Source organism: Durio zibethinus, chromosome 6 (genome assembly GCF_047325235.1).
Source record: "Durio zibethinus cultivar Kanyao isolate XHJ-2024 chromosome 6, ASM4732523v1, whole genome shotgun sequence".
NCBI lineage: Eukaryota > Viridiplantae > Streptophyta > Magnoliopsida > Malvales > Malvaceae > Durio > Durio zibethinus.
In genome coordinates, this window is record NC_143167.1 from 4,156,097 (window position 1) to 4,224,157 (window position 68,061).

Below are 68,061 nucleotides of genomic sequence, written 5' to 3' on the forward strand. Positions count from 1 at the left end.
TACGGCCTTGGCATTGGCAAGCTGCCAGCAGGAGAGAGAAGCCTGATTTAGGATAAGTTAGCATCATGCTATACATAGCATCTTTTACAATTGGAAAGCTATGTCTATTTCTATCAGTTGCAACTTGTTTGAAACTTGCTGCAATAATTGAATCACCAGAATGGGAGGTCGGCTATTGATTATTCCATCCTCCCAACTCTCTTTTTACATCTAATTCTCTTCATTCAAATGCATCTTTTTTCTTTAACACAAATATACAATTCACTCTCCTACCACTTTGTTGCTATTCAAATATACTCACACCAAACTTGGGTTGAGTAAAGAATGTTAAAAAGAGTGGTGCTTTGGCATCTAAAAATATGAGAGTGCCCAAATAGCTGTGATGTCAGTTTGATAAAGCTTGTGGAAGAACAAAATGCTAAATGAAGTAAAGAAAAAAAAAATTCCCGGTTTTGAAGGAAAAAGATTATTGAGTTTATGTCTAAAAAGATTCCCAGTAAGGGACCCCCAAAGCAAGGAAAGAAACAAGGCAATTCCGACAACAGAAAAAGGACAGAAATCCTTCCAATGGTCCTACAGTTGGTCTATAGATAATTTCCTTCTCTTCACTCTTCTGCATCACCAAAACCACAAGCCAGCAGTCGGTAATTCCTTGGTCTTTTCACTGATTAAAACCAACGCAAACAAAAAAAAAAAAAAAACACGTACTACTGGTCTACTTTAAAGAAAACTTGGTCCTGATACGCAGTGATAACATGGACGGGATATGTATTTGACTACTCACTGACCTGAATTTATTGAGAAAAATATTGTCAGTCTAATGCTTCATTTGAATGACCTGGCAATTTATCAATAAACATATATAGCGGGAGAGATTTGATGGTTACCTGACATTGTTAAAAATCTTTGGATTAAGACACCCAATTAGCATTTGCATGTCGATTTCCTTTTTTTTTTTTTTTTTTTAATATCCTTTTGGCATCTATCAATTAGTTTTTTTCAATGGTTATTTCATTGGCCAAATTGAGAAAGAAAACAAAGTTATGGATGAATAGAATCTACATCTGATTCATGACGCTAACAAATTCTTTCTTCTTTTACATAAATATTTGAATTTCATGGCTTTAGCCAACTGTTCCATGTGTTAATTTGGTTGAGCAGTTTCAGATTCTTGAACTTAGTCTAATACATTTTGAATTAAGAATATATAGTTAACCCTATTCACAATTTACTTTCCTTTGATTTCAAGCATCCTTTAGTTTAACATGTTTAACCTATTCTTAACCAAATCCTGGATGCAATGTATTGATGTCCATCATTTTAGTTTAACTTGAAGCCTGTATGTGATACATGGGAATTTCATGACAACTTGACTAGGTGGTTACTTAAGAAGATCAGGATGCCATGTATAAGATCAAAGCTATTCAAAAAAGATGCTCCATGGGACTTAGAACTTAATTTAATTGATTTATCTAATTATTTTTTAAAAAATAACGTTTAAATGTTTGGATTTCGAATCTTAGTACTTATAATTTTTGTTTTTATTTTCATGCTATATTCTCCTTTGTAAAAAAAAATTGTTGAAACTGAGCATGAGAAAAGAAACTAGATAGAATAAAAAGAATATTAAGGTCTTTTTTCCATTATGGGAAGTTGATTTCTTGTATGTATCACTTCTAGAATCTAGAGCTTGAAACTAACTTGCCAAAGTTTAGGCAAAGATCATTATACCATTTGGACAAGCTTCATTGAAAATAATGCAAAGCAAAAATATCTTCTTCCCTCATGAACTAAGAGATGGTGCCAAACATGCCATTTATTGGTCAGTCACAAATTTTAAAACCAAATTTTGCAGCTTTAAATGTTCTTTTTTCCCCTCAAATCGCTTTATTACTTATGATTAGTTGGAGTTGGAGGCAGCTTTAAAATAAATGAAGCCAGTTATCAGTGAGACAGTGACTAAAGAAACTTTCACTAAAAAAAAATACTAATTTTATTTTTATAATTTTTCATATTTGGGGTCTTTGCTGGATAAGGGATGGATGATTAAAACTAAAGAATTTAGACAAAACAGTAAATTAATGAGATAGTAAGAAAAAACAATTGCAGGAAACTGTCAATGATTCCCTGTAAAAGATATTACAGGGAGTTGCAGTATGATAATATATCTTGAGATTCTGGTAAAATTTTTTTTTTTTTATGAATATTACTAATACAATTTTCGAAGCTCAGACTGAAATAAGCAATATACTACCATAAAATAGCGAGAGAGATAAAGAGCATTGAATGCATTTTGCAACTTATCTGGACACACACAACACTTGCCGCTTCACTACTTACTGCTGTCATTTCCTACATTCTCTCTAATTCTCTTCCTCTTTATATTCTCTCATTCAAGGGTTTTGCTGCTCTTCCAATTCCCATTTGACTCTCTCTTCTTCTGTGTCTTTCTTTTCTTTCCCTTTCACAGTCATGAATCCATCAGAAGAATTTTCAGAACAGGGAATATCTCAACAGGTACAAACTTTTTCATTGCACCTAAGGCTTGCTTATCCAAAAAGGTTAACGAAATGTAATGCAGTTATTATCTCTTCTGTTTCTTGTGTGTCTCTCTGTGTTTTAAACACTTGGGCTTTTTGAGCTTGTGACTGATAGTCAATCTTGGATGGGATTTTTTTTTTAATTTCTTTTTAGTAACTATTGAAATGCTTATTTATAAGATAAAGTGAGGATTTTGAAATTAGGATATGTCAACACTGAGTATAATGTGAATGGGAATCAAATGGAAGAACACCAGTTTCTTACTTGCTTATGTTTACTATTACCAGGCTCTTTACGGTTTCTGACCAAACTCGTTCCCAAGTTTTGAGTGAATTTTTGGTTTTCAAATAGAGACTTGACTAACTTTATAAGCTGTCTTATATTAATCCTGAAAAGATTTTTAGGATTGAACTTGCATTGTGTTCATCCATAGGTACAGTGATTGGTAAATTCCATTACTTTGAGGCAGTATGTTGAACCCTATTGGAATATAGAGGATGTGATGCTAAGCTTGTTGTAATTCTGGAATTCAAATGAAAAAGGTGAAAAAAAAAAAATTACCGAACTTTGTCCTGAAATTTTATGCATTTTAGCACTCAGCTTCATAGATTCAATTGAGTGAATACAAGGAACAGAAATCTAACCGCAGAAGATTGCTATTAATATTGAACTATGCTGCTGATGCAGAATGAGGTCATGAATTTTATTGAGTGCCAGATTTAATGCTGGAAGCTAATTTCTGATAATACTGCTTATCTAATTTATCTTTTTACTCGTTTTATTGGTGGGGTTATTATCAACTTTAAATTTGTGGAAACACTGATATATAGTTTTGGTTTTCTGTGTCAGAACTTGAGGAAGGCATCTTGCATGACGGTGGTCACTTTAGCTTATCAAAGTCTTGGAGTTGTTTATGGTGACCTCAGCACCTCTCCTCTATATGTTTACAAGACCACCTTCTCAGGGAAGTTGAGCCTTCGTGAGAAGGATGAGGAGATATATGGCGTGTTTTCCTTTATCTTCTGGACATTTACTCTCGTTGCTCTCTTTAAATATGTTTTGATTGTGATGTCAGCTGATGACAATGGTGAAGGTAAGCTTGCTTATTCCTTATAATTGAACAATTGATTACCAATCACCTCATAACACATGATTGAGTTTTGTTCCTCAAGTTTCCCTAATGATTTTGTAGACCCGTACAGTTTTAAATGCTATCCGTAGTATGTTAATGGCATTTTGATTAGAGGAATTCAATTGCTTAGAAAAAAGTTTCATCATAAGATGATAAGAAATCTTCACCATCCTCTTACCATTTTCAGTTAGAATTATGATTGTACCCTGATGCTAAAAAGGAATAAGACATTTAACCTTGGCATTGACTATTAGATAAAACCATTCCAAGCACTCGAGAAAAAGTCTTGGGGTTTGGTGTGATTTTTATCTTTCTGTGAAATTGATGCAAATCCTTCTCCCCCTTCCCCTTTCTGCTGATAAATCCTTAGGACTTATCAATTTGATTCCATTTGGAACAATGAAGCAAGGAAGCTTATCAATCTCAACTTTTGAATTGTAACTCAGGTGGAACCTTTGCGTTGTATTCCCTGCTGTGCCGGCATGCAAGACTAAGCATTCTACCTAATCAACAAGCCACAGATGAAAAGTTGTTGTCATATGTAACACATGGATCCATGGAGACATGGCAGAGCTTTGCTCTGAAGTCGTTCTTTGAGAAGCATCCCAGATTTCGTAAAGGGTTGTTTATTTTTGTTCTTCTGGGAACCTGTATGGCAATTGGTGATGGAGTACTTACACCTACAATATCAGGTAGCTTAGCATCGGTATCTCAGCTGTGAAATATACTTCAACAGTCTTCCATCTTCTATCACCTGAATTTGTGAACCCCATCATACTTCCAACTGAAAAGGAAATAAGACCAGTGAGTGTGTGCTATGCCATATTGGAATTTTATGCTGCAGAATATTGTAGGTCTAGTATTTTTTGGGGGTTTGATAATTCAAAACATTTAGTTGTTCAAATCATAGTCATAATATTATCTTTTTTAATATCAATTAAACGGGGACAATGATGCCCATCATAACAGGTAATAAATATCAACTACCATTTGGTAGAACTGATTCTAGCATGAGAGTTCCTGTACTTTTTATTTTTCTGGCCTAAGTATAAATAATTAGACTGCAAATTTATAAGATATCATGAAGCTGGATAATTGTTGACCTGAGTGGTTAAAGAGTAGGAGAAAGGACCATGGTTACTGCAAGCTTAATGGGTATACGCTTACACAGTAAATTTTGTGTACATCAATTTCTTGCCTGTGTGAAATAGTAGTGTAGTGGGTATATATATACTAGTTCAGTTAGTATCTTTTATCTGGTTCTCTCTCAGTTTTATCTCTGTGTTTATTGTAGTTGATAATAGTTCCTATTAGTATGATTTCCAATGGAGAGCCTATAAGGATATTCTTATAGAGATTTGCTTACACTCCTCCTTTCAGTTCTTTCAGCAGTTTCAGGTGTCAAGCTTAAGATCACTGCACTCCATGATAGTATGTCCAGTCTCTCAATTATTGTGCTTAAAAATGCAATTTCTAAAAACAATTACAATCTGTTAATGTTCATGTTGTTTTCTTTTGTTCCAGATTATGTTGTTTTGATCTCATGTGTCATCATTGTGGGGCTATTCTCACTTCAGCATCATGGAACACACAGAGTTGCTTTCATGTTTGCTCCAATTGTTGCAACATGGCTTCTGTGTATTAGCAGCATTGGAATATATAACATATTTAGATGGAATCCATACATATTTCATGCACTTTCTCCAATTTACATGTTGAAATTTCTTAAGAACACAGGCACAGAAGGATGGATCTCATTAGGAGGAGTGGTTCTTTCAATCACAGGTACCCCCTGGCAATTAGTATGGTCTACTTGCTTCAGAACAGAATCCTTGAAAGTTGAACCAAACATCTTTTCAATATTGTCTTAGGTGTGGAGACAATGTTTGCTGATTTGGGCCATTTCTCTTCACTGTCAATAAGGGTAAACTTAAAAACTTTGATACATCAGGCTTCAACCGCTAGTTAATCAGTATGCCTTGTTCTGGATTTCTCAAACTTAATCTAATGAGATCTAGCAACTGCCATTCACATCCCAGGTAGCCTTCTCATTTCTGGTGTATCCCTGTTTGGTTCTTGCATATATGGGTGAGGCTGCTTTCCTCTCCAAGCACCATGAAGATATCCAGAGAAGCTTCTATAAGGCCATACCAGGCAAGAGCTAAACCAAGTATAACTGAAAACATCATGCTTTGCTTCCCATGATGATGTTTTTAATTTTTCCACGCAGAAGCTGTTTTTTGGCCAGTGTTCATTGTGGCAACTTTGGCTGCTGTTGTTGGAAGTCAAGCCGTAATATCAGCTACCTTCTCCATTATAAGCCAGTGCTGTGTACTGAATTGCTTTCCCTTTGTGAAAATCATTCATACTTCAAGTAAAATATATGGGCAGATATACATTCCAGAGGTCAACTGGATATTAATGTGCCTCTGTTTAGCTGTGACAATAGGATTGAGGGACACCAACATGATGGGTCATGCATACGGTATTGATTTCAGCCACTGATTAAAAGCATAAATATTCTTCATTTATCTTAGCGTGTTGATAGTTATGCACAAATGAACTTCAATTGTTTTGATGATAGGTTTGGCAGTCACTACGGTTATGTTTGTGACAACCTGTTTGATGTCATTGGTGATGATAATCGTCTGGAATCAAAGGATAGCTATTGCAGTTGCATTCTTACTGTTTTTTGGATCAGTGGAATTGCTTTACATCTCAGCATCTGTTTACAAGGTTCCGGAAGGGGGTTGGATTCCTCTTGCGCTGTCTTTCATTTTTATGGCTATAATGTATATATGGAACTATGGAATGGCTAAGAAGCATGAATTTGATGTGGAGAACAAGGTTTCAATGAATAGGATAGTGTCTTTAGGTCCTAGCCTTGGCATGGTGAGGGTCCCCGGGATTGGTCTTATTTACAGTAATCTGGTATCTGGGGTTCCAGCTGTTTTTGGACACTTTGTCACAAACTTACCTGCATTCCATCAGGTACTGGTTTTTGTTTGTGTCAAATCTATCCAAGTTCCATATATTAGTGAAAAAGACCGGTTGGTCATTAGTAGGGTGGGTCCAAAGGAGTACTCTATGTTCCAGTGCATTGTCAGGTATGGTTATAAGGATCTGCAGCAAGAAAACTATGATTTTGAAAACAGATTGGTATCAGGAATAATACAATTTGTGGAAGCAGAAGAAGATAGTAGTTTGAGACCAACTTCTATACCATGTGGAGAGTTGGGAAACTTGGATGTTCCAACTTTTGATGCTCCAAATCACAATTTAATAAATTCAAAGTGCAAGGATAACATTGAGCAGTTTTCATGTGATATTTTAGAGACTAAAACTAGCATGGAGCATTTGGGAAGTTCACCTCTTAAAGATGAGTCTCTGGAGATACTGAGAGCCAAAGAATCTGGGGTTGCTTTTATTCTAGGCCATTCCTATGCAAAGGCCAAGAAATCATCTTCCATTCTCAAGAAATTTGCCATAAATGTCGTATTCGCCTTTCTGAGCAAGAATTGCAGAGAACCTAATGTGGTCCTGAATGTGCCTCATACTTCTTTGCTAGAAGTCGGTATGATCTATTATGTCTAACTTTACATTATTATCCAAGAGAAGGTCCCTTACATGTGAACAAAGAGAGTCTGCAAAAACTGCTAACCCTAACATAAAGAGCTGGTGTCTTACACAATTAGGATGACAATTATAAAATGAAAATCTCTTCAATAGTTTATATTTTCTTGCTTCACAGTCTGAGATGATTATGTTCACAAGGTCTGGTTTTTCTCTCTTGCCCGTAAATGTTTGTCATATGATTAAAATTTTACTGTCAACTAGCTGCATATTCTGATTTCTTAAAGCATTGGTTCTTCCAATTAGATCAGTAATGTAATTGTACAACTTCAAATCTTTCTTTCCTTCAGTGAAGTTATTAAACAAAAAAAGGAGTAAAAAATCTGACATGTTATGAAGTTATACATTATGATTTATGATTAGAGGGTTGAATATTTTTAGCAGGTAAATATATATCTATGTTGATTTGCAATTCTGCTAAAAACAGAAGTTTATTTGATCTTTTTTTTTAATAAGATTCAGAGTATTGATCTTTTTACCTTTTGCTTTATTTATTATTTATTGAATGGATAATAAAAAAAATAAAGCACTAATATGAGTATGTACTTACTAAGCAAATTGATAAATAATAATTTGAATGCTATATAATTAAATAATTGTTTGTAGAAAACCAAATTATCCATGAACAAAAAGCAAATGTTCAAGAAAAAAGGATAACTTCATTTAGAATATGATAAAATTAGGTGTTCATAAACTGGATCGGATTGAACTAAATTTTGTCAACCTTTTAAAGATTTTGTTCAAGATTCAGTCTATCAAACACAAGAGATCCAAATTTTTTTTAAAATATATTAAAATATTAAAATTTAAAATATACTTTTAAATTAAAATTAAATTAAAAATACTTTTTTAATAATTTAATATCTTGGATCAAGTTTGAATTTGAAAATCTCTATTCAAAATTCAGCTCAAGTTGGACTAAGCTTGCAGATATGTAATTTCATGAATTAAGTAAATTATAATAATTAGTTCTTCTTAAAATAAAATTTTGTAACAAGTGGTTGTCTTTCAGTTACCATTCTATTCCACTAATGAAAGAATCCATTGAGTATATTTCATGCATTAGGTAATTAATCTTGCTATATATTAATTAATTGGCTTATATTTATTATATTTTTTACTTGCTCTGCACTTGTTACATATATCCTTCTAGGAGTAGAAGTCCTCCAGAATAAAGGATTTGTAAACCTACATAAAGATTAACAAGGGAACATTGGATTATTCTTGTTATTGTTGGTGGTGATCTTTGAAGATGGAAAACAATGCATTAGAGTTTTCGGTTGCGCATGATCATGATAAAGTCTTGCCCAATGAATTACAACTCAATCTTGTTATCATCAAGCCATCATACAAGGTGAGCAAGAACAAATTCCAGGTTCCACGCAGTGTTTTGTTTTCCAATGATGGTTCACGAATCATGTTCTAAATGCTTTGTCATTGTCAAGAAATCTCATTAAGATTGAGAAGAATCAAACAAGTTGCTGATATTTTATATCCATATATTCGTTACCTTCCCCAGCCATCAAAATCAGGCCTAGTTTTACATCGTATTGATAGATTTAGCTCACCAAGATGGCCTGGTTTATCGTCTGTACTTCAAGAATGAGAGGACCAGAGAAGATGTGCTCATTGCCGACGATGCTAGCGGCAAGAGGCAGCAGCTATCGAATTATGCACGCAATCTTGGGGTAAAGACTGTCAATGTCATGATTTTTGAAGCACCTTCAGCTTCGTGTTGTCCAATATGCTTTGAAGACTTCGTGGTCAATCAAGTGGTTGCTTGGTTGCCATGCTCGCACTTATACCACTGTGCCTGCATTGATCAATGGCTCAAGAGGAAAAACTCGTGCCCTTTGTGTCGGTTTAAACTAGCTAAGCTTCAGTTTAAGTTTCTGTAATTCTGTAAATGTGAGAGTAGTTACTTTGTTTTCTTTACATACTCATTTTACATTTACTAGAAGTAGACCCGGGATTTTTTTTAAAATTATATTTTAAATACGAAAAGTAAAATTTTTATGACAAGTTTTAAAGAATGATAACACATAAATAACTATAAGTTTTTTTTTTTTAAATAATAATAAAAATATTTAAGAAATACATATACAAATTAAAAATAAATATAATTACCTATTATCTTAGGACTTCGACTTAACCGGAACACCTCCCGTCACAATTATTCTCCCATCTTGTTTTTTTGAAAGAGTTACGAGGGAGCGAGAAAGTTTAGAAAGGTACAAATTGGATTAATACAAATTAAAATTTATTGAATATGAATTATTTTATTATTTTTATCTCAATTAATTTTTTTATTATCAAATTTATCTAATAAAAATAAAAATTGAAAAAACATCCAAAAAACCAAAAGCTTTATAAAAAAAAAAAAAAAAATGTCACATAAAGACAGTAAAACATCTTAACTCATTTTCAATTATATCTAATTTTTAAAAAAACTTAAGTTGATCTCGATTTTTTTTTTTTAATAAATAGCACCTATGGTTAGATCGGTATGAATTGACATCAATTAAATACGAATTATTTTATCATTTTTATTTTTATTAATTTTTTTACAAATTTTAGTTAATAAAAAAAATTTATAAAATAAATAAATAAGTTAAAAAATAAATTAAATAAAAATAAAGTAAAAAATGAAAAAGTAAATTTTTTGAAGAAATATGAGGTGTCACGTGGAAGAAATATGGGACGTCACGTGAACACCTGCTCCTTCAACCATCCACAAAACTAATATTATAGATAAAGGCCAGATCATTTGATATGGTATAAAACTTTTTTAATTTTACATATTTTTTTAATCATTCATTTCAATAAATTTAAGAATGAAATTAAATCATTTTTTTATTTTTATTTATTTATTTATCACTTAAATCTATTAAAATTAAAAGTTGAAAAAATATGTAAAAGTTTTTTAATTTTATATTGTGTATGTTAATTTGTGTTAATTGATTTAAATTCTCTTATTATTGTATACTGTTTCTCAAATTTTGTATAATAAGGATATATAAAATTTTCAGTTTTTTTTTTTTTCAGAGAAATTGTTAGACTGCTAAATAATTGCTGTGAAATTAAGGATGTCTCCTTTTTCTCATATATAAAAGTTTTAACACAATTAAATAATTTTAAGCTTGTTTTGGATGCGTGATGAGAGCCACCTAATGAGTGTAACGTACGCATATACTGCACATGGCCAAAAGTCGTAATTTGGTTGCAATTACTCATTTAATTTTCATCAGATATATAACGTGAACATAATAAAGGAAAGTGTAATGTGAACATGACAAACAAAATGTAATGGTACATTTATGACAAATTAAGTAGTCTTTGAATTCATCGTGTGGGGATATTAAAATCTAAATCTAATTAATGCTAGATTAGACCATTCGAGCCACATTCATCGGATTGATCACCAATTCTGGCCTGATTATATTTGGTCATTGATAGGTGACTGATCTTTAATAATTAATGCAAAAAGATGGTCTATATGGTTGTTTAGGCTAGTCTAGGCCTTGGGCTAGGTCATGCCTGTTGTTCCTTGTACGTGGCAATTTCTCAATCATATAGCAACGCTTTCATGTTCATTTATGTTATATAATAAATAAAATATAATGATATTACATAAATATGAAATTAAAAAAAATATATAAAAGTAATATAATTTAAAATTATAATAATTATTATATATAAATTTAATAAAATAAAAATTATATTTTATATTTTTATATTAATATAAATTATAATATATATTTTTTATATAAAATATTATATAAATTTTAATATTTTATACCATATATATGAATATTCGAAGCAATTATGTGTATGAAAAACTTTGAATGGAATGCAGAAGAGGCAAAATGAAGGGATGCTCAGTCCATGTTCGTACCATAAAAATATATATACAATTAGTTATACAATAAGGGAAATGACAGGGACAATGATTGAGCAAATCCCAGCAAGAAAAAACGACGAAAGGGGATAAATTTATAGCGGTTGATAGAGCCTTTTCAATGACGAAACTTGTTGTTTCAGATTCAGAGTCAGTCATCAACTTTTAACTGAAGTTGCACCGCCACGGCCATGGTCGATTCAACATTGTTATATTTGGAAGCAACTACAAACCTTAATTCTCACTTTAACGTGTTGACTCTTTCATTTCAATTTCATCAGGGATCAAAGAAAACCATGGCTACGCCTGTAACTGAGCAAGAAATGGGCAGCATAGCATAGCGAGAGACAACGCGAATGCAATGGAAAATCAATACTAGTTTTTTCCGAATGCAAAGAGATCATTTGACCATTAGATAGGCTGGTTAGTGGTTAGGTGACAGGTAGCATCCATATTTGACAGTTAGTCGGCCGGCACACACAGCCCATTCCTGATTTTTTTTAACCCAATTTTAGAATTGTGATCTCAATTTCTCAATTCAACTCATAAATATTGTTGTTATTATAAAACAGGTAGACCTGTTATCTTCCCATTAATTAGGGAAATTATTTATTCACAAAAAAAATTATTATTCTTTTTTATAATTTTATTTTTGCTGAAAAACAAAGAAATGGAGAAATGGCATTTATTAATTTAAATTTAGTAATAATAATGAGTTTTTTTTTTTGGACTTTGTTGCATGCCCATGTGAACATAACAATGATGGACATTAAAAATGGCTTGCTTTCCTCAACCCCTTCTTTTCTTCACACTAGACAGCTACACAGTCTTTCTCTCTCTCTCTCTCGATCTTGGCCAAGCCATAGAAAGCAACAAACGCATATAGAGTTTCAGAAAAAGGGGTTCAGAAAGCTATCCAATTCCACAGCCTTTTCCTTTTTCTGTAAGTAGTTTCCTTCCTTTTCCTGCAAATTTTCTTCTTTTTTACTTTTGCTATTACTAGTATTTTCTCAACCATTTCAATTACCTTTTTGGAATAATTTTCTGGATTCTGGAATTGAGACCGGCCTCTTGGTTATTTCATGTCTTTCTGCCTGCATCTTAGCCAAATAACTTAGATTTGTGCCTCCACTTAAAGATATTATGATGCAGAAATCGATCAGACTTTCTTCCTTTCTATTATTTGTATCTATTTCTTCAATTAACTTGGATAAAATCAATACGTTTTTGGGTGAAACTCTTTCTATCTGATTTTGATTTTCTTCTGGTTACCCATTTCCGTTCAGAAATTTGTCCTTTTTTGCGAGTAAAGTTTTTGTTTTGAAGTAGCTGGATGTCTTGTTCTGACAGTTGTAATAATGGAATTAGTGTTATAGATAATTTTGTCTTTCAAGTTGAGGACAACTGAACACACGCTATTAATGAGCGTGGCCTCACCTTCTCATATAATATGGGCTATAGCTTAATTGTTAGTCTGCTAGACTCATGGCCATGTAACCAAAATTTGTTATCACATGTTAGCCTATTTCCTTTCCTTTGATTTTATGGAATGGAGCAACTCAGTTCAACCATTCATTTTACTAGTTATATATACATGCATATACTCTACTAGTAGTCTAGTTAACAATGTTTAAGTACTGTAATCCTGAGCATTTGGTTCGGTAATTGGTGTATGATCTTCCTTTGCTTTGGTTCAAATATCTCCCTTCTCAACTTGGAAAAAAAAATATGGATACTATTATATGAGTATCTGTTATATAGGTTGAATTGACTAAAATTATACAACTGATTTGCACTGTTTCTTTGAACCCAGGTTTTTGTAACTGATTCTGATCATCTCACTTCCAACCAGCTTGCAAAATGGCAAATTCTTCTGTAAGAAATTAATCTGGTCCTTAATCTAAACGCACTTTTTTCAGTCCAATATGAAATGATTGTTATCTAATTATATCTATGACAATCTCTATATTGTTTTACTCTGTGTTTCATTTGCAAGCTTTTAGTAGCACCACTTTTCTAGCACTGAATTTTCCAATTATGGTTTATGTGTAATTTCCTCTGCTTTTGGGCTAATAACCTAAGGTCAATTTCAATACTTATTCGTGTTATGATTCTAGTCAAAATAACAACATAAGCATTGTAATAGGAACTAATAATATATGTGATTGCATTCTGAACAACATAGAAATTCATAGCCACCACTTGATGCACTCTATTTAGTTTTGTGGCCACTGATGCCCTTTTTGTTCATCAAAAACATACTACAATCTACAGCTGACAAGTTGTAATTTTTAATGGAAGCAGCCCTTTTCTGATGTAGAGAGATTCTTTATAGGGTTTTGCTTGGCTCTCCAAATAACTGTTGAATTAGAGCATAATGAACTAAATTGCTCCCATGGTTAGTACACACACGAACAGAAAAAAAAAAAAAAAAAACACTGAACTAACACTTTATTCTACCATCTTAAGTTATAGCATTATGAACTGTGCAGTGAAGATCTTCTATCTTAGTTGCATAACTTTGGGTTTTTCTCTTTTTAGGCTTATTTAACTAAAAGTATGAAGAGATTAGAATCCAAAAAGTCACATTCATGGTGGTGGGATAGCCACATCAGCCCTAAGAATTCAAGGTGGCTGGCAGAAAATCTCGAGGGTAAGTAAGGTGCTGCTATAACTCCCCCCTTGCTTTCCAAAACTCTCTCTCTCTCTCTCTCTCTCTCTCTCTCTGTTTGGAAAGGAATTTTGGTCAAAGAACATAAGATTATAGCAAATAATATATCAACATGCTTCTTGTTGTTCAGTACTTTAGTTGTTGCAACTTAAATGAGATGTTATTAGAAAATGTGGTAAAATCTTATTTCTCTCCTGTGTTTGCCAATTGTTGTTTCCTTTCCTTCTTGTATGCACACAAAAGAGCTAAATATTTTTAATGGAACACCTCTTGTTGAACTAACTAGTTTGTTGCAAGGCTTTGGGACTTGATCTTTCTTTTGTTTAAGTGAAGAAGTTTATATTCTAAAAGAAGCAAAAGTTAATACATGATAAAATGGGGCAGTATAATATTAGCCACTCCACTGTTTTCCTCGTACCCCCATTCTAGTGCCGTAGATATTACTCCATCCCATCTGCATAGCTTTTGGGATAGGAGTAGGCTTCTTCATCTCTGCATCTTTTATTGAAAAAAAGATTTTGTCTATGACACCAATTCAATCGCCAAAATGTCAAATAAGAAAATAACAGTAAGATTGCTGACAACAGAAATGGATCGAAGCGTCAAACAGATGCTGAAGCTGATTGAAGAAGATGCAGATTCATTTGCAAAAAAGGCTGAGATGTATTATCAGAAGAGGCCGGAACTTGTATCTCATGTTGAGGAGTTCTACCGCATGTATCGTTCTTTGGCGGAGCGTTATGATCACCTGACGGGAGAATTAAGGAAGAACATACCGTTGGACCTCCAATCTCAGGGTTCTGGCATCTCTGACATTAGCTCTGATCTGCCCTCTATTTGGCCCTCCCCAGATATAAAGCGGAGTCGCCGTAAATCTGGCCCACGAGCTGCTGGTTTTGATGTCTTCCTTGGTTCTGGTGGGAGCAACTCTGATGTGTACCAGAAAGAAGGAGATGAATCATCTTCTCTAATAGATTCTGAATCAGAATCTGATGATTCCTCAGTTAATAATTACTCAGTTTTATTAGGGAATGGGGGTGATCAAGGGATGAGCAGGAAAATCGTTGAATTGGAGATTGAGCTCCGTGAAGCAAAAGAGAAGCTACAGATGCTAGAGGAAGAGAATATAGATGGTTCACTAAGAGGAGAAAGAAATGACAATTCTGATCTCCTTGCTAGAATCAGGGAGTATGAGGAAGAACTGAAAATTGCTAATAAAAGAATACAGCTCTCTGAAGAAAAAATCACTTCATTGAGGATTGAGCTCCAAAAATATAAACCACTGGAAACAGCTGACTCGGAATCATCATCAGAAGAAACTGTCAAGATGGACAAGACTGAGCAGATTGAGGTATATACTGGTGTATTGGAGAAAGAAAATCAACATGCAGATGGCAAGATGCAGGCACTGGTGGAAGAGTTGAGTATTACTAAAGAAATGCTCCAGGGTTCTGAGAAAGAAATTGCTAGTTTGAAGCTTGAGAAGAAGCAATCTTATGAAAAAATTCAAAATTTGCAAGGTCAGCTTGATTCGGCTCAAAGAGAGATAATCACATGGAAATCCAAACTGAATACAGAGAAAAGAGAGGTCTCCAAGCTGCAAGACAGAATTGCTATGTTAAAGAATAGTTTATCAGACAGGGATCATGAGATCCGGGATTTAAAGATAGCTGTTTCTGATGCTGAGCAGAAGATTTTTCCAGAAAAAGCTCATATCAAAGCTGAAATATCAAAATTGTTGGAGGAGCGGATTTGTTTAGAAGAACAGCTCAGAGAGTGGGAATCACGTGGCCGTTCCTTGGAGCAGGAGATCAGAAAAGCTGTGAATGAAAAAATGGAATCAGAAGAGAGGCTTCACGGTGAAATTGAGCAGTTGAAACTGGAGATTGCTAAGAGAGGTGATTGCATTAAAATTTTAAATGAAAACCTTGAGACTTTAAAATCAGAGAGAGACAAGCTTAAGACCAAAATTGATTCACTCAAAGAAGAGGTTAGTTCTAAGGATGATCAAATTGTTCAAATGGACAAGCATTTGCACCAATTACATATGGAACACGTGAAGCTAATTGCTAGCGCTGAAGGAGCACATAAATTGGTGGAGAAATTGCAATCAAAAGCTAAGGAACTAGAGAACGAGATTGAGAGGCAAAGAATCACTATATTGGAGGGAGCAGAAGGAAAACGAGAAGCTATAAGGCAGCTTTGCTTCTCCCTTGAGCATTACAGAAATGGGTATCATAGTCTCCGGCAAGCATTTATGGGGCACAAGAGATTTCCAGCTTTGACAACATGAATTTGCAATGCTACATGACACTGTTTCCTTCTACTTGGTTGCTGAGTTCTTTTGTTTGGAGTGAGAGTCCCTAGATTATCTTACTATTGTCTGAAGGTGGCTTCGCTCATCTTCCGCTACTTGTTTAACGTGAATACGTAAAAACAGAAATTTGCATTTTAGACAGAATATAACACTTTTGCTCACAACATTAGCGCCTAGATGATGCTCTCTAATTATCCACGGATTATTGGGTTAAAGACTGTCAGGATTAATGAAGCACCTTCAAATTCTGGTTGTCGCTTGCCATGGTTTTACCTATGTGGCTGCATGGTGCCCATTGTGTCCGTTTATGGTGGCTAGAACTTGGTCTCAGTTTCGTCCTGTTTCTCTGAAATTCCGTTAATGTGAGTTTACTATCTTGTCTTGTTTGCATCAGCGGATTATCGGGCTCGATCGGCATATGCGTTGGTTTAAGCTTTTATTTTTGTATACTGCTTCTCAAATTTAAGCCATTGATCAATTATGTACTGAATCAAAATAAGTTCATAAAATATTTATGTTGGGGGGAGAAAGTTAACTTTGATCGATATAGTACTCCATCTTATTTTACGTACCATCTATCATACCTTAGCTTATCTAGGAATATGAATTTCCCTCTGCTTTCCCAGAAATTGTTTGGTTATTCAAAGGATGTGTCCTTTTTCTCATATATTTACCTGATTTTGTTATGGAACTTAACAAAATTTATGTAAGAAATGCCGCCTAAATCATATTCAAATAAAAAATAATTTGTTAAGGTGTTGATATATATAAATTTTATATTTGGGCTCACATAGTAAGTAGCTTTCATGAAATGAATAAATTAAGTATTATTTTTCTTTGAAAATTTTAATTTACACTTAACTTTTTAATTTCTATCTATTAAATTCACTTTAAAAAAATTACATGCATAAGTCTTCGGAATTGGCAACTTTCAGAAGCCGCTCATCTCATCTTAGCTTGTGTTTAATTAATTAAATTAATAAGATTCTAAGAACTAATTACAAATTATACAATGCCTTTCTATTTTTTTTTCTTCTGATTCTTGGAGCACAGTTAATTATCAAATATAAATACAAGTGAATGGGTCTTCGCCAAGAAATCTACCCCTTGATTTTCGTTTAACCTCCTATAAATGTAGACCATTCCTTAGCCAACACTCTCTCAACAGCAAGGCAACTGTTGATTATATTCGTTTCACTTTCTTCTTCAGAAGATCCATTTTTTTCTCCTTGTCAATCTCTTGATCAACAAAACCCACGTAAAAAGGTCTCCAAAGTAGAATCTCTTATCATTTATTTTATTTTCATTTCTCTTGCTTGTTTCATTGATACGACATGGATACCACCATTGGTTCTCAGCTTGATTCATGCAAACCTGCAAACAGCACACTAGGCTGCCCGCCCCAAAATGGTTCAGCTACAATCCAAGGCTCCCATGCTCCTTCAGCTGTCTCTTCAGATGCCATCCTAGGACGTCACCTGGCTCACCGGCTTGTCGAAATAGGGGTTGAAGATGTTTTTTCTGTGCCTGGTGACTTCAACCTGACACTTCTTGATCACCTAATTGCTGAGCCAGGGCTCACCAACATTGGCTGCTGCAATGAGCTCAACGCTGGCTATGCTGCTGATGGATACGCCAGGTCTCGTGGGGTGGGTGCATGTGTTGTCACGTTTACTGTTGGTGGCCTCAGCATTATCAACGCGATTGCTGGTGCTTACAGTGAGAATCTTCCTGTTATTTGCATTCTTGGAGGACCCAATACCAATGATTATGGAACTAATAGGATCCTCCATCATACCATCGGTTTAGCAGATTTTACCCAAGAGCTAAGGTGCTTCCAGACTGTTACTTGCTATCAGGTATAAGACATTCTTGAATTTGTTCAAGATTTTGGAAATTTCTATCTTCAAAACACGTCTCATTATGTTATATAGGTGCAATTAATTAATATTCTTTCCGGCTCAGATGGTCATTGATGCTTAAGTTTTAAAACAGTCAAATTGGATATTGCATTTTTTTAGTTTGGCACAAGTTGAATGGCTTTTTATGTACTAATCCGATCTTGTTGGTTTTGGGTTTAATTCTAGGCTGTGGTCAATCACTTGGAAGATGCGCATGAAGAGATTGATAGAGCTATTTCTACTGCTTTGAAGGAGAGTAAGCCTGTATACATCAGCATAAGTTGTAATTTGGCAGCAATTCCTCATCCAACTTTCAATAGAGAGCCGATTCCATTTTCTCTATCACCTAGGTAATGGTTTTTTTATTTTTTTATTCATGCAGTTAATAAAATGGTTTCTGATTTGCAGTTGTCTACTTTTTAGAAATAATACATCTATGGATACGTTTTGAATTTGTTGTTATAGGGTAAGCAATAAGATGGGTCTAGAAGTGGCTGTGGAGACAACTGCTGCCTTTTTGAATAAGGCAGTGAAGCCAGTCATGATAGGAGGGCCAAAACTCCGGGTAGCAAAGGCCTGTGAGGCCTTTGTTGAACTGGCTGATGCTTGTGGCTATCCGATTGCTGTCATGCCATCAGCAAAAGGATTAGTGCCAGAACACCACCCTCATTTCATTGGAACTTACTGGGGTAGTGTGGGCACAGCTTTCTGCGCTGAAATTGTGGAATCTGCTGATGCTTACTTATTTGCTGGACCAATTTTTAACGACTACAGCTCTGTTGGGTACTCTCTCCTCCTTAAGAAGGAGAAGGCCATTATTGTGCAGCCTGATCGTGTAGTTATTGCTAATGGACCGGCTTTTGGGTGTGTCCTAATGAAGGACTTTCTCCAAGCACTTGCAAAAAAGCTTAACCGCAACACAACAGCTTATGAAAACTACCAGCGTATATTCATTCCAGACGGTGTTCCTCTCAAATGTGACCCTCGAGAACCTCTGAGGGTCAATATCCTCTTTAATCATATACAAAAGATGCTTTCAAGTAACACAGCTGTGATTGCTGAGACAGGGGATTCTTGGTTTAACTGCCAAAAGCTGAAACTAACAGAAGGATGTGGGTATGTAAGAAATATTTTAGCAACCTAGCTAGTGTTTAATGCTTGTTTGACAAACATAAGAGAAAAAAAAGTTGGTGTTGCAGGTACCAATTTCAGATGCAGTACGGTTCAATTGGATGGTCTGTTGGAGCAACTCTTGGATATGCACAGTCCGTACCAGACAAGCGTGTGATAGCTTGCATTGGCGATGGAAGCTTCCAGGTTAGCGTGGATGTTTTAGCTGTTTAACGTGATTAATCATATAGTTTTGCATTTTTCTAACTTTTTTTTTCTAGTAATTTCCCTTTGCACAAAGACATGTAATGCTGATTCCGGATGTCATGTTAACATTGTTATTGGCAGATGACTGCACAAGATATATCAACAATGATACGATGCGGACAAAAGAATATCATATTCCTAATTAACAATGGTGGCTACACCATTGAAGTTGAGATCCATGATGGGCCTTATAATGTTATCAAGAATTGGAACTACACTGGATTAGTTGATTCAATTCACAATGGTGAAGGAAACTGCTGGACAAAAAAGGTTAGAATGTTTATTGGTTACATGCGCACTTAATTGCTGTACGACATTATGCAGAAACTGATATTCAGGACCTTGTTCTCTTCTGCCTTTCTAGGTTCGCTGTGAAGAGGAGCTCCTTGAAGCGATTGAAATAGCCACAGGTGAGAAGAAAGATTGCTTGTGCTTCATAGAAGTCATTGTTCACAAGGATGACACGAGCAAGGAGCTGCTTGAGTGGGGATCCAGGGTCTCAGCAGCTAATAGCCGCCCGCCAAATCCTCAATAGAGAAACTGATCAGGATTTTTTATGAAGAGCGCGTTGCAGAGTTCCAAATTTATTATATTTAAAGTTTTGTTAGTTGTCAAGAAACTATATCTTAATAAGTGGATTGCAAGAATGTTCGAAGAGGGATTTTTGGATGTGCTATCCGTTTTCTTCTGATATTATGAAAGAATTCGAAGTTTCTTAATTTCTTTTAGTCTGCCTTTGAAGTTGGATCTGTTTGAATGGTTTTCACCGTTGGCTTAACATCGTCAGCTAGAAACAGATAAACAAAATTAGCATAACGAGTGATGACTGATAGATGCTGCTGTCATTAGTTTCGGTCAAGTCTTTCATTTAAAGTAAGAAATCCACAATGGTAAAAGTAAGAAAAATCCTTGAATTTCAAGCGTTTAAAGATATTCGTGCATTGAAGGGAAAATTGAGAGGACATGTTGGAAAAGCAATCCAATAAAACCAATATATATGACATCTTTTGGTGTGTAATGCAAGTATTTCTACAGAGTGGTAATTTCTGGCAAAATATAGCATTGAGAAAGTAGAAGTAACTGAGTAGCCAGTCTTGGAAAGTTGATTCATATAAAATATCCTTGATAAGATGATGGAAAAATTCAGAATTATGCATATACATTGAAAAGAAAAGGCTTTAGAATCTTCTTCATGGGTTTCCTTCTAATTTTCCATCAGCTTTGTGTTATATAATTTATGTAATACTAATGATATATATATATCATTAGTATTACATAAATTCTTCCCAGTTCCACTTAATCCGTGACGGATTCTATATTCTGATTGGCTCATAGGCTAGGCTTGCTTCTAGACGGAATTATTCATGTTTGGGATTCCATCATCCTATGGTTGCATTGAGCAAACTGTCTCAATGAATATTATTAAATGATGAGTAGTCTTAAGTCTCGTATTCCCCTTGTTTCCCGGCGTATGCCACTGCTTTTTCTGCATTTTGTTCCCTCTCAGAGAGCTCAGCAAGGTTCCCTGGTCAGCAGGGAAATCATTTATGAGCTAAAGATGGCCATGGAAGCATGGACCCTGTGGAAATATGGGGCCTCCTAGGAAGCAAAGCTGACCTGTTTTCTTTGAAGTAGACCCTTAGGATGTCTTCTGCCAGCTACAGCCCCCAGGGTGTCCTTTTTCCCATCTTGAGAATGATTAAGAAATATAGCCTCTGAAAGATTAATCCCCAAGTTCTGCATCAAACTTCAAGTCTTTAAAAATCTTGCAGAAGAATGAAGAGATCATTGGGAGCACCTAAGAGCCTAGTTCACTCCTATATTCTTTACTGAAATCATAATATCGTGAGATCCTAACTCCCTGATTCAACCACCCCTGAAAACAAAATTTTGCCATTCACATATTTTCTTTTTTCCCAACCTGAATAATTAGCCATTAAATTGGTAATTGGTTACAATGGAATCAAATCACCTTTTCCATAGTGACGTAACAATAAGAACTTCATTCAACATTAGAAATTAAGCATGTCTCAGAATTCCTAGCAAAACCAAAGAAAGCTATGATCTTTCAGAATAAATTCTGATAGCCTCAACTTTTTCTAAAAGCAATATAGAGGCATGTGTATTATGTAACTAAAGGGCAAATATTATAGTAAATATGTAAAGGACAAAAGAAGAGAAAAATAAAGTAAAACTGGAGATGTTATTCTGGTAAGCTGTAATAATCAGTACTTTTTCTTTTTCTTTAATTTTGCACTGTCAGCATCCTTCAACCGTCCTTCACTCATCTTTCTTCTTTCTTTCTTTCTTTCTTTTTCTTACCCTTGATTCGCAAGCAAACTCCAGCAAATGCAATTCAATATAACAAGGAACTCTACAACAGTATAAAGAGATCTAACATATAGGGGCAACACAGATTGACCTACTGATTCTAACATTCCAGTCGGAGGCTAACAATTGGCTGGCAAAGGGTTGAAAGGGAAAGCGTCACAAAATGGCAGTTGGAAACTTGCCATCAGTCATGTCTCAAATCCTAGCTTTGGGCCTTTCTTCAGGAGATGAAATTTAAAACATGAACTAAACTGTTTGCCTAAAAATCCGCTTACCTAATAAACTATGCTGAAAAATCCTGGGAATTCTACTAGGATTCGAGAAACTGTTGCAATATAATCTGCAGGAATGTTAGTTAATTAAACAAAAGGAGTCTTAAGGTAAATTTGACCAGAATTTAATGGTGAACCTAATATGGCTGCCAAGTAAAACTACAATGCAGTAGCCACTTAATTTAGTGCCAGCAAGCTCAAGAAAATTTCTTTGCCACGGTCCATATAGAAGTGAACATAATAAATCTCCATATCTGTTTAGCAAATGCCAAAAACAACCCTGGCTAGCTTCAAAATTGCAAATACCAGCACAGTAATGGGCATTTTGTAAAGTATTCACACCTCAGGCTTAGGTAAGCATACGTTGCTTCAAAAGTAAAGAGCACGAATAAAAGGAGAAAGATTCAGGAAATCAATATGCTCGAGCTCTTGCTGTCATCCTTTCGATGAAAGCGGAAAAAGAGAGGAAAATGCCACTTGAAGATGATGAATCAGAACTCTGTCTAATCACCCGCCTAAAGAAAGAACTCGAGGCTTCTCTGGCTAGAAATGGTTCACTGGAAAAAGAAAATGAGGAACTAAAACAGGAGGTAGCTCGTCTAAAAGCACAAATCAGCTCCCTCAAGGCACATGATAATGAGAGAAAATCTGTGCTCTGGAAGAAGTTGCATAACTCCATGGATAATTGTAATACGGACACATCTCCACAGAAATCATCAGATTTCATTAAAGTTCCGGAACAGAGTTTTGAAGCAGAAAATCTACATCCAAGGCCAAGCTTCCAGGAATTAGCTGTGAGAAAGGATAATCAATCAGAAGTATCAAAACCACCAACAAGGTCTAATTCTTTTTTTATCTCCCCTTCTCCAAAGGAAGTGAACGAGAAAGTTAAAGCGCCATCAGTACCAGCTCCACTACCTCCACCATTGCCATCAAAACTGTTAGCTGGCTCTAGATCAGTACGCCGTGTGCCAGAAGTTGTGGAGCTTTATCGTTCACTTACAAGGAAAGATGCCAACATGGAAAACAAAACCAACGCTGCAGCAACTCCAGTACTTGCATTTACTAGGAACATGATAGGAGAAATCGAAAACCGCTCAACTTATGTTTCAGCTGTAAGTACACTAGCTTTTACTTCTAAATCAAAACCAACATTTTTTCTCCTAACAGTATGCCTGTTTGTTTGATGAACAGATAAAATCCGACGTTGAAAAACAAAAGGAGTTTATCAATTTCTTAATCTCAGAGGTTCAATCTGCAGCCTTTAAAGATATATCAGATGTAGAGGAATTTGTGAAATGGTTAGATAAGGAGTTGTCTTCCCTGGTTGATGAAAGGGCAGTTTTGAAACATTTCCCACAATGGCCAGAGAGAAAAGCAGATGCTTTGAGAGAAGCTGCTTTTAGCTACCGAGACCTAAAGAACCTTGAAGCTGAAGTCTCATCGTTTGAGGCCAATCCCAAAGAGTCTTTCAATTCAGAGCTACGAAGAATGCAAGCATTGCAGGAAAGGCGAGCATGTATAAACTGAATTACCATAACTTGCTATTTTCCAATCAATACTATAAACTAACTGCATGATGAAATATCAAATTTACAGGTTGGAGCAAAGTGTGAACAATATAGAAAGGATAAGGGAAAGCACCAGCAAAAGATACAGAGAATTCCAGATCCCATGGGAATGGATGTTGGATACAGGATTGATTGGTCAGGTAGGTAGATCCTAACATGATGGTTCAAAACAGTAAATTGAATTAAAAAAAAAAAAGGAAAAAAGAGGAACATTTTACCATTGTCTATATCTATATTCAACTATTAAGTGCATTTAAAGGGATTATCAATTAATGAAATTACCCTTCCTAACTCTGCTTGCAGATAAAATTTAGCTCATTGTGTCTAGCCAGGGAATACATGAAAAGAATAGCCAAAGAACTGCAATTCAACGAATCCTCACGAGAAAACAATCTCTTGCTTCAAGGGGTTCGCTTTGCATATAGAGTTCACCAGGTACCCTTCGAATCTCTCAACTAACTTAACTGTTTTTCCTTTAAAAAATTTATTCTTAAGCCATTACCAATCATTTACAAATGCAGTTTGCAGGTGGTTTTGACGCAGAGACCCTTCGGGCATTCGAAGATTTAAAGAAGATTAGCAAAATTCTTTATCATAAACAATAGCCTGTTCAAATGGAAATCTTCTGCTAAAATGGCTATGGTTTGTAATATTTGCAAGCAGCTTTATAGTTTACAAATAAATACAATTTGATTTAAAGTTCAATAGACATTTGAAGTAGAAATTTAAATGATTAAACCAACTGAAAATAGTAGCTTCACTGATATCAAGCAAAATGTACACAGAAAAAGGTACGATTACAACTTGGAATGCAATGCTCAAACAAAGTCGAGAAAAGTAAAAGATGGGCTAAATTCAAAGGGGAAATATATCAATTGAAGAAGAGGTTGGAGTGATCGGTAACAGCAGCTACTTAGATCTCTGCCTCATCTTTCTGCGCTTTCTCTTCAACCTCCTCATCCGCTTCTTCTTCCACTGCAAAACACGAATTAACCAAACGATTCTCAAGTTTTTCGATTTCGTTTTGATCGAAAATCAAATGGATATTAATAGAGCAGAGCTTACCTTGGCTCTCATGGCGTCGCTGCAAGAAAAATCCTATCCTTTTCAGTGTTATGGAATGCAGAGCATGCGATAGGATTCGGTGTACTGTTATTTGTAAATAAACCCTAATTCTAAGTGGGAGCGGGTTTGGAGTCAGCAGTTCAAGTAACCCCAATCTTTTTTTTATTTTAAATAAAACTGGTAATTTCCTTTTTAATTAAATAATAAGAAATTTTCTTTTTGCCAGAATAACAGGAAGATTAATTATTTTGAGATAAATATGAGAAATGAAATAATACTTTAAATTATTTAAAGTGGTGTGTGAGTTTTTTTTTTTTTTTTTTGTAATCATAGTGGTTAAAGTGACAAAATATTTTTGCGTCTCATGTGTGATTTTCATTGTTTTTACTCTAAATTGCATTTTGGTTTTTATAAGGCATTTGCAATGTTATCATTGAAATATTTAATATTAATATTATGAATAATTTTTAAATTATAGTAAAATATTTAATACAATATTTAAATTTTAAAAATTATTAATTTGATATTTAAATTATTAATATATTAATTAATATGATTCACACTTTTAATGTAATTAATTTCAAATAATGACATGTATTAGATAAATAATTTTTTAAGCAATACATTAATTAATAGATTCATAATTTATATATTATATTAAAAATTTTAAAAATTTAGATACCATATTAAATATTTTATTATAATTAAAAACCATTCATAATATTAACTCAAATATTTATGTAAAAAGATTATGTTTAGGAAATATTTTGGTTACATTTTATTGATTTTTTAATTTTATATATTTTTTTTGTTTTCTATATCTTTAAACAAAAAAAAAAAAATAAAAGTTTAAATCAAACAAAGTTTAAATTAAATAAATGCACTATCTCAAATATTTAGCACAAGGATTTATGTCACTTTTAAAGAAAAGTAATTGATGGATTAAAGAGAGAAAGTTTGATTAATGAAATAACTCATGTCTAAGATTGTATCATAAAATCAATAAAGCTTTGTTAGTCATAATTATCAAAACTATATTAGACCTTAATTAGTTCAGTACTCTTGGTTTGAAGTCAAATGGTTTAATCATCGTGTTATTTAGATCAATGTTAGGTAAATAAAAATATTTTAAAATAATATAAATAAAATTATATATTATATAAATATATTTTTAATTGTATAAATAAAAATTTATTATATAAAAATATTTTTTATTATTAAAAAAATTACAAACAAAGCTAAGTGTATAGAGATTTTTATCTTTGGTTTTAAAATATCTTTTATTTTTATTTTTAATCTCTTTTAAGAAATATAATTTTTTAATAAAAAAAAAAAAGAATCAATAATTAATATAAAAAAAATTAGGTTAGATACAATTTTAAAATCATCCAAAAATTATATTTAATTAATCCGAATCAACAAAAAATAGATAAAGCAAAAGCTTTTCGTAAATCCGATAAATCAATACAAAATTTTTAAATTTATTCCAATCAAATATTGAACCAGTTCAAATTGAGGATCAAATCTTTGGATCGAGTAATTTGATTGGACTTACCCTAACTTAATTAACGATACCATTAATCAAAGCTATTTACCATATTTAAATCAAACTTAACCAAAAGAAAGCATGACACACTCCTCTTGAACATGCTAAATGGTTATTTGTGTTATTTAATTAAGATAACATTAGAGATATTTTTTAAAAGATTATGATAATTAATTATTAATATAATCTTATTGTTAAAATAACATATGGAGTCATGAATAAAGTTTTCAATTATTATATTTAATAAAAAATATTATTAATAAATAATATATTACTAATTGTAAAAAATGTCTTTAGTAAAACCCATAATTAATAGTATTTTTTTAAAACTACATAATAAAAAAAAAACTCTATATCGTGATAACTCTTAACAATTGTCTTAATATTTTATTTTTAATATAAGGCGCTGATCTATACTGTATTTAGTCTCAAGCTGATATTAGCAAGGAGAAAACACAAAAAGTACTATTATATTAGGAAAGAGGTCTACGAATATGACGTGGCAGAAAATGATTGGTAGGAAAGAATTGACTGCAAATCTAATCGGCGCCTCCCTCACCCACCCTGAGGCGATAACTCCCAGGCAATGCAACTGTCCAACTATGCATTCCAGTTCCCATGACTTGAAGAAACAATATACACTCGCTATTATTTGTCGACACCTGTCAGTCTTCTTTAAGAAGTGCAGGTGTTAAATGGAGAAAGCGCGAGTAGCATATCACATAAAAGCAAAGGGGTATCTAAGCCCTAAGGCCCAAACCAACCCCTGGCCCAGAAGTGGACAGTGGACATGCCGATCTCATCAAAGCCAAAAATTAAAAGAATAAAAAAGAGAAAAAAAAAAAAAAATCTCATCTCTTCTTATTCTTTTTTCGTCTTGCATCTCTAAAGGTTCTTTCTTATCCATCCAAACAGCGAAAGGAAAGAACAAAAACGAAGAATTTACCATTTTTCACTGTTTAACTCGACCAAGAGGAATCACAATGGAAGCAGCTGAACCAAGAAGAATAATTTAATAATTTAATAATTTAATATTGTTTTAGAGAAGAGGATAACGAAAAGGAGGGGAAAAGATTGGATGGGGACGGGAGCATCGAGGAACGCGGAGGGAGGGTCGCATGGAGGGGAAGAAAGAGAGGAGAGCCTTGACCAAGCTGGCGGTCAACTTTACGTTTCGTTGAAGATGGAGAATTACAAGAAGAAAGGAGACCTTATTCCTCATGTTTATGGCTCCGTTCCTATCGTTGGCTCTTGGGATTCCTCTAAAGCTGTATTTTTTTTCCTCTCTCTCTCTCTCTTTATTCTCTTTATTTCGAATTAAATTTTCCATATATATATATTTAATTTTCTAATTTAATTTTTGAATGTTAATAGCTTTCAATGGAGCGTGAATCGGCTTCAATGTGGGAATTGAGCTTTGTTGTTCCTCCTAATCACGGTAAAGTGTGCTAGTTTTGACACTCTTTTTGTTTTCCATTTTGGTTATGTTTTGTTTGGTTGCTGAGAAAACTGATAGATTATTAGCGTTAGGGGGAATTAGAGCATCGTTTAACTCACCATTTGGTTCAATTCAACTTTTTGCTAAGGCTGAATAAATTCTTGCTCTCTTGAATGAATACATTCTAGTGTACTATGCCTCCTTAAGTTTTTCAGAATTGGGTTTCCAAAGGTAGATATTACTGTATTGGCTTGGTTGGGTTTTGTGATGTAAAATTTTTAGGCTCTGTTTGGTTTCCACTTTTGCTACTTTCTGTTTACTTTTTGTTTGATTCAAAAATAGAAGCTAAAGTGAATCTTAGCATTTTATTGGCAAATGATTCATTCAACTTCAGGTTCGTGGAAGTTTATATTTATTTGTGTGTTTTACCCATTTAAATGTAGAAACTTTGGATTTCAAGTTCCTCTTGAAGCCTAAATATGGCTATGCTCCTTGTATTGTTGAGGAGGGCCCAAATCGGCTCCTCACTGGGGGTACCTTACAAGGGGATGCAAGGCTGGCACTATTTAGGCTAGATAATGAGGAGGTTCTTGAGTATCGGGTGTTCATTAAGGCTGACAGGGTTTCGCCGTTTGACCTTGCGGCTAGTTGGAGAGCTTATCAAGACAATCTCCGGCCTTCAACTGTTCGTGGAATTCCTGATGTCAGCATCAATGCAGTGCCAGAGGCAGGTCTGGAGGTATGACCTATTTGCCCCCTGCTTTTTTTATAAAAAAAATCTTTTATTTTTAAGAGACATGCTATTGGATCTGTGGTTATGTATTGAAATGACAGTCCCCTGTGTAAATTATTTATTATGAATCATTGCTCCAAATTGAAAAGACCATCTCTTGTGTAAATTATTTATTGTGAATCATTGTTCCAAACTTCCAAAATGGTTGTTATTTATTTCAAGATAAAACTTACTGTGTTTGTTGCACTGAATAGCTCTTCAGCTAGATTGGAGCTTTGCCTTGATTATTGAGTATTATGTTTGTTAATGTACTTGGACATAAAAATTTCTGTGTTTTATTGTTTAGAATGGCTCTGCGGCCAGTTTGGAGCTTGACCTTGAGCATTATGTTGTGCCTGCTCCGTCCACTTCTGCGAACTCAGGTCTGGTTTATGCAGCCAACCTGGCAGAAACTCCACGGTCACTAGCCCTCACCGGCGTTTCTGTTGATCGACCTGCAACTTTAAAGGTTTATCTTGGTAACTCATCGTGCAAATGTGTAAACTAGATTGTGTTATGCGCCTTGAAAAGGATTATTTACACATTATCAGTTTAAGGATATTAATACACAATTTTCTGGTATTCCATGCTGTCTAATTTTTAGAAACATATTGCTTAATGCACCTGAATCTTAATTCTAAATGTAATGGCAAACATAAGAGGTAAATGCATTGATATATTAAGAAGAAAATTGTTGCTCTCATTCCACCATAGATGGCTCACTTACTAGTAACTAGGCAGAAAAATTATTTCAAAAGTTACCTTGTTATTTATTTTTATAGTAGTTTGCATCTAATGCAATGTACTTACTATTTCATAGGAGATGGAGGTTGTCTCTGGGATGGTTGAATCAAAATCTGTGGTGACCATTTCACCTTTGCAAAAGCAAGATAGTCACAGGGGGCTCTTTGTGGACAGGGGTGTTGGATCTCCCAGGCTGGTCAAATCCATGAGTGCAACTACTTTTACTTTTGATCTTAAATTGGACTCTGAAACCAAGGTTTGGATGAAATATATTTCCTCATCCTAGTAAAGTATGACTTGTTCTCTCTGCAGGTGGTATTCTTATATTTATTTCTTTTTCTTTGATTTTTAGAATTCGATGCCAGCAGCTGCTGGAGCTGTTGCAGCTGCAGCTGTAGCTGATCAGATGCTTGGACCAAAGGAGGATAGACATCTAGCAATTGTCCTGGTATTCTTCTTCATAAGTAATTGGTCAGCATGTTAGATTTCATAGTCTTTCTCCAACTTTACCATAATTTAGTTGTCAAATTGGTGAGATTTAGACTTAAAAATTTGACCTTCTTCATATTCTAGAACTATCACCATTCAACATGTTTGAAGAAGAATCAATTCAATTTGTTAAGAATAGGTGGTTCTAATTAGTTGCTTGACTGTCAGGTTGGTTTGCCAGCTCGAGGAAAGACCTTTACTGCTGCTAAACTTACAAGATATCTTCGCTGGTTGGGACATGATACTAAGCATTTTAATGTTGGGAAGGTTCTTGCGCTTTACCTTGAATGCCCTTTTTGCTTTCTGACATTTTAAATGAAAGAAGAATAACTTGATTTTTTTTTGTCGATAACAGTACCGGCGGCTCAAACATGGTACAAACCAGGTAAACCTGAACCCCTTTGTTTGAGTTTATCAACTGGGAGCTTCTTATGTGATGCTGTCAGTAAAATTTTATGCCGGTTGCTTTGCAGTTTAACAAACTCACTTGATAAAGACTTACTTTCTGTTGGCTTTATCTAATAAATTGATAACTAAAATAGAATATTGCACAAGTTATTTGTATGTTTCTGGAATGATTTTTGATTGGTGATGCACCCTTTAATGCAGACTGCTGACTTTTTCCGAGCAGACAATCCTGAAGGCGTGGAGGCACGTAATGAGGTGAGGGTCCACAGAAGAGACTTGTCCTTATTTGACTTTCAGAATTGAGTGGTTTGTTTCAACTGGCCAAATTGATGCCATTTATGTCAGTGGTTTAATTAATGGTTTATATGGACTAAATGAATATTTAATTTCTTAGTGTTGCTGAATCTAGAAATTCCTCATATTTGGTTTTAAATTGGGGGGCAATTTTGATTATTAATGTTCTGTAAAAGATTGTAGATTTGGAATTGGATTTTTTTTTCATGAGCAAGTTTAGTCATTAAACTCTTTGAAGAAACATTCTATGGCAGCTAAGTAGAATCTGAATATGTTTTTCCTTTTATATTGAATAAAAAATACTCCTAACTTGTCTTGAAGTTACTTAAATGAAATAAATGTAGGCAATACCACAAGAATAAAAATCACTAGGTAAAGAAATATTGGAGGTGGTTTTGAAGCAATTGCATGATTCAAAGCAATTTCTGGATATAATTCACTAAATGCAACATGATTTAATTTCCTTTTCTATTAAACACTGGGTTTCATCCCTTAAATTGTGAAATTGCCTTTGTCAAAGATGCTGTTACTAATGAATTTGGTTTTTATTTGGATGATTGGTTAATAGTAACCCCATATTAACCTTCTTTTTTGTACATAGTTTTAATATATCACGTGCTACTAGGTAGCAGCCCTGGCAATGGATGATATGATAGCTTGGATGCAAGAAGGTGGCCAGGTAAGTTCTTTGATATGTGACAATTGTTTTCTTCCTTGTTCTGCTGACTAATTGTTTTTATTAAATCCCTTCTAAATGTAGGTTGGAATCTTTGATGCAACTAACAGTAGCAGGAGTAGACGGAATATGTTGATGAAAATGGCTGAAGGAAAATGTAAGGTACTGTGATTACAGAAAAGAACCAGCTAACTGTATCCTTAGTAGAACTGATATTGTTGTTGGATGAAGCATGTATGATATGTTGCAGATGAAAAGAAAAATGATTATATTCATAGGGCAGGATTCATTGCTTTTGGGGTTACTTGGGGAAATATACTCGATGTATTTATGTGGCTTGGCACAAATATTTGGGACAGTGAATTAATGCATTTTAATTAGGCTGGTTAGAACTGCATACACCGCCTGATGGGGGATGCTTGTATTGTGAGTGACTCTTGATCCTGTATATGCTGTTTTATTGGAGGCATGATTAACAGATGTAAATGTGATGTATTGGCTGATGGTATCAGTTGAAATATGAAGATTTATCTAGAGTATGATATGTCTAGTTTTGAATTCTAATACATTTTTCTTGCTTTTGATTGTAGATTATTTTTCTAGAATCGATATGCAATGATGAACGGATTATTGAAAGAAACATTCGCCTTAAAATTCAACAAAGCCCTGACTATGCAGAAGAGTGAGGCTCTTCTCAATAACTTTTTGCTTCTTGGTCTGATGAAAACTTCTGTACTTAAGTTATCAATCTGGTTTTGCAGGCCAGATTTTGATGCTGGATTACGAGACTTTAGAAATCGATTAGCTAATTATGAAAGGGTAGTTCCTGAAATTGCTTCTTGTAGTTGTTCTTTGTAAACATTTATGCTTTTGGATGCTTACTATCATGCTAAGGTGCACAATTATGCTTCTTGTTACTAGGTTTATGAACCAGTTGAAGAAGGGTCTTACATCAAAATGATTGATATGGCTAGTGGGCATGGTGGACAAATACAAGTTAAGTTTAATTCTTCTTCTTCTTCATTTATATTTACATTGTGCTTCATGCATATGCCTGTGGGATCAATGTTTATTGTAGGCGTAAAAATGGTGTATTTAGTCCCTTTCTTGTTGTAGAACTAGTTGAAACTAGTTTGCGTATTTGGTCCTGTCTTGTTTGCATTGCCAATATGTGGAGAAGTTTGCCATTATGAATGGCATTGTTGTTCTTAAAGTCTTTCTAGCATATCTGTTGTTTCTTCTTTCCTGAAAGTCTCTATTGTTTTAGTCCCTTTCTTGTTGTAGATTTAATTGAAAGTAGTTTGTGTATTTGGTCCTGTCTTGTTTGCATTGCCAATATGTGGAGAAGTTTGCCATTATGAATGGCATTGTTGTTCTTAAAGTCTTTCTAGCATATCTGTTGTTTCTTCTTTCCTGAAAGTCTCTATTGTTATATGTTTACCTCTTCTCATTTTGAAATTTCTAAGATAGTCCAATTGCTTTACAATTTGATCTAAGAATTTTATATTTTTTAACTTGATTCAGGTAAACAACATCAGCGGCTATCTTCCTGGACGAATTGTCTTTTTTTTGGTATGTTGTAAAATAAGAAATGTGCTCCAATTATATCGTCGGGCAACAGCATTATCAACTATAGTTATTAAGTCCCTTTTCTCAGTTCCTCCTCTTTGTTATATTGGATTCAAAACTTCTTGGGGTGAAGGAACTAGAGCTCTTATGAATTGGAGCTTTAAAAACTTTGGAAGTGTCTCTTTCCTACATCTATCTCAAGTGTTCTTTTTTCTTCTTGATAATGCTTAAATCATGAGTCACATATCAAGTCATGGTGGAATTGTATTGACAACATTAGGCACCTGCATTTTGTCTTGCTTGTGTTGCAAGACATGGAAGGCACCTTTTGACCTTTGTGATTTGTACATGAATCTCTTTTGAAGATTACTCATGTCACAAGTGTCCATTTTCTCTAGGGACATATCTGAACCTTAAATGCTTTCTGAGCATTTACCATTTTCAGTACTGGTCCTTGAATTAATGTTTACATTTACTTCTCTCATATTACCATTTGCAGGTTAATACGCATCTCACCCCTCGCCCGATATTCCTTACCAGGCATGGGGAGAGTTGTGATAATGTTAGAGGCAGAATTGGTGGTGACAGTGTATTAAGGTAGCCTTTTATACTGATTGTAATGGCATTATATAATAAGTGGTTTCAATTTGTATTCTGTATATTTGTTTTAGTCTTCTGTGGATTAATTTTTTTGGCAGACATATGCTTATGTTAATCAATTTTTGGTTAAATTCCCTGTCATGAGAGAAATCCTCATGTCTTTGATATTATGTTTCTGATTTCAACGTGAATGTTGGTTCAACATAAGTTGTTGTACTCCAGTTTTAACTTTCCAGAGAATTTTGCTTCCTATTACTACAGTGATACTGGAGAAATTTATGCAAAGAAACTCGCAAACTTTGTTGAGAAGCGACTGAAATCTGAAAGGGCTGCTTCTGTAAGTTCGAACATTTCTCATGGTCAATGTTTAATTGTTTATATTTATACCCCAAGCAAGTTTATCACTTTTAGAATTCAATGCTTTTAAACTGGCCCCTTCTTCCCACTTATTTGTCCCGGTCTTTCTTCACTTTTAGAAGCCTGCTTTTATGTACTTAAGTAGTGGAGTTATCTGCCTATTAGCTGTTATTTCTTTTTCTTGAGATAGCAGCACTTGCTAAATTATTGTTCTAAATTCAAGAAAAGAAAATACTGCCAAACTGTAGATCAATTAGTAATTGTATCTCAAAGATCTGGATTTTGTCTTCATGGTTTGAAGATGTGAAATTGTATGGATGTTATATGTTTTGCAGCGTTGCCCTCAATACTTAAAAAGGTGCAGACTCATTGACATGTCATAAGAACTATAATGAAGTATGTACAGAAAAATGGAAATCTATAACCATTATAATTGAGTATACAATTTTTGTGATTTTGTTGTAATCTAGATATGGACCAGCACCCTGCAGCGAACAATTCTGACAGCAAGTCCAATTGTTGGATTTCCCAAGGTTAGTGTGAAACCATAGAAAAATAAGTAACTTATTCAGTCCCTTTGTTCACATTCCAGCCATCTGGCAGCTGAAGTAAATATATATTTGTATGCTAATAGTGATATTATTCTTCGCACTTTTGTTAGATACAATGGCGTGCACTTGATGAGATTAACGCTGGAGTATGTGATGGAATGACTTATGAAGAAATAAAGAAGAATATGCCAGAGGAGTTTGAGTAAGTGTTCCCCTTATCATCCTCCTGCTACTTCTCTTCTCGTGGGTTGAGAAAGTTGAATGCGCAAAAGTCTTGTATTTAATGGTGTTAATAAGCTTTTCTGATTATTGGCCTTCTAAAATGGTGCTATATGGCAGAACTTGTGTTGGATCAGAAAAGCATGTACTGATCTTATTTTTTTCCTTCCCTTTATTGTTCTTTACTGCAGTTTTAGATAATTATATCTTATTATTATTATAGATCTAGACAGAAAGACAAGTTGAGATATCGTTATCCTCGTGGAGAATCTTATCTGGATGTTATTCAAAGGTTTAGAGTTTCTCAACATGCTGAATTTTTTACTTGTTTGTAAAGAATATTTTAGAGTCTAACTTATGAGATAGAATTCACTTTCCACACTAATGCAGGCTTGAACCTGTAATTATTGAGCTTGAGCGACAAAGAGCACCAGTTGTAGTGATAGCTCACCAGGTTATATTTAACAGCAAAAACTTGTGCTTTATATAATTTCTGATTCTGATGTTGTGGTTGTATACATCTTGAATGATTTGTAAGTGGTTTCATTTTGCAGGCTGTGTTGAGAGCATTATATGCTTATTTCGCTGATAGGCCTCTCAAAGAAATTCCTCACATTGAGGTAACTAATAGACAAGTTGAAATTGGTGTGTCTTGACATATTTGTTCTTGCGGGTGACCATGATCTATTGTTTCTTTTTCTGTGCTTTCTGCATGTGAGATGCATTTTTTCGAAAAGGAGAAAAAGATGATACTCCCTCCTGTCTTCTTTTACGGTGCATCGATAGAACTTCATCTCTGATCCACTAAAATGGAAAGATAAAGTTCATATGCAAGTTTCATAGAATCATTACTATGATTTTTACCATGGGATAGAGTGCCCATGGTTGGTATCAGCGAGGGGTGACCTTTTAAGCGCATTTCCTCTCTTTTTGTAAACAAATCATGCATTCTTTTTTTTTTTTTCCCTCACATCTTTCCCATTCCCTCCAAACAGTGTTAGGCTTTTCTTGATTTTCCTGTAATCGAATGGAAAAGCTAAAAAAGCTAGGATGAATTATTAGAGTTTTGCCTTTCTGAGTATAAAATTAAACATTAATTATACATGTTCCAATTTGCAGGTGCCACTTCATACAATTATAGAAATACAAATGGGTGTAACAGGCGTTCAGGAGAAAAGATATAAACTCATGGATTGAACGCACTTTAAGAAATTTGTTTTTCTTGATATTGGATTGCCCAAATATTAAGATGAAATTTTCATTCATTTTATTTCAATTCTTTGTCAAAATGTAACATTAGCAATAATGTAACTGTCATAACAAATTAACTATAACTAATAGTAAAATATGTAAGTTCTTCTTTTAACAATTTCATAAAATGTCTAATGACTCATCATCTGCATAAAATGTGACTAATTTTCTATATGAAGATTATTCTAACATGAAAATATGTTTGATATATATGCCATGCCGAATTAAGGGAATGTGAGGAATTCGATTGAGTTGGTAATTTTGATTGTTTTGTTTGTAAGGGTCAAGTTCAAATCTTATAATCAGCTGTTTTTTTATGGACTGTCAATAAATTTAATGTAAATTTCCTCTTAGGCTTGTAGTATATTTTGACCGTAGATTGGGAACGCTCCTCACTCTATAACTTTTTCTAAGAAATTTATTTAGATAAATTTTTATATTTTTATTGTATTTAAGTAAGTTATTATTTTTTATTTGTATTTATGTATATTTTTATTTCAAATAAAAGATTGATTTATGTTAAAAAAATTTTTGAAAATAAGTAAAGTTTAAGAGATTATTTTAGTGTAAAATAAAAATTAAAGATTTATTTGAACATAATAAAAATATATAACTTTTATTTTTTTACAGTGATAAATCTAAGAGCTTTTTTTATTATTATTTTAGCCAAAACTAATCGAGGAATCCACCGCGTTGCAGCCTCGCAGCAATGGTACGTAGGCGAGGGTTTGGGCCAAGGAAGTCACGAGCCTACTGGCACAAAAGTTCGATAACTTACCCGAAATGATGCAGCAAAAAGAGGTGGAAGCTGAGCAAGTCATCGTTTCTATCAGTGGACTTGAGGTTATGGAGTCAAAAAGGAAGCTCTGTCTGGTTGGAATCACATGGGATCCCTGAACCAAAAAGAACCCCTCGCCCTCAGTTGTGTTCGGTGACCCTACTTTTCTTGCCCTTCCAATTATGTAGCAGAAAAGACACAAAAAGAAGTGGAATTGCAAGTAATGTGATTAAATTAAAAGTCACAAAAGATTTGTTTTAGGCATTGGGATCCCTAAAACAGTCACATGAATCCGATAAGGCGATAACCCATTCCTCAGCTGCCGTCGCCTTCACGAGTCCTTCATTTCAAACATTTTTCTCCCCTATGTACGACTCTCATTTGCCCCTTGGATTATGGGATTCTCTTTTGACTTAGTTGTTACACTAATTTATGTGAATATATACATTATTACTTTAAAAAGGAGAGAAAGAAGGAGAGCTGGTCTCGCTGACTAACGCACTCAAATGTTTAAGGGCAGAATTTCCACAATTTAGGCTTGGTTTGGATCTTTAGTGAGGTGCAGTAGTTAGCAATAAGAAAGTTATTTTTATTTTCAAATACATAGTCAATGAAGTGAGATTGAATCAAATCTACCGCGTCATACCTTCAATTTGTCTTTGGATTAGGTCCGATTAAAAATTTTTCTTCCAATCGCAACTTTATCTTTTAGTTTTACCCATGCTTTTTTTTTTTTTTTTAACCCTTATATATTGCAGGGATTTTTTGTCACTTGCTCTTCTCTTTGATTTTTTAATTAAAAAATTTTAAATAACTTTGTTAATTCAATATAATAAATAAATTTTATTATAATAAATAAATAAATAAATATCTTCATAATTAAATACTTAATTAAAATAAGTAATTACATAAATAATAAAATAAATAAACATTATTAATTTTTAAATTAGTATGAATAAATAACTTTAATCTAAATTATTATATTTAAACTTTAAATAAATTTATTATGCTTAAATTTTAATTTAATATCTTTAATAATTATTTTTTTACTACATTTTATCTCAATCATTATTGTTACTTTTACAACCAAATATATATATATATATATAACTATTAATTTTAATTTTATCATTACAATAATCAATTTTATTATTAAATAATCAATTTTATCGAAATCACTTTTATTGGTTATTTAAGTAGGCCCTTAATCCCCGAATAAAACAACTTGACTTCCACGTAAGTATTTCCTAATATATAGAAGATTCCATTGATTTCTTTTTCTTCTTGTTCAGCCATTAATGACCATATAACTTCCATCGCACCAAAAACCTCTCCATCTCTATCACATTCACATCTCTTATCTTTACTACACCAAATTCAACCTTGCACGGTTGCTCTCATCCTGAAAATGTCAGTTTCGGTTGACTCTCCAGAACACAGCATAAACCCATTTTCTCATCTCCTCAACAGCATTTCCTCCTATGATGGCAATGTAATGCTTGCTGCGGTCATATCTTTGCTTCTTGTCATCCTTTTTGTGCTGCTTCTCCATGTCTACGCCAAATGGTTCTTGGCTCAAGCTCGCCAAAGAAGTCGATCTTCTTCCATGTCTGTATCTCACGTCTTCCGCCCTGATCGGTTCCACCATTTCCATGCATCCGCTTTTGAAACTACCTTTACGAGCTCCTCATCAAAGGGCCTCGATTCGTCCGTCATTTCATCCATTCCATTGTTTGTTTACAAAATGGATGAATACAAGCATGGTTTAGAGTGTGTTATTTGTTTAAGCGCATTTGATGACAACGATGTTGGTAGAAATTTACCTAAGTGTGGGCATGGTTTTCATGTGGAGTGCATTGACATGTGGCTGCAGTCTCACTCAAATTGCCCTATTTGCAGAACTCCTGTGTTGGATAATGATAAGGTTTCAGTTGTTATTTCAGCAGATTCTCAAGTGAGTTCTAATCCGGAGAGCATGGGAGAATTATTGAACGGTGAGATTGGAATGATTGATGGAAACTCTAGATTGGACAATCTGACAGATTTATCCGATACTGATAATAATCGACAAATTGCGGCTGCCAATGATGATAATCGTTCAGCATCCTCTTCTTCTTTGACTACTCTGTCATCTTCCCTGGGTTGCTCTTTGAAGAGAATGTTGAGTAGGAACAGATCAGAGCGCAAAGTTTTCCCCTCATCCAGCGCCAGTGAGCTTGAGGTTTGAGAAAGACAAAAGAGTGTTCTTTCCCTGGTAATTTTCATACCAGCGCTTTGTAGACAGCTTTGTATAGATTTCTTGGGAACTTGTTATCATCTTTCTCCGACTTCTCATTGGGCCAGGTGATTAAAACTATAATTTTAGTTCATTTCATTTATTACAAGCTTTTTATTAGGCATTAATCATTTGCTGGTTTAATTATAAGTTTGACTTATCAATTCCTTGTCTGACGTGAGAAATTTTTCTTGGTCATGATATTGATCCAAATGTACAACCAGTCCATAACCTCCATCACACATTCACACTAGTTCCTCGACTAGACGATCTGACTGGTAAATTTACCAAGAATGAAGAAACAACAGTTTAGTAAATTTTGTGTAATTACAGTCTTCTTCTTTAAACCTCTCATTTTTCACTACCTGTAAAATTAGATGGTATTAAGGATTTCATGTGCAGGCATTAAATCTTAACTATAAAATCAATACTTTTACGGTTAAAAACTCTGAAAACTTTTTTTTTTTAAAGAGAGATAATGATGGAGCATGTAAATGAACACATTAATCTGGACTGAGCAGTAGCTGCTTTTTGGTTGCTACAAAGTGATATAATTGATGACCAAAATGTGGGTCTCGAAAGTCTATGATTGTCTGAATGCAATTGGGGACATTGTTGAGTTGAGGACAGAAGTCTTGGTACGCTCTTCCTTGCTTTCTGGTCATTGTTGTTGTGCCTTATCAACCAATCATGTTAGGTGAGGACAAAAGTCTTGGCTGCCTTTTGGTTGATACAAAATGGTCAAACAACTGCAACACATATTTACTAGCAATCCTTGCTTGCATCAGGTTCAGGCCCATTAAATTCACTTCATTGTCCTCCGCGCTACTGCTATCTCGACTTTAGCAATGCTTGAAAGTTGAAATAATGAAATTTTTTAGCATGAAAGTCAATTTTTTTTGGTTTGGCTGTACCAAATGCAAACATGTCAAGAATTGTTTCAAGCTAATTAAAAATCCCAACGCAAAAATCTAAGCATATGACATTGTTGGATATATTTGGAGGGTCCGTCCATAATGGGAACCCGATCCATATTAATCCAACATAACTGGCCAAGGCAGTTCCCACCCTCGCCATAAACGATCAAAACTCAAATGATACTCTCTTCATTATTTGGAGAATTCAGGCTCTAGCCTGTGGTAATTATTCGTGATGGATCTTGTTCTAGACGGGTGAATCGAACCAATACGTTTTACACTTCAATCAAATAAATGTATATTTAATTCTTTATGACAATTTCTTTCGCACATGCATGCGTGCAGAATCCTGTAAAACATTTTTCTGATGGAGTATCCAGACAATGGAGTCAGCTGCAGTTTGCAAGACTATTGCATTATTTTACATTTTTGCATCAAAGCATCCGCTTCAGAGTCTAATTTGGTGCAGCAGAGCAGCGTCCTTAATTGCAGTAACTGAAAGACAAACATCACCATCACGGTTAATTTTGTTTGTCTTTGTGCTCTTTTTTATGGTCAGAATAGGGGAAGCACCTTGCATTGAAACAAAAACATATTAGGCCTATCTGGCCCAACATTACATGTTTAAGGAACGCTGGATTTCTGTCATTACGCATGCTTTAATTTATCATTACTTGGATTTGCAGTGGGTTTACGAGGCATCTAAATCTGTAATCATCAAGAAGTGCACTTAGTGACCAAAGAGAGAATTCAGAGTCTTGTCTTGAAACCAAATTAACCCTCGAGATATATAAAAGCACGGAGATTTGGTTGATCTTTTTCAGTAGCTTCCCTCCGGATAGAGAATAAGAATAAAACCCCTTCCTTTATTTTTTTTTTGTATAGATCGCTAAAATATGGGCTCTGAGGTCGGGTTAATTAATTGACACAGGTGCCTGGGATCCGTCAAGCTGTTCCTTGTCATAGGAAGAGAAAAAAAAAAAAAAAAAAAAAAACAAAGACTCCTATTTACAAGCTTCCCTGTTTGGAGATCAACGCAGGTTATAGTATCCTGATATTTTCCATAAAGGAAAAGAAAAGATTGATAAACTGCAATATTATTGTTCCATCTAAATTTCCATCATATACTATCTACATGTTTATTTGCAAAATTAAGTCTCCTCACTCCTGTAGGAGGAAAAATCATCTATTAATTATGTGACTTTGAATTTGATCTTCTAAATTTTCAATATAAGAAATGCATGCGTACAAATACCTTTCAAGTGGAACCTCAATCGTTTTATAACTTACTAATTAAATCCCTATTTAAATTTGGTAAAGAAATAACGTTGGTTTAAGCCTTTAAGATTGATGGGCATATTTACAATAATTAGACAAAAACTAACTCATTAAAAATTGAAAAAAAAAAAAAAGCTCAATAAAATTTTCTGATTATGAATTTACTAGCATTGCACTCATATCTCAACCATGCATGCATGCATGTATGCATGTATAATTCACTTTACTTTTCTTAGTGGAATCATAGCTAGCAAATCAAAGAAGTTTGTAAAGTGCAAAGTGGATTACACGTCTCTCCCATGTACCAATTCTGACCTATTGTATTCGACTAGGACTCTTTCATATATACATATTAACAAATCGTGTGTGTGAAAAGATTCCACACCTCAAAAAGCACTTTCAATCGCTATTGTATATTGGCACTTGATAAAGTCCTTTACTCTTTTTAATGATCATAATTTAATTTCTAATAACTTCAAAAAAAAAAAAGGCACTCTCAGTCCCTCACCTCTTGCTCGACAAGATTATTAAACGCAATCGTGAGAAATTGTTTGCAGTTAATTATATATATTCTAAATGCAAAACTATAGGTGACAGACAATATCACATGTGGATTCGTCATATGATGATATGGAATTTACTTTCAAGATACAAGGTCAGCATAAAACCTTCAAGCCCAAAGTGCAAGGATAGACATAGAAGTAGAGCCAAGAGCTAGGGCAATGAAGGAAGCCTTCTTCAACCACGTTTGTGAACCCATCAATTTGTTATGGAAGAAATCGACGGCAATGAGATCAACCAAAGCCATGTAAATGAGAATACCCGATGAAAGCGAACCCAACAGACCTTCCATTATCAAGGCACTAGGGCTACTGTCGTCGTATCCCGTTACTGAAAATACTATCATTCCCAACACTATTCCCATTGGGGTCGTCACTGAAAACATAAAGCACATGTATACCACTGTTCCCATGCTGAAACCGGCCTGAAATCATTCACATATCACATTCCTCATAGCATCAAGTAATAATATGCATAATAACTTCTTCTTGCTTTATTAGTGTTTTCCCATATTTTATTTCCTTTATTAATTGGCCATCTTGAAGTACACCAATACTATTAACTATTAATCCCGTTTGTGAGGTTTCTAAAATAATTCACCGGTAGTTTGTTAACTAATACCTTAAGTTTACTCATAAAAATATAATTTACAAAAAAATTTATATTTGATATACTATCAATATATATGTTAAATACACTGTCAGTGAATCAGATGATGATAACTAATTAATAAATAAATATCAATTCTTAAAATAAATATACATAAATTAAAATAATTTATTCATTAATGACATGTTATTATCTGATTCATTTCATTAATAAATTATCATTATTTGATTCACTGATAATATATAAAATCTCGTAAAAAAATCGATTGTAATTTGATGATTTCAAATTCCTTTTAAGTCGAACGTGGATAAAATGCAAGCAAATCAATTTGAACAAGTAAAAAAATATCGAGTAATTGAAGTAGAAAGTTACCTCAAATTTTGAAAATTGTTGTCATCGTCGAAATCCTCTTTTGTATTTAGATTTTAGGCTGTTATATTCTTATCTTGCAGGCATGTATATCATGATAAATGTGATAATTAAAAAAATATATTTGTAAGGTAACATTGAATCATATCTTTTAAGATATATTTAAAAATTAAAAAAATAAAAAATATATCAATATTTTAATTCCATTTATAAAATTAACAAATTCCAGTAACCATATATTAAATAATAATAATAATTTGAAAATACTAGTATGCACTTGCTACAATTTTTTTTCTTAAATTTTAATTAATGAAAGGACTTGTGCATGGTGTAAAAGACAACCGACCTAGAAAGCTACAACTGAGACTGCCTTTGCGTCAAGATTCTGACCCCACACGCTACCCTTTTAATTTTCAGCCGTCAGATTAATCAACGAGGAAGTCGAAACTTTCTCATTACTATTTAGTACCTAAAACTATTCTGTAAAGACTTGCCCTAAATAATTTTAGGGCCAGGAATCTGCTAATCCCATTCCTATATAATAAGCTATAAAATTCCTATAAAATTTCTAAAACTTCTACTTGGAATATCCCATCAAGCCAGTGTCAATGATAATCAATAATCAAAATAGTAACTCTTAGAGTAGGCCAGCCCATCGTAACCAAGAAATCCCCAAATCTATCAAAAAAATAATGATCCTCAAAGGCACTAAATCATCGTTTGAATTCAAAGGGGAGTGTATAGGTGTTTTATTTTTTTTAGTTACCTGAGCAATGCAGCCACCAAGGCCCATGCCTTCAAAGATTTGGTGAAACGCGAGTGCAGCAACCAGTGGTCTGATCGTACACTGATTTTGAGACATCCCCATCGTCACACCGATTATCACCGAGTGAAAAATTATCCCAATCTCCAAAACCTGCGAAACCAACTTTTGCTTTAGCTTAACTAATTCCTCGTTCGTCAAATTATTATTCCCCACTTTCTTTGCCACCGTTCCATCCTGTGTTCCCACCGGCAAATAATCTCCACTCGGCTTATGACTGTGCTCCACGTGTGAGCTAGCCGTTAAGTCCACCAAGAGAGCCAGCAGAGCCCCGACTAAAGTCACGAGCCCGGCGAAAGGGAAATCTTTCCACGGATGACGAGACGCAACTTGGCAGTCGGATAGGGCGATGAACGCATCGGGGAGGACGTGGACCAAGGAGGTTGAAAGGATGACTCCAGCAGCGAAACACTTGATTATTAAAATTGCCTTGTCGTAAACAGGTTTGCCATGGAAATAACGTGCCAAGAGGACAGGGGAAGATATGCCGATGATACTGGTGAAAAAGATTACTAAAAGTGAGATGAGCTTAAGGTGATTCGCTGCTGCTCCGTCCCTGCAGCTGAGCGTTCGAGCCGTGTCGCTCGCGCACGAAACCATGGTTACCCCTGGACGAAAACAAGACAGAGAAGAGAGAGAACAAGGGCAGACTGGGAAGCCAGTGTGTGTGGTCCGAAGTGGACTGAAGGAAAATTTTAATGATTTAATTAGGGGTGGGGTTGATGGGGCCCAACCCCATATGAAAATGCCGTGTGATTTTTAATGAAGGACATTTTCTTATTTCTTGTGCGTCGTATATTAGTAGTAGTGGTACGAACTTTTTATCTTTTTTTTTTTATATATATATTTAGTTTGTTTTTAGTATAGTTGGAGTTTTATGGTTGGTTGATTGTTGGGTTGGAAAATGGATGTTTGATGAGTGTGATTTGCATTTTGCTTTTTGCGTGGATTTGTAGAGAGAAAATTAGGTTGAAAGCAGCATTGTGCAGTGGAATGGTCTTTTTTTTTTTTTTTTATATTGCATGGACTCGTGTAATATTTATGATACGAGAAAAAGAGATTCAAAACCTATTTATGAATGAAATATTCTAAGTTTTTGTAATATTATAATTGCTTAAATTTATTAAGGAAATTTTAATAGCTCTTATAAATAAAAATAGAAAAAAAAAAAGGAATATCCTACAAAGTTTTTCTTTTCCAAGTAATTTTTATTATGTTTATATTTGTCAAAAGAAACATAGGAAGCAATGCTTTTTTGCCATTTAAATCTTACAACTTTATACTATAACAAAATATATAGTCCATGGAATTCATGCAAGCCCAGACAATAACTTATTGTCATTGGGAAATATGAATATAAGTAATACTATAAAGAACTTCACTTTTTTTCCTTCATGGAAGATGACTTTGTATAGTTATATATTGTCAACTTTACACCATTTTTCTATGTTTTTAAAGTAAACTCCCACCATTGAAATTAGGTGTTTTATCTTTTTATTGGTTCCAAAAATAACCAATTCAATGAGAACAGTAACATTTTCCTTATTACTTATAAAATGACTGACTCAGTTTGGTGCAATAACAAAAAAAAAAAAAAATCAACAATAAAAATTAAAAATCAAGTAAAAATGGAACATATAATTAATTTCTTATTTTAGACGAATATATGGATTTTTCACCAATTGAAAATCTCTTTACCAATGAAATGTTTCAAAAGATTGTGGGTTTTTTTTTTTTTTTTTCTCATATTGAATTTTTGTGAGTCTTGAATTGATGCCCCGTGGCCCAAATATAAGTGTACAAGATAAGACGCAGATGGCCCATATAATGAAATCCACTAAATTTCAGACAGAACAGAACCCTTATCCTGTCTCTCCCAATTTGAACTAAGCTTAAGGAATAATTAAAACATCTGTTTAGTATTAAGAAGGGGACTTTAAAATTTTTAAGATTTAGGTGTGTGAGTTACTTATTTAGATATATTTTATTTTATTAGTTGATTGCTTAATTTGATTATAATTTGATTATTGATTGTTCAATTAATTATATAAATTTAATACTTAATAATGATTGTAACCTTAAAAAAAATAATCTGTTTAAATCTGAAATTTAATTAGTTAGTTAAATATATACAATTATCCATAAAAAGTGAAATCTAGCAGGTATAAAGTTCAAATCTTGATATTTGCAATTATTTATTTATTTCTAGATTTAATTTATTTGCAAAAAAAAAAAATAGTCTATCTAAAAATATTTGAAATAATCACGAAAATTTTTTTTGCTTATGTTAACAAATCTTGCTGACAACTTCAAGTTGTCAAGCAGATTGTGAAGCATGTTTAGTTTTCCTCTGTCTAAAACTTTTGGTACAGAAAGAAACAATGGAAAGGCATAGAACAAAAGAAAAATAAGCAGAAACACAAACTATTCTCCCTAGAGTGAACCCACTGAGAACCAAGCTACTTATGGGGGATATAAGGCTGGCTCAGACAGTGACAAATCGATAGTACTGGGTCACCCCCCTGATCATTGATCTTCTTCAAATCACAAAAGCCCAACGCTTCTTTCAAGCTAAAGTTATATAAAGTCAAAATAAACCTGGGCCCATGACAGCAAAAAGGTCTGGGCCAACCCCAATCATTTTTCCCTGTGCCGTAAAAAGGAAACCCAGGAGATCAGACAAAGCGGAATGCATTTGCAATTCCAAACCGAGCTTTTTTCTAATAATAATTGCACGACTTTTACTTAAAAAGGAGGGGTTTGTTCGTGCACGACCGCAATTCGTGAACCAAACGATGAGACAAATTGAGGAAACATCGGCAAAAGAAGGGCAAAAGAAAAACGATGCCTTATCTCTTATGTTTCACTGTTTTGAAGCTTTAGTTTCCCTGATCGATCATGCATGGTACTAGTGCTAAGAAAATTATTCAAACAATCTCGTCTCTGCTCACTTCCTGTACATGGAAACATTTAATTGATAATGTCTTCCTCCTTCAATGGCACTCAACTTATTCAATGGAATTGTGAGAGTGATCACACCAAAATAAAATCTAATTGAAGAGACAATTAAGCTAGTAGTCTCATTAGAATGCTAATTATAATCAGCACAATCCAGTAATCTCATTAGAGACAATTAAGCTCTTCGGTTAAGCAGCTTCTATTTAAGCTTACATTGGACAGTTTTCTATGAAAAATTCATATGGAATTATAATATTGTGATCATCATTAAGATCATATAGAAATGAATACCTTTTTAAAAAACCTTAATTCTGCAATGTCAAAGCCATTGATTTATTTATTTAGGAAATGAGAGAATTAAAATTTTTTTAATAAGAGATCATGACTTACTGCTCTAATCGTTGAGTCAAATATTAAATTATGTCATTGAAATTATTAAGTTTATATAAATCTAATTCCCATCATGAGCTGACGTGTATGAAAGCCCTTCCAGGCCTTAAGTTCAACAACGAATTACATCAACTGATGAAGATAACAGCTAGGAATTTAGTGCAGCCTGTCTAACCCACTCTTTTAATGTGCTTTAGAAAAGTTTGCACCTAGCACTTTTGTCAAGGAAAGGTACTAGAGGAAATTGCAATACTAGAAGCTCTCAAGATCACCCATTTCGATTGATTTTCATTCCCTCTATGACTAATTATACATATTATCGTTCACCATCATATACATCAACTCTAATATTTTTGGTCATAATCTCAAGGTAGATTTTTTAAATTAAGTTTCAACGAGGAATGCTTTCTGGTCACGCATTTGTTTGTGCAATGTAATCAAGTACCCTGGCCAGAGAAGAAAATCGATGTACTACCTTTGAAAAAAAAAACAGCCCACATAGTTTTGATGTAAGACAAGCTGATGAGTACTGGTTCACAAAAAAAAAATGTAACATAATAACTTATGTTGTTAAAATATATATTATATGGAAGTAACTTCTTTTATATGTAAAATGCCTTTTACCGAGTAGAAAATGGCTCTTTGCAGAGTTAGTCAAAGTATTTTGCTGCATGATGTTCGCTCAGTGATCAGCCAATGTGCCCCATCTCTGCTTTTACCGAATGAGGATCAAATCATCATCGTCATTAATATTTGCCTAGTTACCAAGTCCGTATTGGCACACATGGGTTTTGAACGAAATGGAATCAACAGTGGCAACGACGCTGGTAGGAGAAAGAGATACCTAACTCGTGCTGCTTTGTCTAAACATGGTCTCATCGATTTGACAAACGACCTAAACCCCAAACCAACTTTGTGCCTTCTGAATAAACTAGAGTTACTCAAAAGGGGTGATGCCGTATTCAAGATTAATGTGAGATTGACATCTTCCTCACCCGAAAATGCTATAACATAACAAAGAAAGAAGTGCGCCGAAATCTTTGACTAGGAAATGTTTTGCTTAAAACATCAAGGGGCCTAATTTTCATAGTAACGCCACAAGGCCAACTTTGATATGTAGTTTATATATAGATTTTTTCTTTCTTGATAATGAGATTCCCTCAATCTTTAACAGTAGCATGTTAGGGAGGGGAACAGTATGCGACGCGACAGAGGGAAGGAGGGTCCAGATAAAATGTTTACCAAAGGCAGAAGGGACAAGGATTGGACCACAAAGCTGCTTGATTATTCGGAATCATGAGGTGCAAAAATGATTTACAAGCAAGGACACCGAGGGTGGCACCTAATTAAGGAAATCTTTAGAGATTTTGTGTCACCGATGTGAAAGGAACAAGAGAAAAGCCCCCACCAGGAGAGAAGGATTGGACTTGTCAAGGAATACATGAGTTGGGGTTTAGCTCAGGCCAGGCAAAAGGGGTCAGGATTTCTTTTGTTCATACCTCTCTTGGGTCTACAAAAAGAGCTCTTGTTAGTGGGGTTTTTGTCAATTCATGGAGTCTGTTTCTCTCTTCATTTTTCAAAGCCTTTATGCACCACAAATCTTCTGGACAGGATAGTAATTTCCAATGCGGGATGTGAAGTCTCAATGTGTCGCTGCCTCCGACTTCTGTAACAATAACCTTACAATCCTTAGACTTTGAAGCCATGTTATGCACGAATTGGCACAGGGTCCGCACCAGCTTGCCAGACAATGGACCTTCACGATGCACTCCATATATGAAATAGAACCCGAATGGATGGAAAAAATTTGGCATGGCCGGCAATTTAAAGCACGGAAGAAGCTTTTCGATCAATCTTGAACTCTTCGTGTACATCAAACAAGATAAAGGTGCATTCCCTAACCTCAACTTGAAAAGCTCCCCACTATTCCATACACTAAGCATTGCCCAACTACTAGGAACTCCCCCCCATGATTCACCTCTCGGATAAGCCACCCAAGTTCCCAAACTTAGCTTGTTTCTCAGTATATTGCCTATATCATTTGGGAAGAACTCCGTTGAAGACATGAATTTACGGTAGAGAGATTCAGCTTCTTCAATCTTGAGCTTTGCTAATTCAACATTCGATGATATCCGGCACATCCGATGGCTAACGGGATTTACCAGAATGGCTGGGGTCCGGAACTTGACATAACTGAGCTTGTCTATGAAGAGCTTGAACGATGCCTCATTATCTCTTTCTGTGGCCATGTATGCATAATCAACATCACTTGCAATGAACCATTCTTCCAATTTGATCACCAGGCTCGAGCCAATCCCTCGTCGCCGATGAAGGGGTGCAACCCTTAAGCCCAATATATAGCCTACCCTGGCTAGATTCTTGGGAAGGTTATGAAATGTTACAAGCTTTATAGAGCCCTGGATGATGCCAACCAACTGGCTGTCCAGCTCGGCTACCTAACATAAAAAATAAAATGATCTGTTTAATTTCTCGACAAGACATCAATATATATGATAAATAATGGTCCGATGATATAGATAAAATAAACTAAAATGGAAAGGAAAGAGTAAGTAGAAAGAAGAGAAGTGAAAATAGTGTTACCAGCATTTTGTAAATCGGACTGTTTCTGATTCTGCATATGGGGTCACCCAAACTGTCTGTGAAGAGAAACGCTCTCTCAGCTGGACCTACCTCACACATTCTCTCGAGATCTTCCACTCGAGCTCTATCATACTGGGCGTCATAGCTTCGTATTTTAAGCTCCCCATATCCCATTCTATAATAATTTTCAATAAACTCCCACCATAAACTCTCAAGAGTTGTGTTTGATATATATAAAGAGAAAAAAAAGATAGCTCAATGAGAGAGAAAAGGAAGGGTCGGGAAGAGAGTAAAAAACATGTAGCAAACTATTGTTTGATTGGTAGCTGCCCCGTACTGCCACAAGAAGACTTTGCTAGAAAATTCATGCTGGTCATTATTTATAAGGAGGGGAACGAGGGGAGGGTGGGGAATTTTGGAATGTTGTCTATCATCAACATCAACCTAGGCCTTCAAATTAAACAAAATAATAGTACTATATAAAAGGTGATTAATAAAGTTCGGAGATGTGTTTTCAATTTGTCCTTTGTCTTTTGCCATTCTTAAACTCAATTAAGCCAATCCACGTTAGGATAACCTCAGCCTCACGCCATTGTGCACGCCTAAGCTCCTAAAATGGTGTTGGCCAACTCCGATTCATTTAATCATCAAAACCATTACTCCTTCAAGCTTAAATTTAGATTAATTTCGATGCGTATATACATAATTTTAATAGTATTTCATATATAAAACGAGATCTTACTAATTAAAAAATAAATATCTTAGAATCTAATCATGCAGCTTTAGGATAGTTAACGAATTAACATCACATTAATTATTTGAACCAAAGTGATGGTGAAAGATGCATTTCACCCAAAGGAGTTGTTATTTCTTCGGGTGTGAAGGGTGCGTGTTCGCCGTAGAGTGCATGGCTAGCAGCTATCAACATAATTAATTAAATCGAAAGGAGGGGAGCGGAGAAAGTATTAAAATAAGAACGAGTTCGAAACTTTTTTTTTTTTTTTTTCAATTTTTGGTAAGGGAAAAAGTCGTTTTCTCCTCACCCTGACCTTTTCAAGTGCACTGTTTTATCTTATATTCATGATTGAATGATTGATTTATTGATTTATTTATTTTCTTTAGAGTTACTGAGTGAAGACTGTGGGTGGTCCATCTTCTTCTTTTAGACACTAAAGATTCGAAAGTGAAAGTGAAAACCCCCCACTAATGTTATGCTAATTGGCTTTCTTCTAATCTAGATATAATTATATATATGGATTAATGATAATAATGCAGGGCGACGTGCCTTAAGCGCGTACATTGAACCTAACATATTATTGAAACTAATATATAGGCTATCACCAAACAATAATCCACCCAAAAATATCAAACATTAGCTGATTCTTGTGTTTGTGAAATCAAGAAATTTTGTAGACCAGGGTCCTTGCAATCTTTGAGGTTTCTGTTATCTGTAATCTTGAGAAAAAAGAAAATAAAAGTTAATACGATTCACTCATCCCTTTCTGCAATTGTATTCCTGCTGAAAACTTTTCATGAAACACACCCACACCACTCGGAATTGGAAACCATGATACTATTTACACAAGTCATGGCTGTTATAACATATAGATTTATAAATCTATAGTTAGACAAAACCTAAGAAGTCCCCACCAATGTTTTATCTACATATGATTGATCACCTAATAAATCTATCATTTTAAGAAACTCTTAAATTTGACTAAGTGTTCCTCAAAAATAAATTCTGGTATACTAATTAAAATATGGTTTAGGAGTTTAATTACATATAAGAAAGGTTATAGCACCTCCATATGCCCATCCAAAAGATGATACCATTTTATTTTAAATTATACTAAGGTTTATAGTTCTACTAGTCTTAATTTTGATATTTAAATATTAAAGATAATTATTAAGATTTCTCCGTCAATATGGTAGAATTCTTAAAAATACTTACTTTAAGAGTATTCAAAATCTCATTTGTTTTCTTAAAGAGATTCCACTATCAGAAGGTTTAATCAACTTTGTTTATCAAAAAAATATCTAATTCTTCCACCATTTGAGCTTAAATTAAAAATATTTCCATGCACAAGCCTTTCCATTGCTTGCTTTGTTCAACATGTTTCTTGCATTCATTAGTCAAAACTTCTACCTATGCTATACGCTAATCCACTATCCCTTGTAGCATCTGGTTATGTCCGTGCGCCCAGTAGTGGCCTTTTGTTTTTCTTCCACCCTAACTTTCAATAATTCATTTTTTTTAAGAGTCGAGCAAGCTCGGGTGTGACTGATGAGTTCTTTTTATCTAGATATTTGAATAAGGCTTTTCATTAGTCTTTTTGCTAAGTGAGGCTCTGGATTTCTGATTTTGCAACTTCATACTTTCTCCTATTTCTTCCTTCAATCGCTTATTTTTTTTGTTTAAGCTTATCTCTCTCAATTTGGAGTTTTTTTTTAGTAGTTTCCACTTTCAGCAAAAGATCTTGAAAAGTCAATTTTGAGGAATGGTCAACTCTTCGTTCTCAAAGTAGTACAATATCCCTGTCCCTCATTGTATGCCATACAACATATTTCGGAGTAATATCATATGTAAGCCTCCCCTGATTAGCCTTAATGGTTTTCATGCTTTTTTTATTATTTCAATCTTTCTATAAGCTTTTTTTTTCAATAAAAAATAATTCTCATTGATTAAGTCTGTTTGTTTCTAGAACAAATTGCTCACGTCCAAACTATTTTTTCATTAAAGTTAGAGCATAAGCAATAACACCCCATAAGCCCAACAAGAAAACCTAAGGTTGATTCTTACAGCTATATAATATTGTATTATGACACATCTAAAGTGCTCTCCAAATTATCTTTTGGCTATCAAATGCACAAAAATATGAAACCCAATCTTTTTTCAACTTTGCTTTAAGCCATGTGCTATAACAAAACTCCTTGATTAGAATGCTGGAACGAAGATATGGTTTGTGAAACTTGCTTTTCTCACACTTAATTTGACTCTTCAACCATACATAAAGTAGTTGTAGGCATCCATTAAATTGACTTTTACCATTTTTGTGACAAAAATTCAAAGATCGAATGGTTTCTGTCAAAATGGTTGGTGTTGCATTGACTTTATGTTCTAACTGATCAATAAAATCTATCATTGCAACATTAACATATCCAATGATTTTCGAAAAGATCACTAATCTATATAAAGCTATAGTCATTATTATTATTCCCTAATCATCACTTAAATGCTTATGAATGAAGTCTTGTAAAAAATTTCATGAAATACCCTTACTCTCGCTTTTTGTTTCAACACATGCATCAACTTGAGGCAAGTTGAGTCCAAGCATTTGCATAAGCTTTTTTTGATAACCCACTTTGTTTGACCAATAAATCTTGTCTGGGTTTGGCAAATCAAAATGAAATAAGACATGTACTCTTCAATTGTCAATACCATATCTGTTTCATTGAAGACAAAGCATCTATAAGAAGAATCATAAAACTAAAAAATGATTCTGATCAGATTATTGTCTACATCTACTTGGAATAGTAAAGCTATATCTCTATATTTGTTCTTAAATACCTTTTACTTTGTTCTACTTATGCATCCCCAAACATTGCTTAAGTCAGCCAAGTCATTTTGTTATAGATCGAGATGAACTCTCTTAAGCAATGACGAGATAAAACTTTTAGGCAAACAATTACCCTCTTTTCTTTGATCTTTCTCTGACTTAATTTTTGACTGGTGAACGAATTTATAACAAGTTGATGCAGACTTTGATTGCATTTAACTTTCCATTGATGTAGGTTTAAAATCTGATTTATCGATAATTGATATGTGGCAAATATTTCTTATATGAAAATTATGCAAATGCGCAATGTTAAACATCACAGTGAAAATGATGCATAGAATTAAATTATATGACAATGCAAACACTATAATAATTGAAATGATGCAAATGTATAAAGTCAAACAAATAAAATGGTTAGATAATCAATCTTGTGTTTTAACTTCAAATTACATCTATCAATAGGGATGAATGACTTTATCTTAAAACTAGACTCTTAAATGTAGATTATATGCAAGGCTAAGGGATTTTGACCATTAAATATACTCAAATTGTTCCTTACATCATTGTCTATCACTAACTAGTAAGTCATTCTAATCTTCATCTATCACAAGCTACTAACAAAAATGATTCAATTTGAGTGGGATTCAATTTGAGTGGGAGTATTTCACTAGTTATTGCGAAGATTATCATTTCATGATAGCATATATACTTTACTCTCTCTTAAAAGGAACAAAACCTAGGTATAGAGCTCATATAATGCAAATACATATGATAGTGTATGTAAAGGAATATATAATTTTTAAACCTCCATAAATAAAATAAAAGACAAAAAAAAATAAATAACATAATCTTTACATTTTAAAACCATTAGATCAAAGGATAAGATAAATTTAAAATGTTATGGCCTAACTTTCTATGTTTTTAGTGAAGTCACCAAACTGTTATAATGTATAGAGCAATAAATTTATAACTAGATACAACCTAAGAAGTCACTACCAATCTTTTATCTAAGTATGATTAGTCACCTAATAAATCTATCTTTTTAAATAGCTCATAAGCTTGACTAATAGTCCCTAATGAATAAGTTTTGGTCTATTAATCATAATAGTGATCGAGAGTTCGGTTACATATAGAGAAGCTTATAGCATTCCTGCATGCCTATCCAAAAGACAATATAATTTTATTTTAAATTATCCTAAGGTTTATAGTTCTAATGGTCTTAATTTTGATATTTAAATATTGGAGATAATTCTTAAGATTTTTTTATCAATCTGGTAGAATTCTTAAAAATACTTTATATCTGATAGAATTCTTAAAAATACTTTTTCACCTTGAGCGTAATTAAGAATTCTATTTGTTTTCTTGAAAATGTTCTATCATTGGAAGGCTTAACAACTTTGTTTATCGAAAATATATCTATTCTTTCATCATTTGGGCCTAAATTAGAAATATTTTTTTATATAAAAATATCTTAGATAATCATTCATTTGTGATTATTAAGAATTTCATCATCATAATTTTATTTTTATATTTTATATTTTTATTTTTAAAATTTTCATCATTTGAATCTATTTAAAAAATTTTCTTATAAGCCATTTAGGTTTATTTAGAATCTAAAGTCTTGTTAATTTCCTAATCCTTGGAAAGAAAATAATATGGCAATTATTTCTTAAAGCTTATTTAAATTTTTTCACCATTTGAGTTGAATTTAAAGAAAATTTTCACTAAAAGATTTTTTAAAAAATTTATCATTTAAAATTTTTACGATTCTCATCCTTGGATAATTCTCAAATATTTTCATCCAAAATTTTAAATTATATTGTAAATTTTTTATTTGAAAAAGAATACAATTATTTTTATTAAAATTTTAACTAAATTATACCATAATTTGGGTAAAATTTAGATAAATTCCTCACCTAAAGATTTTTTAAAAAATTTATCATTTGAAATTTTTAAAAAATTTCATCATTGGATAATTAGTATTTCAATACCCAAAATGTATTAAATTTACCTATATGTTTTATTTTTATTTTGTAAAATTTGAGAGTAAATATTAATTATTATATTATTATTAAAATTTTATCTAAATTCTCTTCTATTTGAATCAAATTTAGAAAAATTTCTTACTTTTAGAAAAATTTCTTACTTGAGAATTTTATAGAAATTAATTTTTTTTATAATTTCTAAAAAACAAATTTCATCATTGGATAATTTTTTATTTTTTTCAAAATTTTATTAAATTTTTTTTATATATTTCTAATTATTCTAATTATTTTCTCTAATTTTCCTACAATTTAATCATGCATAATATTTTAAAAATAAAAGTAACAACATAAAACAAAAATAAATAAATAAATAAAATACCAAAATATAAGTGGCTCGACTTTGTTGATGTGGTTTGGCTCGACTGTTGGTAGGAAGGCGGCTAGATGGCTCGTACATCAACTTGGTTTGATTAAAGCTAAAGAGGTTGGGAGCGGGTCGTGAGTTGCTGGTTCGACTATAATGTGGATCTCTCTGGGTTAATGCTTGGACCTTGAAGAATTTCAAAACCCAAAAACAGCGTCGTTTCCTAACACTATAAAAACTTCAAATTTTCTTTCTTCCTTTAGATCTTCATCAACCTTTTTTCTCTTTTCCTCTTTTCCTCTCTCTCTCTCTCTTTTTAGAAACCAATAAATATCGACCACCGTATTTTGAAATTTCTCACCAAAAACTTCAAATTTCGTAAAAAACTTCAACTAAAACTGAAAAATATCACTAGAAATGATGAATTTTACCTAAAATCTTTGTCAAAATCTGAAAATTTTTTAAAAAATTTTCAGAAAACTCACTCAACACCAAATCTCACTCTTAATTTTCTATAACCCTTTAGCAACACTAAATAAAGCCTTCGCAATTCAAAAAATCCAAATATTTTTTTGTAAGAAATTTTTTTAAAAAACAAAAATTATCTCCCGTTTGTACTCTCTTTGCTTTCTATTATGTATTTTTTTAACTATTTATGTTATTTTTTTCGTTAAATCTAAGTTTATATTTATAAAATTTAAATTATGAGAATCTTAAATTAAAATAAATTAATTTCACTTTAATTCTAACTTCAATTATAATTTTAACCCAAATTTTATAATTCCCGATATAGTTCCACACCAACTCAATCATCCGAACTTTTTTAAATAAAAAATAATTACAATTTCACATAAATTGAAGTATCTACAAGAAAAATCCAAAAACCCCCGGGGCTTCTGTCCTTTTTTACTAGACTTAGTGCCCTATATGCCCATGTGCTGTTTTGCGACCCTCCCTAGCTCTCTCTTCTCTTGCCACATCTACTCTATATCTAGCTAAATATGGATCCATGTAATAGGCATATACTGGCCAAAATCAGGGACATGAATTCAAAGTTAAAACTTACTATCTCTGCCAAACCACTTCGCTTGCTATGACTCTCCATTCTTGGCACTTTGGTTATAAGATTGGATGAAGATCTTTAAACAAAATAGCAGCCTCGTCGTCGTCGTCGTCGTCGTCGGCTAAGAATTTAAATATGGAAGCCAAATTCTAGCTCTAATAAATGCTTATAATAAATATATTATTACAACATTTAAAAAAAAATTTATATTTGAAATTATCATTATTAACTTTTAATTATAAAAATTTCCAGGAAATTGACTGAATTAAAACTAATGGAATATGATTCTATCATTATTGGATATTTATTTAGAAAATTTTTTTAAGATAACCCAATGTGATCAATTTGTTTTTTATTTTTTCATGTAAAAAATGCAAAAGATAACTAGAAAAATTGTACGCGCTGCTTGGGGGTTTTGTTATAGACTTACAATCATAATATGTGATTAATCCACCGAAAAAAACAAAACAGAGAAAGAACACATCAAACAGAAACCCCAATAACGCATTCCACATTCACACTTTGATATACCAATAATAATATTTCTCGCAAAACAAAATGCTCACCAACCCAAACTGTCGCTACCATCCTCTTTAATTCTTTCTTTTGTCTTGATGCACTCTTTTAAGTCTTTCTTTAATTTATAAACTGATCATATTCACTTCCAACAACCTTCCTCCTTTTTCTTCATCAATCATAATAATCATCAAACCCCCCATTATTATTAATAGAAAAAGACGCGAGAACCAATTGCAAACTGCACACGTGTGAAAAAGCTTACTCAATACAGCTAGTAAATTTAAAAAGGGACTTCACCACCCAAGATCCACCCAAAGGGCAGTGAGATCTTATTATCTTAGCCTAAAAGAATGGGAAAAAAAAAAAGATTAATGGGTCCCCTAAACTCATGATTTAACCCTCCACAAAGAAAGTGAACAATCTGTCTTCCCTGTGTTTTTCTTTGCATGAATTATGTTGTGCATGCTTTTCTGTGATAGGTACTTTGGAAGAGCATTTAGAATGGGGTCCTACCTTTACCATCACATTGGGGGATGTTTAATTTGAAGAGGAATTTTTGGCCGTCTGGAAGTTTCTCATTGGGCACGTAGCATGCTTCCATTTCTTCTTCTACTTTCGTATTGGGATTAATGGATCAACCTTAGTGCTCATTGTTTCTTTTAGCTTCTTAGTTTGTTCCAAAAGAGTCTCTTCCTTAATCATATACAATCGATTACTCTCTCTCTTAAACCTAACTTAAGATGTTTACATCCAGTCTTTATATGCCAACTGTCCTGAAATTGATATGATGAGAAAACTAAGATAAATATATTTATATATATAGATAATAAGATAAGAAAGTTAGGTTATGTTGTTGTTGATACTTTTGTTTTTTATTTTTTTTGTTTTATGTCTTTTGTTTGCGGGTGTTTTTTTTTTTTTTTTTGCTTTTCACTCAAAAAATAAAAAATAAATAGCAAAAACATCAATCAAATTGAACCTTAATAATTTAGGATTTGCAGACTATTTTAGGGTTTCGAGAACGTGTCTTAAATCCTAATCTAGTACAGTAAAAAGAGAGTTTGAAATATTATGGTACCTACAAAACTAGCTAGCCAAGATGCCAAAGCATGAATCTATGGAAAACAGATGAAAAAGGAATGAAAGAAAATGAAAGGAAAGAAAAAAGCAGCTTACTATAGCAGACAGGATACCATATAAAATCTGAACCTTGATGGATTGGTGGATGGTGCTGAAGGACATCATTTCTTAGGAAACAAAACAAAAGACAAAATGGATACGCAACCATATGTGATCACGATTCATTCAGATAACAAAAACAGATAATAGGCCAAGTGCTCAAGTGGGAGAGATCAGATCATCTAGATATTCTTTTTTCCATTTTTCCAAACAATCTAATCATGGAAACATCACATTCAATTGCAGAAATGGGCGATTATGGTGTGGGTTTTCACTTCACTAAGGCATCTTCCCTTCTCTCTCAGAATTTTGGTTTATTCCTAAAGAAAATATATCATAGTATTTTATAGACTTGCAATGTCAACGATATTATCCATTTGTTTTTTTCTTTTCCTTTTCGCCAGCCTATTATCCGTTATACTTAACCATAAACAGCATGTGAAATGACAAAAGTTACCAAAGAAAAGAAAAGAACCAAAGAACAATGATTGTAAGATTTGTTATCTTTAATGAGCAAGTATATACATATACATATATATGAAATGGAATCGTTATCCATGAATAGACCACACGATTACAAAGAGGATTTAATTTGCAACTTCATTGCTGTTGTGAGCCATCGATTAGTGATAAAGCGGTTTTAGCTTAGGACCCTTAGTTTAACTAGTTTTAAAACTTTGAAACTCTGCCATATTTGTAGCCGTTATAAGAGTAAATTAAAACGACAGGAAAACTAGTTTGATGCGCTTTGGTACATGAAGAAACAGAAACGTCGCAGACCGGTGAGCCAAGTGTAATAATAGATGAGGTGAGGCTCACTAACTGTAACCTTTACATGCTACTATTTGCCAAATATACTTACATCTTTTATTCATCTCCATTGACCACATGTCTCCTTTACATCTAAATGAAATTCAAATTATATTCCATTGTGCCGTTTCCGCCTAACAATAGTCTTGTTAAAAGTGATCTCATATTCAAATTGAATCTGAATCTTTTTATTTATTGTCGATTTACTTTCAAAATTAGATGCTTCAAATTGTATCAGAATCCAGTTTTCATTGCTTATTACTTCTTTCAAGTTTATTATGTGAAATTTCCATAACTGTTGAATTGTACCTACATTTGCAAGTGGCCTTAGCATTCTATTGAAACAAATTTTCCCGTAATGATTAGTTTTTCTTTGCTTTACTAGCATCGAAACTAGATTAAGTTTCAACAAGCAGCAGCCTGAACGAAACTTGAATCCAACTAAACCCCAGTAAAAGTTCTCGTTTAAGCTTGAAACTACAGCTGAATTTCTTCGCATGGTAGCAAAACCAGAAAAAGAAGGAACAGTGAAATCAGAATTACTTGTGCTATTATGCAACAGCACGTGGCTCTAATGGTTTATTAAAAGAAACAAGGCAACCAAGATTCAACCTCCAACATATACAAATAAGCTTTAATTAACATACAATACTCCTATGCAGCTGAAAAATTATAAGCATTAATGTCAATAAAACAGTCATAGTATAAAGTACAAGGTTAGGTGGAGAAAACACTAGTCGGGAGAACCCGTGAAACCAAGCCACTGCAGATACATTAAATCAGCTCAATTCCTATACAATGTGCTTGTGTGAAATCAGTTCCTAGATTTTGTATCATACTCATATGAAATTATATTTATGGTGATGCTGGTGGTAGTGGGGTGGGGAAGAAAATCAAATCAAGTTCAAAGCAACAGTGATGAAGAACAAGTGAACTCAAACCAAAATAGTCAAGGATTAATCTGAATTCTCAACCAAATCCTCACATGTAAGTAACCAAATACTCAGATATCTAAAATATCAATCTCTGAAATCAAAATACCAATATCTTAATATCTATAATCCAAGCCTCCTAGAAACTGAAAATAACATGAATATTTATAACTAAACCTTAAGCCCCAGTAAAAAGGTATACCAAATATAAGTATATAACCTTTAAGCCTTACTACTTGGACAATAAGTAATATACTAATATAAAATAATCTAAATCATCTAAAATAGCCTAAATATATGTAAAAATTACAATTAAACGCAGACAATTAAAAATAAAATACTAGATAATTCAATCCTTCAACTAGCATATCTCTATACCAGATCCCATCACACTGGCAAAAACAAACTAATTATATTTTGGGAAGTCAACAGTACACCTTGGTATATTTTTGATAAAAAATAAGGGACTTACGTACATTATCCAAATACCATCTGCAAGAGATGGAGGAATGACTTAGATCTAACGTCAAGCACCACTTTGTGCCGAGAAATGAGGTGCTCGGCCAAGTGGTATTATGAGATCCTTCATAACCTCGTATTCTTCCATACTTATCTGGGCACCATCCAGGACCTATGCAACCAATAAAGACAGCAGTCAACACTACAAAACAAGAAAAAATTTTACCATCAATTTTGGAGAATCAAATCTAGAAACTGTTTGTAGATGGGGAAAGAAAATACACTTAAATCCACATATCATCAGCCTCAAATTTTGTATATGCTTTACAAAATATGAAGTTAGCCATCTCTTCTATAAGCAGTTTGTTAAATCTATTGATCCAATGCATCAAAGGATGAGCAATCAGAGAGTTCATGGCTCCTATAAAAGGAAGCAAAATCAATTAGAGAAGATCATTTTCTAGCAAGATATAAAGTCAAAAGGAGCATTTCACAAATACTTCTAGTTGATAGATTCACAATCAGATTGAGCCATGCCAGATCCAAATGCAAAAGGACCGGCTGAATATGATGATCAGCCTAACGAAAGATTACCACAGCTAAAGCTCGAAGATCAAAAGAAGAATCCATTATTTGAACTTTAACGGTAACAGGAAGTATTTTTGCTTTTAATGTGTCAACAACCTAAGCAGTCATGCATATCATGATATCAAGCTTTAGCCAAAAGGCAAGGCTGAACTTTTCAAGAATTCCACTTATAATTACATTGAACAAAATCAATAGGCTACCTTTACAATCTTAGAGCCTCACCTTGTGAGGAAGCATCCTGCCATTCGTCATGTGGGGAGTGAGGGCAGGTATTCTGGATACAGAAAGAGCATCAACAAACAGAAGAACAATTACTTGCCACTGTTTCATTCTGAATCCTGGAAGTGCTTCTATAAAAGACATTGAATCTAGCAGGCGCCCCTGTATAAAAGCACATTTTGAGAACATTCCACTCAAGATTATTGGAAGGGAATGGAATCAACATGATCTTACAATCACAATAGAACTCTCAAATCCACTCAAGTAGTAAGTTATGGCTCAAAAAATGATCTTACAATCACAATAGGACTCTTAAATAAACCAGTTTAATGTCCTTAAGCTCCTAATCAGAATTATCATTAATTTTCTCAATGTCATTAACCATTTCACAATTATGGATTCAGAATTAGTACCATTCCTTGCTCCAAAGTAGATATTGGTATTGGCAGTCTGAGATCAGTAACAATAGCAGGTAAAGCACGAGAAATACAACCAGCAAGAGTTTCTTTAATTTCAGACGAAAGCCCATCTCGTAAGACAATCTTCTGGGGATACTCCCTCCCATTAACTGTTAGGTACTCTTCTTGGAAACTTTCATCTCTCCCATATATATAAGCCAAAGAAGATGATGTTATCCATTCAAAAAGAGCATTCCACATTGTTACAAAAGTTGACAGCTGACGGACATCAAAAAGAGTAAGAGAAGCAATCAACATAATTACAAAATGCAGAAATCATATGGCAATGTTGTTAACCCTATAAAAAAATGGAGAAATAATATGCTAATGATGTTAGGTCTATGCAACTTACAGTCAAACTGAAACCCTCTGTTGGAGCATCAAACCATGAGTCCTCTTGGTCAAACATATCAGAACGTGGAATCTCAGGTTTTGTTGGCCAGTTTACAGCGGCTGCTTCTGGTTCTGGTTCAACCATATCAACATCCTTCACAGGCTCCTCCTTGTCCACCTCACTTGGACACGGCAATATGACAAGCCCAGCTTCAGAAACTGTACAGAGTTTTGTGACAAAATGGAGTTATGGACACTGAATACACCATTAAAAATTTGAATCCACATATAATTCAATGAATCCACACAAAAAACTACCAGCATCACTGGCATCAGAATCTCTATATGCCACGGCTTCTGGTGCCTTGCTCAATGCCATAGCACAAGCTTCTGCTGATACAAATCGGAACATATTATCATCACTACCATCTTCTGCCCTGCCACATATTTCAGAATCTCCTTTCAGCGTATCCATTTCTTTAACTTCACAAAGATTGCCGTTACGAGCATTGTAAACTTCCTTACTATCAGCCCAAGTAACAGAGTGATTAAGTTTCTTTGCTCCTGCAGATTTAAGAGAGGATCTAAGCACAGTCTCACTTGATGTCGCTGCCTTGGCAGCATGGATTTCCTTCTCTGTTTCAGCACTACATGTGTCCAAACCATTCTGATAGACATTTTTAGTTGAAGGCAATTCTACAATGCAAGAATCTTTTTCCCTCAAAGCAGATGAGGATCCTGATATCACACATTTTTCCTCAAAGTCTTTACAAATTCCTTTTCCTTCCACTTCTTTCAATTTCAAACCAGAACAACTCTGTCTCGACTCTGAGGGCATCTTCGAAATAGTATACTCATCATTCATGATTATTTCACTAGTAAAGTCCGTGTCATTAATACTACTCGACTCCGTTGTTTGACTCTGTCTAAAACTACCCGGATTCTTCGAAATGGTATATTCATTGTTCATAATTATAGCACTACTAAAGTCCATCTCATTATTAACAAAAAAATATCCTTTGCTATTACCCAGCTTGGAACTACTAGAATCAAACACTGCAGTAAAAAATTTAACCTTTGTTAAACTAAGCATAATTTAAGTTTTTTTATATATAACGACTTGAATAATTGGGAGAAGAAAGTTCTCACCTTCATTTTTGCTATTTTTTGAAGGTGAAGGCGTAGAAATCAATTCTCGTTGTGGAAAATAGCCCTCAATAGCATTGGAAGGACCCACCAACGAAACTTCTTCGGTTTTTATTTCCTCATTCTCTTTAATCCTTAAATTCGAAAACCCTAAATCTCCATTCTTCCCCAAACCCTCATCGTCGAAATTCAAGTCTACAAACAAACTCGAAACCTCATTAAGTTTCGCATGATTCAAAACCGAACACCTCTCTTCTTGCAAAATCGAAGCGAAAGCTCGGCTATTAATTAGGCAATCAGCGGAGCAAAACATGTTAGTTTCCAGTAAATCGTAAACTCTGTGTTCTTTTAAAGAGATTCGATAACGGCCTTTTCGAAGTGGTTCCGATGGTAGGGGGTTTCGGCACAAAGGGTAACCGCAAATGTTGGAAATCGATCTCTCGGTTACGACATCCCCGTAATCGCTTCGAGAAATTAAGGAAACGGAGGCTAATAGTTGTTTCTCGTCTTGGATTCCGTCGAGCAGATGGAGTTGAATCTTGTGTACGGCTTCGGAAACGGAGAGTGATTGATCTTTCGCCATTAATGATGCACGTTTTTGGGGAATTTTGAGTTTCTTTTTTTTTTTTTTTTTTTTTTACTTGCTAGATTCTTGATGTATACCGGAAAGAGGTTTTAGAGGGTTGCCAGTGCAGCAGTCGGTTTTCGAAAGAAGCGAGGTAGGAATTTGGAAATAACTGGTGCTGGGTAAGAGTATATTTTATATTTGGTGGTCGTTAGGCACATCTGTCTTTTGGGCTTCTATACGATCCAATTCTGGCCCAACTATGGAAAAGAAGCCCATCATTCTTACAAGCCTAAATCATGTTGCGTTTTTTTTTTTTTTTTTCAAATGAGATGAAAGAAGATGATGAGAAATCCATAATTTTTTATTTCAAATTTTTTTGTTTTTTTACATCGTTAAGAAAAAGGGAATCTTTAATTATTATGATAATACTTTAAGATCAAATTCCTTAACAAGATGCAAATGGTAACTGGGGTTTTTTTTCTCTCAAAAAAGATGAAAATATTTGAAATATACATATTATCTATTTAATCCATAAGTCAAAATTTTCATTTGCGCCAAAATATATCATAGGAATCAGAAAATTTATTATAAATTAAAATTTTCTTATATAGTTATATGTATATATTTTTAAGATATATTTGATATGTAAAATTATAATATGATAGGATAAGATGATGTTATACGTAGGATTATATTAAATAATATTATTCTCTCTTATGTTTGATATGTGTAAAAAATTAAAATAAAATAATTTATTTATTAATCAAAATTATTTTTTTTAATTTATTCAACTTAAATCATAGATGTAATTTTTAAAGGTATAATAAAATATGTAGGTTATGTTTAATACATAAAATAATTGATATGATAAGATAATAATCAATTTATATTATGTTTGGCTTATATATAAAGAAAATGATAAAATTATAAAAAAGATTAATTATTATCTTGACATAGGATGACTCATTCCTACTAAAATGAAGAAAATAATTTTTAATTTATGAAATTAAACTTATATGTCTTATTATATCGTTAAAAATTATATCGATAATTTAAATTATATAAATTTTGAGGAAAGATAAATTTAACAAATAAATAAATTATTTTATCATAATTATTGCATATATCAAACATAAAGTAATATAATATTATTTAATATAATTCTAATCATAATATTATTTTATTTTATTTTATTATAATTTTATACATCAAACACACCTGTAAGTTCAATATCATGAATTAAAAATAATTATCTTCATTTTGAGATAATTAAGTAATTATATACTAAGAATATAATTCATTTTTCTTATAATCTTATATATTTTTTAGATACAAACTAATTATAATATAAAATAATTATCATTTTATTTATTCATTATTTTATGCATTAAATATGATGTACTAAAAAATGTTTATTAATGTATATACATGGAGAGCGAGATACATGACGAGTTTTTGACATAGGAAATGTGTCATCCCCCGTTGAAAGGGGTAGAGATTTGTTTGTAGACCTTAATTCGAACTCCACAAGAGAGAATGGATTATAGCAAGAGAAAAAAATAGACCCAACTCTCTCATTTTCTTATAGCGAAATGTGGACCTTAGCTTTAGAAAGTTGACTTGGAACACTTGGTCGGCCCAGAATGGTCTTCGGCCTGGCCCTGAATCTTCAACCTCGGGCCATTCAAGGGGTCGGCAAGGATCACAATCCCTCAAAAAAAATTTTTACTGTTATTTTAGATCAATAATTGCATATACAAAAATTAACATGCAGCTCTCGTTTCCCTTATTAAATTTACTGTTTAGTTTTCTTTAATTATTATTTACCTTTGTCTCTGCTCACACTTTACGAAATCTTTAATTTCTAGTCCGGAGCTAATAACCAAAAATGCTACACTGCATAAAAAATTCAAATGATAGAGAATTTCAACAGACACAGGCAAATATAGCAAACACCCAAAAAAATTTATGAAAAATAAAATAAAATAAGAAGAAGAAATAGAAAAAATAATCAACAAACTTGATAGCTGGAGAGATTTGAGTTGAGTTTTTTTGCTTCTTTTGCAGAAAGAAAAACACAGCCTTTGGGAGAGACAAGTAACCTAATCGTCAGGAGAGTAACCGTAAAGCGAAAGCGATGAGCTTAGCAATGGTGTTGGTATTTACTTTTTATTATAAAATAAGTTATTAGCCCAAATGATTAAAGTTTATTTTTTTACGAAAAAGTATTAAGTTTGAATTTTATTCATCATTTATTAAGATTATTTCAAATGTATGATTTATAATTATTTTTTATTAAATTATTAAATATAATATATTTTATTTTAATTTGAGAGATTAAATAATTTATTTATTTTAATTTTTTTAAAAATAACATTTAACTTATCTAAATGTATATATGGTATTAGTATGTTTACTCATAAACTAAATAGAAGCCCGAGAGACACAATTCTGTATTAATGATGAAATTACCGACAGATGCATAAAATTGCGCAATTGAATCTCCAAAACCTCAAATTAATAATATGATATAGAGGGATAGATAAGCAAACCATCAAATTTCATCCTCAACAAAATAAAATGAGCATTGATTATTTGACTAAAATGAATATTTTAATATGAGGGAAAAAGAGTTGACTTTCAAATTAGGAATAAAATTATCTTTTTATTAAAATTAGGTATAGTCTTTAGCTTCAGATAGATTTGGAGTCTCATAAAACTCAGCATATTCTTCACTTTCCGATGCCATAAATTCTCTGCAAAAATATCCTCAATTCGAAGAATGCTTTCAACTATACCAATCAAGGGTCTCCCTGAACTCTGAAGTGAAAGCATGGGACCCTCCAGTCCCATCAGTTACATAATGTGATAAACTTTGTTCTAGCGACATGGGCCGTTCGATCATACAATTCTTGTCAGATGGAACCCCACCAGACACATTAAGGCTCCATCTAGTTTGGGATTTTTCCAACATCATGATCTTACTATGATCTTTTAGTTTCTTTGATCAAAATCATGGGCTTTACATTTAACAAACAAAACCACAGTACACAAAACACACGCGCTTGAAGCTGGCCAACCGCTAATTCTGTATGAAGTTCTGTTGGAGAGTCTTGTCTGAAAGCCCTTTTTGTTTGCTTACTCAATTTTGTTTAGTTTAGCCTTAGCCATTGCAGTTAGCTCAAACTCATACCTCTCTCTCAACCAACTTCACCTTTTCTATTTTCTTTTTTTTTTTTCTTTTTTATGGTACTGAGTTTATTTTCCGACTATGAAAAGATTATCATCTTCAAAAAGGGTAGTGAACAATGTGGTTAAGGGGGAGATAGAGTGGGAGCTTAGGCCTGGTGGCATGCTTGTTCAAAAGAGGAACGTGGGGGATGCTTCTTCTGGACCTATGATCAAGATCAAAGTTTCTCATGGTTCTTATCACCATTATATTACTGTGGCTGCTCAATCCACTTTTGGTAACCATTTCTTTATATTTTTCTTACTTTATGCCTGTCTTCCCCGTTGAAATTTTGTGGAAGATTGGTTTTCTTGGTTTTTCTTTTGAAAAGAGTATTAATACATACGTGCAATTTGCATGGTATTTTTCTCTTTTTACCAACTTTTGATTTACGGTTTGAGTATATGATTGAAGTGGATTATTGTCATCTCCACTCCATTCTGTCGGTTTCTCAAATTTTCGTCTTTTGTGATTAATTGGTACATCAATTTGAGGAAAGTTTGAGTCTTTATCTTTTTTTTTTCAGAACATAAGCTCTTTGGCATTGACGTTTTCACTTCCATCATCATGATTCCATGGATGTCAAAATTTAGTCTTTTGAGTGAGGCTCTTTTAATTATCACATAGTTACTCGCTCTATCATCAATATCATTATCTGTCTCACTGTCTGCATTTCTATATTTCCTCTTTATCTTTTGTGCATATGCTTGGTTCTTCCCTGGATTGTTGGACCTGGCTTCACTGTTTTGGTGGGTCAGATCAGTTTAGCAACTGGATTGTGTGATGGGTAGGCGCTATGCTGACATTGTTTTAACTTGCAAAATATTAAATTGATGCTAAATTTACTTTGGTTCAAATTGAAGGGGATCTGAAAAAGGTTCTTGCTCAAGAAACTGGTTTGGAGCCGAAGGAGCAGAGGCTATTGTTCCAAGGGAAAGAAAAGGATGATGAGGAATGTTTGCATATGGTAGGAGTAAAAGATATGTCAAAGGTGGTACTTTTAGAGGATCCAGCTAGCAAAGAAAGGAAGCTTGAGGAGATGAAGGGAAATCAAAGTGTGGTCAAAGCCTGTGAAGAGGTTGCCAAGGTCAGAGCAGAGGTTGATAAACTCTCTGTAAAGGTTAGCATACACTGAAAAGAGAACTAGTTTTTTCATGTTACAACTTGAAAACTTTTCAACCTACTGAAATTTTGTAGGTTGTTGCTTTGGAGGCAATTGTTCGTGGAGGTACCAAGGTTGCAGAAAAGGAATTCCTAGTCTTGACAGAGTTGCTTATGGTGCAATTGCTCCAATTGGATACGATTGAGGCTGATGGCGAAGCCAAAGTCCAGAGGCGGGTTGAGGTTAGTGATTATCCAGTTGTGCTTTGCTATCATAGACTTTTGTAATTTTCTCTAATGCCATTTTAATGATGGTCCTTATTGAAACCCAATCCACATTTTCTACACAATTGAGGTACTTTTTATAAA

At 33.5% G+C, this 68,061-nt stretch overlaps 10 protein-coding genes and 1 long non-coding RNA gene across 32 annotated transcripts in view; 7 read left to right on the forward strand and 4 right to left on the reverse strand.

Moving 5' to 3' along the window:
* The first annotated feature begins 2,050 nt into the window (after positions 1-2,050).
* Positions 2,051-7,582, forward strand: KT1 (potassium transporter 1). 6 transcript variants are annotated; one of them, XM_089761879.1, is made up of 10 exons: positions 2,055-2,180; positions 2,471-2,517; positions 3,391-3,634; positions 4,120-4,365; positions 5,054-5,104; positions 5,198-5,458; positions 5,545-5,597; positions 5,713-5,827; positions 5,904-6,158; positions 6,258-7,582. In XM_089761879.1, exons 2-10 carry the CDS (start codon positions 2,473-2,475, stop codon positions 7,265-7,267), a joined length of 2,280 nt encoding a protein of 759 aa, XP_089618005.1. In that variant the 5' UTR covers positions 2,055-2,180; positions 2,471-2,472; the 3' UTR covers positions 7,268-7,582. The 6 variants fall into 6 exon arrangements, with proteins under 6 accessions (XP_089618004.1, XP_089618005.1, XP_089618007.1 ...); XM_089761878.1 differs by having other exon boundaries at positions 2,051-2,180; positions 5,054-5,458; XM_089761881.1 differs by lacking the exon at positions 5,054-5,104.
* A 4,430-nt stretch (positions 7,583-12,012) lies between these two features.
* Positions 12,013-16,737, forward strand: NET4A (Kinase interacting (KIP1-like) family protein). Of its 3 annotated transcripts, none has more exons than XM_022875399.2 (4): positions 12,013-12,147; positions 13,018-13,079; positions 13,746-13,857; positions 14,463-16,737. In XM_022875399.2, exons 2-4 carry the CDS (start codon positions 13,065-13,067, stop codon positions 16,166-16,168), a joined length of 1,833 nt encoding a protein of 610 aa, XP_022731134.2. In that variant the 5' UTR covers positions 12,013-12,147; positions 13,018-13,064; the 3' UTR covers positions 16,169-16,737. The 3 variants fall into 3 exon arrangements, with proteins under 3 accessions (XP_022731134.2, XP_089618008.1, XP_022731136.2); XM_089761882.1 differs by having other exon boundaries at positions 13,746-13,866; positions 14,463-16,356; XM_022875401.2 differs by lacking the exon at positions 13,746-13,857 and having other exon boundaries at positions 14,463-16,356.
* A 675-nt stretch (positions 16,738-17,412) lies between these two features.
* Positions 17,413-20,189, forward strand: LOC111285332 (pyruvate decarboxylase 2-like). Its single transcript, XM_022874726.2, has 6 exons — positions 17,413-18,051; positions 18,280-18,443; positions 18,559-19,209; positions 19,293-19,410; positions 19,552-19,740; positions 19,835-20,189. Exons 1-6 carry the CDS (start codon positions 17,527-17,529, stop codon positions 20,003-20,005), a joined length of 1,818 nt encoding a protein of 605 aa, XP_022730461.2. The 5' UTR covers positions 17,413-17,526; the 3' UTR covers positions 20,006-20,189.
* A 282-nt stretch (positions 20,190-20,471) lies between these two features.
* On the forward strand, positions 20,472-24,308 carry LOC111285504 (INCREASED PETAL GROWTH ANISOTROPY 1-like protein 1). 2 transcript variants are annotated; one of them, XM_089761884.1, is made up of 5 exons: positions 20,472-23,188; positions 23,268-23,584; positions 23,673-23,784; positions 23,948-24,079; positions 24,173-24,308. In XM_089761884.1, exons 1-5 carry the CDS (start codon positions 22,520-22,522, stop codon positions 24,212-24,214), a joined length of 1,272 nt encoding a protein of 423 aa, XP_089618010.1. In that variant the 5' UTR covers positions 20,472-22,519; the 3' UTR covers positions 24,215-24,308. The 2 variants fall into 2 exon arrangements, with proteins under 2 accessions (XP_089618010.1, XP_089618009.1); XM_089761883.1 differs by having other exon boundaries at positions 20,484-23,188; positions 24,166-24,302.
* Positions 24,309-24,374: 66 nt separating this feature from the next.
* LOC111285505 (uncharacterized) lies at positions 24,375-25,279 on the reverse strand. Its single transcript, XR_002689738.2, has 2 exons — positions 24,710-25,279; positions 24,375-24,619 (listed from the first exon to the last, which is right to left on the reverse strand). It is a non-coding gene; the product is annotated as an uncharacterized LOC111285505 (long non-coding RNA).
* Positions 25,280-27,059: 1,780 nt separating this feature from the next.
* Positions 27,060-37,005, forward strand: LOC111284644 (6-phosphofructo-2-kinase/fructose-2,6-bisphosphatase-like). 6 transcript variants are annotated; one of them, XM_022873434.2, is made up of 23 exons: positions 27,060-27,525; positions 27,630-27,693; positions 28,137-28,432; positions 28,773-28,934; positions 29,286-29,465; positions 29,562-29,657; positions 29,867-29,965; positions 30,054-30,083; positions 30,308-30,361; positions 31,026-31,079; positions 31,161-31,238; positions 31,667-31,758; positions 31,838-31,895; positions 31,998-32,072; positions 32,601-32,648; positions 33,145-33,242; positions 33,507-33,582; positions 34,073-34,135; positions 34,264-34,355; positions 34,596-34,664; positions 34,763-34,826; positions 34,927-34,992; positions 36,323-37,005. In XM_022873434.2, exons 1-23 carry the CDS (start codon positions 27,334-27,336, stop codon positions 36,341-36,343), a joined length of 2,127 nt encoding a protein of 708 aa, XP_022729169.1. In that variant the 5' UTR covers positions 27,060-27,333; the 3' UTR covers positions 36,344-37,005. The 6 variants fall into 6 exon arrangements, with proteins under 6 accessions (XP_022729169.1, XP_022729168.1, XP_022729167.1 ...); XM_022873433.2 differs by having other exon boundaries at positions 36,290-36,817; XM_022873432.2 differs by lacking the exon at positions 36,323-37,005 and adding an exon at positions 35,492-35,741.
* Positions 37,006-37,689: 684 nt separating this feature from the next.
* On the forward strand, positions 37,690-38,944 carry LOC111284646 (RING-H2 finger protein ATL64-like). Its single transcript, XM_022873437.2, has 2 exons — positions 37,690-38,744; positions 38,901-38,944. Exon 1 carries the CDS (start codon positions 37,810-37,812, stop codon positions 38,626-38,628), a length of 819 nt encoding a protein of 272 aa, XP_022729172.2. The 5' UTR covers positions 37,690-37,809; the 3' UTR covers positions 38,629-38,744; positions 38,901-38,944.
* A 2,467-nt stretch (positions 38,945-41,411) lies between these two features.
* LOC111285955 (zinc transporter 6, chloroplastic-like) lies at positions 41,412-43,907 on the reverse strand. Its single transcript, XM_022875680.2, has 2 exons — positions 43,177-43,907; positions 41,412-41,856 (listed from the first exon to the last, which is right to left on the reverse strand). The coding sequence occupies exons 1-2, from the start codon at positions 43,831-43,833 to the stop codon at positions 41,542-41,544; spliced, it is 972 nt and encodes a 323-aa protein (XP_022731415.1). The 5' UTR covers positions 43,834-43,907; the 3' UTR covers positions 41,412-41,541.
* A 3,128-nt stretch (positions 43,908-47,035) lies between these two features.
* LOC111286114 (putative N-acetyltransferase HLS1-like) lies at positions 47,036-49,636 on the reverse strand. The gene is made up of 2 exons (XM_022875915.2): positions 49,183-49,636; positions 47,036-49,037 (listed from the first exon to the last, which is right to left on the reverse strand). The coding sequence occupies exons 1-2, from the start codon at positions 49,354-49,356 to the stop codon at positions 48,075-48,077; spliced, it is 1,137 nt and encodes a 378-aa protein (XP_022731650.2). The 5' UTR covers positions 49,357-49,636; the 3' UTR covers positions 47,036-48,074.
* A 10,191-nt stretch (positions 49,637-59,827) lies between these two features.
* LOC111285396 (putative RNA polymerase II subunit B1 CTD phosphatase RPAP2 homolog) lies at positions 59,828-63,537 on the reverse strand. Of its 8 annotated transcripts, none has more exons than XR_016342709.1 (7): positions 62,798-63,534; positions 61,967-62,704; positions 61,668-61,867; positions 61,271-61,534; positions 60,861-61,019; positions 60,333-60,471; positions 59,828-60,222 (listed from the first exon to the last, which is right to left on the reverse strand). XR_016342709.1 is itself a non-coding variant. In XM_022874828.2 (6 exons), the coding sequence occupies exons 1-6, from the start codon at positions 63,375-63,377 to the stop codon at positions 60,247-60,249; spliced, it is 1,947 nt and encodes a 648-aa protein (XP_022730563.2). In that variant the 5' UTR covers positions 63,378-63,534; the 3' UTR covers positions 59,828-60,246. The 8 variants fall into 8 exon arrangements, 5 of the variants coding, with proteins under 5 accessions (XP_022730563.2, XP_022730560.2, XP_022730562.2 ...); XR_002689723.2 differs by having other exon boundaries at positions 59,828-60,252; positions 60,335-60,471; positions 60,839-61,019; XR_016342708.1 differs by having other exon boundaries at positions 60,839-61,019.
* A 2,987-nt stretch (positions 63,538-66,524) lies between these two features.
* The window catches only part of LOC111285560 (BAG family molecular chaperone regulator 4-like), a 3,038-nt gene continuing 1,501 nt past the window's right edge, over positions 66,525-68,061 (forward strand). The window contains exons 1-3 of one of the 2 annotated variants that reach the window (XM_022875066.2): positions 66,525-66,829; positions 67,455-67,711; positions 67,789-67,935. In XM_022875066.2, the coding sequence (XP_022730801.2) occupies positions 66,634-66,829; positions 67,455-67,711; positions 67,789-67,935 (600 nt within the window). In that variant the 5' untranslated portion in view covers positions 66,525-66,633. Of the gene's footprint in view, positions 66,830-67,130; positions 67,379-67,454; positions 67,712-67,788; positions 67,936-68,061 lie in introns of those variants that run through there. The other variant, XM_089761887.1, reaches the window with a different exon arrangement.

Bases quoted from the DNA above. Each gene is read 5' to 3' on its own strand.
- LOC111285396 (XM_022874824.2), bottom strand. From the start codon at position 63,377: ATGGCGAAAGATCAATCACTCTCCGTTTCCGAAGCCGTACACAAGATT. The intron at 61,868-61,966 runs GTAGTTTTTTGT...AACTCTGTACAG, and splicing joins TTCTGATGCCAGTGATGCTG to TTTCTGAAGCTGGGCTTGTC. The intron at 61,535-61,667 runs GTAAGTTGCATA...GATGTCCGTCAG, and splicing joins CAGAGGGTTTCAGTTTGACT to CTGTCAACTTTTGTAACAAT.
- LOC111286114 (XM_022875915.2), bottom strand. From the start codon at position 49,356: ATGGGATATGGGGAGCTTAAAATACGAAGCTATGACGCCCAGTATGAT. The intron at 49,038-49,182 runs GTAACACTATTT...TTTTTATGTTAG, and splicing joins GTCCGATTTACAAAATGCTG to GTAGCCGAGCTGGACAGCCA.
- LOC111284646 (XM_022873437.2), top strand. From the start codon at position 37,810: ATGTCAGTTTCGGTTGACTCTCCAGAACACAGCATAAACCCATTTTCT.
- NET4A (XM_022875399.2), top strand. The intron at 13,858-14,462 runs GTAAGTAAGGTG...TGCTGACAACAG, and splicing joins GCTGGCAGAAAATCTCGAGG to AAATGGATCGAAGCGTCAAA.
- LOC111285332 (XM_022874726.2), top strand. From the start codon at position 17,527: ATGGATACCACCATTGGTTCTCAGCTTGATTCATGCAAACCTGCAAAC. The intron at 18,052-18,279 runs GTATAAGACATT...GTTTAATTCTAG, and splicing joins AGACTGTTACTTGCTATCAG to GCTGTGGTCAATCACTTGGA. The intron at 19,210-19,292 runs GTATGTAAGAAA...TTGGTGTTGCAG, and splicing joins AAACTAACAGAAGGATGTGG to GTACCAATTTCAGATGCAGT.
- KT1 (XM_089761878.1), top strand. From the start codon at position 2,473: ATGAATCCATCAGAAGAATTTTCAGAACAGGGAATATCTCAACAG. The intron at 3,635-4,119 runs GTAAGCTTGCTT...ATTGTAACTCAG, and splicing joins AGCTGATGACAATGGTGAAG to GTGGAACCTTTGCGTTGTAT. The intron at 5,598-5,712 runs GTAAACTTAAAA...TTCACATCCCAG, and splicing joins TCTCTTCACTGTCAATAAGG to GTAGCCTTCTCATTTCTGGT.
- LOC111285504 (XM_089761883.1), top strand. From the start codon at position 22,520: ATGAAAGCGGAAAAAGAGAGGAAAATGCCACTTGAAGATGATGAATCA. The intron at 23,189-23,267 runs GTAAGTACACTA...TTTGATGAACAG, and splicing joins GCTCAACTTATGTTTCAGCT to ATAAAATCCGACGTTGAAAA. The intron at 23,585-23,672 runs GCGAGCATGTAT...TCAAATTTACAG, and splicing joins ATGCAAGCATTGCAGGAAAG to GTTGGAGCAAAGTGTGAACA.
- LOC111285955 (XM_022875680.2), bottom strand. From the start codon at position 43,833: ATGGTTTCGTGCGCGAGCGACACGGCTCGAACGCTCAGCTGCAGGGAC. The intron at 41,857-43,176 runs GTAACTAAAAAA...GAATGATTTCAG, and splicing joins TTGGTGGCTGCATTGCTCAG to GCCGGTTTCAGCATGGGAAC.
- LOC111284644 (XM_022873432.2), top strand. From the start codon at position 27,334: ATGGGGACGGGAGCATCGAGGAACGCGGAGGGAGGGTCGCATGGAGGG. The intron at 31,239-31,666 runs GTACTGTGATTA...TTTTGATTGTAG, and splicing joins TGGCTGAAGGAAAATGTAAG to ATTATTTTTCTAGAATCGAT. The intron at 34,665-34,762 runs GTTTAGAGTTTC...ACACTAATGCAG, and splicing joins TATCTGGATGTTATTCAAAG to GCTTGAACCTGTAATTATTG.